The following is a 72,089-nucleotide window of genomic DNA, read 5'->3' as shown; positions in this document are numbered from 1 at the left end:
TGTTTCGTATCATTAAAAATCTTATTCACTCTCGAGGACTGCTGAGGTTTCTCTCATTTTGGTAAACTTCATCACACTTGCAGACTTTCTCCAAGATAGCCTTTTTTCCAAAGACAGAGATACACTTTCAAGATATTTTATTAACATTTGCACTTCACATTTTGATTAATCATTTCAATCACACATTCCCCAAGGTCTGGAAAAGATAATGATTGTGTCTACATAAATGGATGCATTTCATTCACACAGAGAGCAACTGTCGAACTGCAATGCATTTTTGCAAAATTTCTTCGAGTGAAACCAGCCCTAGCCCTTCCCCAAAGATGAGAAACCAATTTGAATGGTCCATTGACAATTTCTAAAGCAGCTCATGAATAAAGGTGGGGCTTCACTGCACAGGGAGTGTGAGTGACCTAAGGCCAAGTCAATTTGTAATACAATGGGTGGATAACATATTGGACATGTCTGCAGGTTTGTAAGACATGGCTCTAAATAGTTTACACAACAAAGAAGTCAGTCGATTGGCCTGGTCACAAAACCAGATTTACTGGCTCCAGTGGGAACTTGAATACCAATTAACTTAACCTCTCTCAGTTAAGAGGGGAGGGATTTGTTTTTAAAGATCCCATGCCATTCTATTTTATGATGCTTTAATGTAGGTATTAGTGGGCCACAAACACAGTATTCAAAGACGTCCCCGAAATTCAGCTGTGGTGCAGAGTTAGTCACTCCGAAACAGTCGCACATTGAGCTTCCCCCAAACGCGCTGTTTCGGTGGGCGTGTCAAGGCAGGTCAAGGAGGGGGGTGGGGGTGTGGCCCTGAGCAGCTTGTAGCCACTACCATGCGCTCTGTATACGGTGGGCGTGTCAAGGCAGGTCAAGGAGGGGGGGGGGGTGGCCCTGAGCAGCTTGTAGCCACTGACAGTACCATGCGCTCTGTTTACGGTGGATGTATCACAATGGCTCGTAGAAACCCATATTATACATAGATATCTATGTCATATAATATATAATATTATCACCTGGCCCTGAGCAGCTTGTAGCCACGGTACCATGCGCTCTGTTTACGGTGGATGTATCGCAATGGCTCTTAGAAACCCATATTATACATAGATATCTATATCATATAATTATAATATATATTATCACGGCCAAAAGCTGTGTGAGCCTCCAGACTAGGTTATTATGAATCTCAAACGACCGCGTCTACTTCAGATTGATGTGGAAGTGGAAGAACCAGAGACGTCGGAGAACCCGACGAAGTCCTTTGTGATTCATTATATCCTCTGGACGCGCACACAGCTTTTGGCCGTGATGTATTATTTGATATAGATATCTATGTATTTATGATATTATTTAGATATAGAGCAGAGCTCCAGGTCTGTAACGCAAGTGTTGTACACTTCCTTGTTATTTGGATAACCGTTCTGCTGTTGGTGTTATGGCATTTCTACAACGAGACTCGTATTGGGGGTTATCTCAGCCATGGTTGAGAATGAATTGGGGGAAAGGAACTTTAGCTTTGACTCCCTGAAGTACATGAACCACGACATGGAGGAGAAAGGGATTGTTGGCCGCGAATGTATCCCGCTTGAGCCCTGCTTCCCGCCGCCTCGGCAGCGGTCAGCGCTAATCACCGCATCCTGAAGCCGAGGCGGTGGTCCATAGGCTCCGGCGGGAGACGACCGCGGTCAACAATCCCTTTCTCCTCCATGTCGTGGTTCATGACTTCAGGGAGTCAAAGCCAAAGTTCCTTTCCCCCAATTCATTCTCAACCATGGCTGAGATAACCCCCACTACGGGTCTAGTTGTAGAAATACCATAGACGAGAGTCCGACGTGTTATGCCATCACACCAACAGCAGAACGGTTATCCAAATAACAAGGAAGTGTACAACACTTGCGTTACAGTCCTGGAGCTCTATATCTAAATAATATCATATAATACATAGGCCTAGATATCTATATCAAATAATACATATTATCACGGCCAAAAGCTGTGTGCACGTCCAGACGATATAATGAATCACAAAGGACTTCGTCGGGTTCTCCGACGTCTCTGGTTCTTCCACTTCCACATCAATCTGTAGTAGACAGAACCGCGCGCTGCCTGCTGCCGGCGCAAGGCACCACCGCCCGCTGCCCGCTGCCGGGCGGTGGTGCTTCGCGGCGGTGGTGCCTCGCGCCGCGGCAACCGGCGGCAGGCAGCATGTCGCAGTTCATGTAATTCGATGTCGTTATGCCATTGCATTCAAAATTCTGTAACTAGCCTGTTACTACGAACTAAGCAACTACCATACACGTATTAGCATTTAGCACTAGCTCAATCACGACTCCTTCAGAATTCTTGTGGGTGGTTGCGAACCAACCAAGTGGGCAGGGCCATGAATAATAGTTTGACAACGCTACGTCACAGTGTCACCTTATCCAGATTGGCTCATTTCTTCTGCCTTTTTCCTTTCATTGCCTATTGCATTCAGCAGACAAACTGCATAGATTTCAAACTTACCACAGCTCACAAACTTATTCAGACCTATGTTATTTAACAAACAACAGGAAAAATGTGATTTTAATGGCATGGGCTCTTTAAGATACAGGGAGAATGAATACAGTTCCTTCTAATGTAATAATTATATAAACAAGGTTAATATAATTTGTATGTGATTGTATATTATAGTTATGATTGATATTTCCACGACTGTGTGTGTGTGTGTGTGTGTGTGTGTGTGTGTGTGTGTGTGTGTGTGTGTGCGCCTGGCCCCGGTCCGGGAGGGCCAGGACCTCGTCAGGGGGGCTCCGGATGATGTCTGGGGTGGCATGGGACCTGTTGTGGCTCGGCTCCCGTCACCCAAAGCATTGTGCGGGGGAGCTGGGCCCTGGACCACAAGGGTCACTGTAAAACAGACAGAAAGAAAGAGAAAAGGCTGAAACAATCACCAGAAAACGAAATTAATGAAAGAAAGGCCTAAAACAATCACCAGAAAACGAAATAAATGAAGGAAAGCTCTAAAACAATCATCAGAAAATGAATTAAATGGAAGAAATTAGATAGAATAGGCTAAAAACTACAATGAAAAATAACTGAAAACAAGGAAAATAGCAGGCCGCTCACTGTAAAACTCGAAAAGCGAAATCCTTGGTATTCTATTTTCTTTTTAGACTACCAGGGATTGACTTCTTCCAGAGGAGGCTAACTTTGTGAGTTTGAGTCCGAGGCGGTGTGCCATGTCGGACTGAGTGTTGCCGCGAGTCGGTGTGCGCCTCGATGAATCAAAAACAGAGCGTTTTTTTTTCAGTCTTTTTTTCGCCAACTGTCTGGAAGTCTTCCCGGAGCTCCAGAGCAGCGGGACAACGTGGCGTCTGACTCCGAAACGGGTCCCCTAATCGGACTGAGTGGTGCGGTTGGTCGCCAACGGTCTGGAAGTGTCCCCAGGGCTCCAGAACAGCGGGACAACGTCGTGTCTGAGGCCGAAACGGGTGCCCTAATCGGACTGAGTGGTGCGGTTGGTCGCCAACGGTCTGGAAGTCTCCCCAGGGCTCCAGAGCAGCGGGACAACGTCGCGTCTGAGGCCGAAACGGGTGCCCTAATCGGACTGAGTGGTGCGGTTGGTCGCCAACGGTCTGGAAGTCTTCCCAGGGATCCAGAGTGTTTCATATGTGTTTTTTAGTGCTGAGTTTTTGTTTTTGTTGTGTAGCTGTTTTGCAACTTGTTCTAGCTTGTGTAACTTAAATTGAGGTTCTGTGCTGATATCCTGTTTCTTATCTTTAGAGATATATCAATTAGAAATCTTATTCATTCTAGAGGACTGCTGAGGTTTCTCTCATTTTGGTAAACTTCAACACACTTGCAGACTTTTTCCCTTTTTTTCCAAAGACAGAGATACACTTTCAAGATATTTTATTAACATTTGCACTTCACATTTTGATTCATCATTTCAATCACACATTCCCCAAGGTCTGGAAAAGATAATAATTGTGTCTGTACATAAATGGATGCATTTCATTCACACACAGAGCAACTGTAGGACTGCAATGCAGTTTTGCATAATTTCTTCGAGTGAAACCAGCCCTGCCCTTCTTCAATGCAGCATGTAGTGAATGGACTGAGGATACCATTGAAGTTATTGCTAGACATTTTGAAGTTGTATTGGCAGATTTCAAATTCAGTGGCGATACCAAAAACTGGGAGGAGGCTTGGACTATGGCAGTGAAGTGGGTGAGTCAAGAGTTGGTTGAACTGCATTGATGCGGCAGACAGAGCTAAAGTGATGATTCAGGAGAAATTTGAGAAATTGTATAGAGATAAAGCCTTGTTTACAAGACATGAGCATTTCAATGACAATTTTGGAAATTGGAAGCTAAGCATCCAGAGACCAGTATTGATCATTGGAGATTCAAATATGTCAAAGCTATCAAAATGTAATGAGAGAGTACAGATAGATTCTTATCCAGGTGCCAAATTTAGCCATGCCTTGCACATGTTGAAGAAAACAGAGAAAACAGATACTGGCCTGAAAGTAATTCTTTCATTTGGAATTAATCATGCAGACGGCTACAAATTCGAGCAGGTAAAGAAAGATTTGGAAAACATTTTTAAAGTTGCACAAGAAAGATTTCCAAAGGCTGTCGTAGTTATGCCGTTGATCTCTTTCTCAAAACATCTTCCCAGCCATAAGAAACGAGTGCTCTCTTGTATTAACTCATGGATTGAGCAGTATCCACATCTTTCTAACATACCTGAGGAAATGTTTAAAACTAGCGTGAATGATCATATACATTGGTCTCCACAAACAGCAAAACACATCCTCTCTGACTGGAGAACACAGTTTAACTTTTAATTATCAGTGCTAGAATATATACTGGTCCAGGCCAAGGATCAATTCTTGGCATGTATGGATAAACTGTCTGAATATGATGCTGACTAATTGTATTCTGCAAATAAAATTCTTGTGTTGTACTACCTTGAAGCTATTGTGATTCTAGGACACGTTCAAAGGCCGAGCGTGGTGCAGACATGACTGTGAGGACAGCAGATGTGATTGCCACACCAAACAGCCGCCGGGCAAGTTGATCAAGTACTCCAAAAATAACTCAAACGTAAAGCCCAAACATTGCAGTTTGGTATTGAATGGAGAAATAGGCATGTGACTCTTTTTCTTGCAACCAGGACTATATCTCCAGATGAAGAGTGTTGCTCCCTCTTAGTGTCAAATTAACTCTTTGAAGGACTCCTAAAGCTTACAGGGCATCTGCCTTCAGAGACACATATGACATGTCCCTGTTTGGTGAAATGTTTCATCTGTGTCTTTGTTTGTGCTGATGGCTCTTTAAAGTATAGGGATGAGGACTCCAAAAGCGTGAAATGACCCATTTTGGTGAAATGTTTCATATGTGTTTTTTAGTGCTGATTTTTGTTTTTGTTGTGTAGCTGTTTTGCAACTTTGTCTAGCTTGTGTAACTTAAATTGAGGTTCTGTGGTGATTTACATGGTTTTAAATTGTACAATTGTGATAAATGTGTTTTCTTCAAATAAAAGCAGATTTGATGGTGTATTTTCACCAAGTGTGTGTTTGAGTGGTAATCTGGGGACAAAACCATGTTAAAAGAGACAGCTGACCAATATTGGGTCGTCACATGAAGGGAAATCTGAGTGTAACTACTTTTAAGTAGAGAGATATATGAAATAATTATTTAATCTACTTGTATTTCAAATTCGAGAGAGAGAGATTACATTTTTAAAGTCGCACAAGCAAGATTTCTTTTGCAGAGTGTTTGCTATTCTTAAAATGACCAATTCCAACAGCATATGCTGGTTGAAATGTTTAAGGGAACACTTGATTAGGTTTAACTGGAGTCTTGGGGGGGAGGGGTAATTGTCATGTATTAAGATGTTGGTTGGTTAGAAAATAATTCAGAGAAATACAGAGATAAACAGATTCAGAGAAAAATGAAACTACGAAACCACAAAGATTTTTTTATTATTGAAACAAAACCACACAACTATATACAAAAACAAACATAAAAAAAAAATTCAATCATCCCCCTCATCATCTCCCAAATATCCCTCCTCGTCCCCCTCCTCAGCCGGGGGTAGTTGAGGGGGAGCAGGCTGAGGAGGGGGCTGCGGAGCCAGCTGGGGACCAGCTGGGGAGCCAGCTGGGGACCAGCTGGGGACGCAGCTGGGGAGCCAGCTGGGGAGCCAGCTGGGGAGCCAGCTGGGGAGCCAGCTGGGGACGCAGCTGCGGAGCCAGCTGGGGAGCCAGCTGGGGACGCAGCTGGGGAGCCAGCTGGGGAGCCAGCTGGGGAGCCAGCTGGGGAGCCAGCTGGGGAGCCAGCTGGGGAGCCAGCTGGGGAGCGGGGGCCTCCTCCTCCCCAGATAAAGAAAATAAATCCTCCTCCTTTAAAAAAAACATTGTATGCATTGTATTGTACATATGTATATAATGTATTTAGAAATAAGTTTACATTGAGACTTGTAACATAAAATGTGGCAATAGGGTGTAACTTACAGTTCTGGACAGGATGATGGTGGAGTCCTCCGACATCCCCCCCCCCCCCGTCGTGTAGCCACTTGTTTCGGCCATCTGAAAAAAATAGTGGTTAAGTTCTGTATAATTAGTCATGAATGGCCGAGTTAATAAAAAGGAAAAGGCCACACACACACACACCCTGGAGAGCTCCGGTCAGTCCGATTTTGATGCCCTTTTCCCGGATTACCCCGAGGCTCCTCACACACCCTCTGGAGGTATTAAAATCACTTTTGGGCACCGTGGAGACCCTGCAAAGCGCTGCTTTGGTAAAGTGCTATCACTTCGCTGCTATCACTGATATGCTGCTATCACTTCTGTGTATTATATTATTATTATTAATGTCTACTTTAAATTTTTCTATATGTTAAATGTGTATGTCTATGAGTATGTCAGAAAACCTGGCGGTGGTGACAAAAAACTACCCACATGATCTGCATGAGTTGTTCAAATTAGCTAACTTCTTTCCACTTTGTTGCTAGCTACTTCAGACCTCTAATTAGAAAGCAAACATTTATGGTATAATCTAATATTCTAATTTTGTATACAAAAGTGACAGTGTTGACATGTTATGGTAGTGACAGCGGCAGTGTCTAAAAATATGAAGTGGAGAAAAAAGCGAACTTACATGAGCTTGAGCAATTTGAAATAATGTAAATAGAGCAGAAGGTTTGAAAAGAGGGTCCTCAGGAATATAGTTGACTTTGTAGGTGTACAATTGTAATGCTTATGAGTAGTCTATATAAAGTGCTATTGGGATCCATTCCTATCTGAACTCACTTCCGGTTTGGGGAGGGAGTGGGGGTGAAGGGGGGACCCCTATTCACAGAGGTACTTCCTGTTTATGTTTTATGACGGGTCATAAACCATAAACCCCTTCGTGTAGGGATGATCCGTGTAATGCCAGTGGTGAACCTGTAGGGGTCGCTGGGGTGCGGGATCTGTATAGACAGAGGTGTGATTAGTGTGTGTGTGTGTGTGTGTGTGTGTGTGTGTGCGTAGTGTGTGTGTGTGTGTGTGTGTGTTGTGTGTGTGTGTGTGTGTGTGTGTGTGTGTGTGTGTGTGGTGTGTGTGTGTGTGTGTGTGTGTGTGTGTGGTGTGTGTGTGTGGTGTGCTAGGGATATGCGTAGCCGAATCGGCTGAGCTGTAGGGGTGTTAAAAGGAAGATCACCGGGCGTTGGAAGGACAGCCGGTCGTCTAGGTGGACTGCGGCGTGAGGCCCTTGATGGAGGAAGGGATGCAGAGTCGTTGGCACTGGAAGACACAGGCTGTTTGATGTATGTAGAGTGATTTGATGTGTGGGTGAGTGTGTGTGTGTGTGTGTGTGTGTGTGTGTGTGTGTGTGTGTGTGTGTGTGTGTGTGTGTGTGTGTGTGTGTGTGTGTGTGTGTGTGTGTGTGTGAGAGAGTGTGTCAACAGATGTTTCATGGGCTATGATTCTATTAACAATATGTGGACAGCAGTAGCATTATATGATACAATTCTTATAACAGATGTGTTTGTAAGTTTGTAAGGATAAAAAGGATAAAAGTGTAATTCAATGCCTTTGAACAATGAGGGGTTGTATATTTCGTGGCCTTAATGTCTGGAGGAAATGCAAAAGCTGCGATTGTTACACATGCTTGACGACAACACATCCCCCATGCTGATTACGGGGGAGAGTCGTTGGTACTGGAAAACAAGTGCTGTTTGATGTATGTAGAGTGATTTGATGTGTGTGTGTGTGTGTGTGTGTGTGTGTGTGTGTGTGTGTGTGTGTGTGTGTGTGTGTGTGGTGTGTGTGTGTGTGTGTGTGTGTGTGTGTGTGACGTAATAATGTGCTTTTTATTCTATCCCACTATATTACGAAACCGACACCCTGGTACTATACAGAGTGATATGATGTGTGTGTGTGTGTGTGTGTGTGTGTGTGTGTGTGTGTGTGTGTGTGTGTGTGTGTGTGTGTGTGTGTGTGTGTGTGTGTGTGTGTGAGTGAGACGTAATAATGTGCTTTTTATATTCTATCCCACTATATTACGAAACCGACTTTGGTTCACATTGACAATATATTAGGTGATATCATGATACTATTAAGATAGTTTAGTAATTTTTCATCCGTATTTGGATTAACTTTATTTATCAGTATAAGGTCGGACGAGTGGGCGTAGGTCCGCGGTACCGAAGTATGTGTGTGATCAGTGCCTATTGGTCGGGAGTCTATGACGTCGGGGGGGCCTAGGTGCGAATGATACAGATGGGCGTTTATCAGGCATAAATATGCGGGCCCCATTGACACGGGAGAGAACGGCCTATGACCCCAGACGTTAGACGTGCTATTCTAAGCTAGTAAAACGCGTCGTAGCAGCTGGAAGAAAAAAACAACGAACCGTCCTGCAGTACTATGCCGACTGACTGTAAGTATTCATATGAGTGTATCATGATTATATTATGTCTATGTCTATGTGAATCAGCTGTTTATATCTGACCGAAGCAGCGATTACTTCACAGCGATTTGCGGTCCCGCGGTGAGAGCGTGAGCCAGCCGCAGGGTCCACGTGGAAGTATGTTTGTTTGTTTTTATAGTAGTGTGTTATATATAGATCCATAACACTCTCTCTATCATTATTATTATTAGTTACTATGGTATATTCATGTAGAACAACTATTAAATTTGTGTTTTTCCCAATGTGTAACAGGGTTGCAGGATATTCGGCTCAACATTGAAAGACCGATTCTAGCCGATCAGACTAATGCACTGACAAGCGGTAGTTTTGGTAAGTTGTTAATACATCCGCCATTAGTATATCTATATATGTATCATCAAAATAAAATATCTATTAATTTAACATCTGAAACAAACAAAACTAACCCCTGAATACTTTTTGTATTTTGTTGTTGATCCACGTTTAGTACCTATCGTTGCAAAAGTCAATCAGCGAACCCCCGGACCAACTCCAAGTCGGCTATCCAAGAAGAATTTGAAAAGGGCGGCGGGAATAGGCGGGGCTATACCCTGCTCACCGCAGACCATAGAACAGCTACAAATTCCTTATAAAAAGGTCCGCAAGGACGCCACCCACGGCGGTCTAGCTCCGGAGAATTATAATCAGGTTATTCAGGCCGTTATAAACCCACAAATTGTGCAACATGGTGCTGTAAGGGCTGATACCAACCACCAAGTGATTGGGGAAGTGGATGTGCATGTGTCGGCGTCGCCTACAGAGACCGTCACAGTGCAACCGGATGGGACTATACAACACGGTAGGAAATTAAATGAAAAAAAAGTATGTGTATATTCTATAGAGTGTGATGGGAATGATACTGATTTCTTTTCTTTTTTCTATTACAAATTAGCCCATGGAGATCCCCAGTGTGCGCCACTAGCAGGGCTGAATGATTGGGCTGGTCTTGACGACGTCCTGGGCTTGTCCTGGGATTCATCGCTGCTGGAACATATCGACTTCACTCCATCTCTGTGGGTCGACGCACCAGCTACATCCGTAGAGGCTACCACCAGTGCAGAGCCTGTACAAAACACCACCAGTCTGCAGATCCTTGCATCTGGATCCCTACACACCATTCAAGACCCTATCCGCAACCCTCCGTGTATCGTGAGTCCCATCGCTCATGAGGTAGCGGGGTCGCAGCTACCAGCCGGTCCCCGCAATTGCTAGTGCTGAATACCTTGCAGCGGTGCGAGATTCTAAATTGCGTAAAGAATTGCTGATAAAATTAGCCGTGTTAACTGCAACGGTGGCTGTAAACTCCTTAGCCATTGGTCGTCAGAGTAAACGTGGTGACGATAGATATCAGGCTCTCGAAGAGCAGACGAAGCAGTCCTTCATCGCTATCAGGGAAGAAAATGCGCGTGATCGTATGACTGATGTAGCCCCAAACGCTGAGACCAGTAATGGACGTGCAATTGTGGTCCTTCAACGTAAGCATTCGGCGGTCGAGGCAGCTGTGCGTGGCAACACGCAGTACATAGCGAGAATTAGCTCAGAAGCGCTGTTAAGAGCTTCTAAAACCCGTCGAAAATTATGGTTATTGGGATCTGCTAGCGAAGCTAACGTCAATGCCAATCGGGCAATGTGTACCGAGATGGTTGTGATGAATGACACACTAGCAAAGCTTACGGTGAATGCTAATATTTGATTTGTGTTTTTGTTTTTGTTTTTTTCTTTTATCTTGTGGAGAGGGTATTTTTTTTTGTTTTAAACTGCATGTAATAAAACTTTTTTTCTTTTAATACCTGACTAATTAACGTTTTTTTATATAATTTTTATATATATATATTTTATTTTATTTTATTTATTTTATATCTATCGGCATTAAAAAACTATAGCCGTACACTATGCATAACGCCATTAGTCCTAGAAAAAGGAAATTCAAATCTATAGATGTAATCCCAAGAGACGGCGTAGATCTGATAGTGGGGGTAGCATTATGGATTTAGAACTTGAAGAGATGGCAATGAGGTATGATGCATCCGGCGATACGGCCGTAGGACATACTAGACAGGTGTTAATTGCAGCTGATGCAGTGGGGGCGTAGTACGGCTAATGCTCTATATCAGACAGCACAGATAAATGTTTCGAACGAACCATGTCTAGATGACGTGGTGGGGCTAGAGGCGCCAGGAGATTTAGACACAAGGGGTGTGTTGTATGCGGGGGGAAACACGCGAGATGTACTTAACGCTGTCGGGGGGTGGTTGGATAGTGCACAAGAGAGTCTATACATATCCACACAGATCGATGTATCGCATGGGTCGCAACGTGATGAAGGGATTGGCGAGGGTTGTCAGGACCCCCCGGCTGCGGCAGGGGTCCCTATAGAGTCGAGGGGTGTGTTTGTATGCGGGGGCAAACACGCGAGATGTACTTAACGCTGTCGGGGGGTGGTTGGATAGTGCACAAGAGAGTCTATACATATCCACACAGATCGATGTATCGCATGGGTCGCAACGTGATGAAGGGATTGGCGAGGGTTTTCAGGACCCCCGGCTGCGGCAGGGGTCCCTATAGAGTCCGAGGGGTGTGTTTGTATGCGGGGGCAAACACGCGAGATGTACTTAACGCTGTCGGGGGGTGGTTTGGATAGTGCACAAGAGAGTCTATACATATCCACACAGATCGATGTATCGCATGGGTCGCAACGTGATGAAGGGATTGGCGAGGGTTTTCAGGACCCCCCGGCTGTGGCAGGGGTCCCTATAGAGTCGAATATACAGGTCGGTGGTGGTGGTGGTGGTGGTGGTGGTGGTGATGGTGGCGTGGGGGGTGGTGGTGATGGTGGTGGCGATGATGGCGATGATGGCGATGTTGTTGTTGACGATGATGACAGCGGTGACGGTAGCGGTGGGGGGGATGGGGCTGCTTATGAAGGTACACAGATGCCTGCTGTAACGGGGGAAGATAATGACGAGTTGCATACCAGATTATTTCCCCGGTTTAACGGCTTTGAGGTTAGACAGTCCATTGATCTGAGAAGTATATCCCTTGCAAATTTACAGGAGGTCCCTGATTTGATCAGGAGAGGCTGTCGGATGTCGTAACAAGCTGCTCGCAAAGTGCAGCCGATGGTAGTGTCTTAAACGTGGTGCTGAGAGGCCCTTCATTGGCCTCTGATGTACAGGCGGTGCTCGTAACGGGTGACGATTACAATGCGGATTTGTTTATGGAGCATATTAGCCAAGTCATACAGAGCAACGACACAGGTCTGACGGATGATGTGCTAGAGTTGGTGGTCACTGGGGTCCACAACAAACGGGGTGGGGGGGCGTTTGAAGTTAAAAAACATTCCCTATGATGAAATCATACACAAGAAGAAGCTAAGTCTCTACACACCGAGTAATACTCACGACAATTTGTGCTTCTCACTATGCATGACACATTTTCTGCATGAGGGGTAACCGGGGGCGACACAGCGGCCAAGAGGACTAATTTGGAGGCGGCTCGCAAATTACACAGTGATCTGGGGTTTGCCCCAGATCACCCTGTGGGTTTCTCGGATGTTTCCAAATTTGAGAGACATCTAGATGTTAAAATCCTGATATTTCATCATAATGATGCATTCAGGAAGCTGGAGATGTTCCAGACACATACGGGGCAACATCCAAAAACAGTATGGCTATACCTCCATGATAGTCACTATCATTGCATAGAGAAAGAACGGCATTCTTTGGTACGGGGTATGTGTGTGAATATTGCTACAAGGCCCATGAGGGAATTCTATTACACAAATGCCCGATCCATTGCAATGTGTGTCTGACAGTGTGCGATAGACTATCAGGTCGCACGATAAAGTGCAAGGACTGTAGACGTATATGCCGCTCGCTGGTCTGCTACAACACACACAAGAGGCATTCGGCCAAACGCAACATGATACCTTGTGAAAAGCTCAAATACTGCGATCGTTGTTGTAGACAGTATATCATATCGGAGAAGAAGAAGAAGAAGGGGGGTGAGGGAGGGGGATGAGGCGGATGAGGAGGAGGATGAGGAGGAGGGTGACGATAATGGTCACGTATGCAGCGAGGCAAGTGTCGTAACTGTGGGGAGCCGAGGCCCGATGATGGAATACATGATTGCTATATCCAGCCATACAAAAAGAAAAAGAAAAAGAAACGCAGGGGTGTTCGCCGGGGTCCATCGGATGACTCTGATGACGACGCTCCGCCTAATAAATACATATACTATGATTTCGAAACGCGCATGCATGACGGTCGTCACGAAGCAAACTGTGTGGCAGCTACAACGTCTGAAGGCATAGAATGGTATGCTACAGGTCTAGGTTGTGTAAGCGAGTTTGTGAAACGCTACAGAAGAGGGGCGTATTCGTTGCATACATTTGTTGCACACAACGCGTCGGGCTTTGATAACTATATCGTCCTGGATTACATGACCAAGCAGGTATTAAACCCTCTTTAGTCATGAAGGGTAGCAGAGTCATTTGATGCGTGATGACGCATACCATCAGAGATGGGTCGACTCATTTAGCTTCTTGCCCATGCGTTTGGCTAATGCCCCGGCGGCGTTGGATTTTGACGATATGGCAAAAGGTAATTTTCCGCATAAATTCAACACACGGGCCAACGAGTCTTATGTCGGCGCCTACCCTGAGATCTCATATTATGGATATGATTCCATGACTAGCGATCAAAAGACAGATTTCGCTATTTGGTACCGATCTGTACGACACAAAAAAATTTACTTTCAGAAACAGCTGCGTCTCTACTGTGTCAACGACGTGAGGATCCTATACACTGCGTGTAGGATCTACAGGGAAATTTCATAGAGTGTGCCTCTATAGACCCCTTGTCCTATGCCACTCTGGCTTCGGCGTGCATGGCCACCTTCAAAAAGTCGTTCTTGAAGAAAAACGTCCTGGCACTGACCTATGAGGGTGTCTATCAGAAAAAGCAAAAGTCGTTCTCATGCGCATCCATCCAGTGGCTTGAATATCTATCCCACTCCAATAACATGGAGATTCGGCATGCTCTCAACCATGGAGAGGCTAAATATGGACCATTCTTCCTAGACGGACATGCACCGTCTATAACACAGCCTATGAATTTGCAGGATGCTTTTATCATGGGTGTGAACAGTGCTACAACGCTGGCCACCAGAACCCTGTCCTCAGGAAGACCTATGGCGAATTGTGGGTGCAGTTTCACCTCAAAGTCAAGGGCTCTCAAAAGAGATCATGGTTTAAGAGTCGTGGTCATGTGGGAGTGTGAGTGGCACCGTCTGAAAAAGACCAATGCTGCAGTGCAGGCATTCATGGCTACTCTGAAGATACAACCTAGGATTGATCCTCGCGACTCTCTCTATGGGGGTCGCACCAACGCCATCAAAATGTATCACAAGGCCGAGCCCGGTGAGAAAATACGCTACTATGACTTTACCTCTCTCTACCCCACAGTACAGGCTCGCTGTCCTTATCCTGTAGAGCACCCCCAGATCATTTTCAGGAATTTTGGTCCTTTGGATGGGTATTTCGGCATTATCAAATGCACCGTGTTGCCCCCCAGAGGTCTTTACCATCCTGTGCTCCCCTACAGGTGTCATGGAAAGCTGATGTTCCCCCTCTGTGGTACATGTGCCACTGAGCTCAATCAGACAGACGCGTGTCATCACAGCAACGATGAACGGGCTCTGACAGGCACCTGGGTGACTTTTGAACTACAAAAAGCGGTCGAAATGGGTTACGAGTTAATCCAAATGCATGAGGTGTGGCACTACCCCAAACGGTCAGAGACTCTGTTTAAAGGGTATGTCAAAACGTTTCTCAAGCGTAAACAGGAGGCTTCAGGATACCCCAGCACAGTGGACACTGTGGAGAAACAGCGAGAGTATGTGCAAAACTATCTGGTAAAGGAGGGTATACAGTTGGATCACAACAACATGTGTGTGAACAAGGCCATGCGTAATTGCAACAAGTTGATTCTAAACAGTCTGTGGGGTCGCTTTTCACTACGCCCAGACCTACCCACATGTGAGCTAATTCTGACCCTGAAAGGTTCACTCAGCTCATGTTTAGCGATAGCTATCAACATTAGTCACTTCTGCTTTATCTCTGATGAAGTAGCCCTTGTACAATGGAAACATGTAGATTGCACGTCTCGCGAGGGCGCGGGATGTCAACGTGATTGTGGGGGCTGTGACTACCGCCCATGCCAGGCTCATGCTCTACGATCTTCTAGACAAACTACAGGAACGTGTCCTCTACTGCGACACAGACAGCATCATTTTTGTTTCTAAGGAGGGTGATTGGGTACCCCCTTTAGGCCCTTATCTGGGCGACTTGACCGACGAGATAAATGATGGTGATCTGTATGGTACCGAACAGGAGGATTACATTAGCGAATATGTCTCAACAGGTCCTAAAAGCTATGCATACCACACCCGTCACCACAAGTCTGTCGTCAAATGCAAAGGGGTGACTTTAAATGCAGCAAATGCTAAAGTGGTCACCCAGCAGACCCTGAAATGTCTATTGGATGATTTTGTCAGCCATCGGCCTCAAACCCACGACATCACCACCACTGTAGATACCATCCAGCGTGATAAGACTAGGTTTCTGCTTAAAACGCTACTGTAGTTAAACGGCTTAGGGTGGTTTACAACAAGCGCAGGGTCTTCCCCGACTACACCACGCTTCCTTACGGTTATTAACCATTTTGTTTATTGTTTTTCTCTTTTTCACATGATCCATGTTTTTTCTTCTTCTTCTTTTACATATCGTTTTCAAATGATCCATGTTTTTATTCATTTTATATTTTTGAGGGGGGTATGCATATTGTGTTAAGAATTGTTTCATGTTCATGTTATTAACTATTTTGTTTTTTATTGTTTTCAAATGATCCATGTTCTCTTCTTTCATCTTTTTTATTTTAATCATTTTTTTTTTTTTTTATGCATCATGTATTAATGATGAATGACTGTGCTAATAATCATGTCGGTGTTAATAAAGAATGTTAACTGTCAAATGTTTCATGTTCTATGGTCACAATACTTCCGTCCATCAGAGGGGATGCACACAGACCGCAGAGATGGCGGCTGTACACACAACGTTCGACCCTAGACTTCAACACCCGTTCAGCATGGTAGTATCGGGACCTTCAAACAGCGGCAAACCTACTTTGTCAAAACAGTCATTGAAAATATGGATCGGTTATTCTCAGAAAAGATTGAGAATATAGTATATGTTTATTCATGCTGGCAGCCCATATATGATGATTTACTTAAAATAAGGAACATTCACTTTATAGAAGGGATCCCCAAATCTCTATGTGATGATGCAATCTTACCAGTCCATACTAGAAATCTGCTCATTATTGACGACTTGATGAACGATGCATGCAATATATAGAGGTTCAGTACGTTTTTACCAAATATGTACACCATCGTAATCTCAGTTGTATGTATCTGGTCCAGAATTTATTTATGCAGGGTAAAACCAGCCGTACAATTAGTCTAAATACCAATTACATGGTTTTGTTTAAGAACCCCCGTGACAAATATCAGATTATGTTGATAGCCAAACAGATGTTTCCATGCAAGACAAAATATTTTCTAGAAGCCTTTAACGATGCTACCGACATGCCTTACGGCTATCTACTTGTAGACTTTAAAGCCATGACCCCAGACAACATGAGACTTAGAACAGATATATTGTCAGACCGGCAGGTTGTATACACTCAGAGAGCCAAAGTGATTAGCCCAAAAGACCATGTCCTCACGTATAAGTAGAAATCGCGAGCGTCTTAAGCAACTATATAGCGCGCCTCCGGCCCAACGTAAAGTTATCCTCAGGACAGCCAACACCGACTTTATCAACTCTCTGTGTGAAATAGCCTTGAACATTTTACAAGGCAAAATACCTCTGACTCCACGCCAGCATACGAAATTGCGTAGACGAAAGAAGGACCTCAGAATACTCGCCAATAAAAATGTACTAATATCTAGAAAGAAAAGACTAATCAATCAGACTGGTGGATTTCTACTACCCCTGCTGTCTGTGGCCATACCGCTGTTTACAAGCCTGTTCTCAAGAGGAGGGTGATTATAATGGATCATACGCACAAGATGTATCTAGTTCCTCAACATCAACTCGATGCCTTAAAACATACCCCGCCCAGGGATTCTGTTAGACAGACTGCTGAAAATGAGCTGGATAAAGCCATTACGATGGTGTTGAACACTCCCGATACAGACCTATATGAAAAAGCGGCCAGGTACGGCGCTGTCCTGCAGCGTTATCTATCCATGGTAAAGCAAGGGCAGCGCGAGCATGGAGAATTAACCTCTGTCGCTTGCTGAGGGGGACCCTGTTCATACGCCTATGGTGGCACAAAATAGTGCTGATGACGATGACGGCACCGGCGATCATATCTATAAGGATATAATGAAACATATACCCGTCAGAAGCAAGAGCAATACCCGACATATCCTGGACTCTTTAAAGAAATCTAAAAATGTTTCATGGTCGGACAAGGGGGAGATCATATTACATGGCGAAACTGTTAAGGGGTCCCATATGTTTGATTTGTTAAAGAATGTTACCGCCCCTTACCATGTTGTCGAATCTGTCAGACCACAGGGTTGGAATGTATTTCTGAAATCTTTAGCCAGTAATAATATCCCCCTATCGGCTATCCCTAATAAACAACTCAGACAAACTGTAGACATGTATAAGCATAGCCCCGGCACTATGGATTCCAATGCGATGGCCTCCACCCCTGGCTCATCCGATAAAAGGAGGAAACGCAAGCAGACCTTGTCATCTATTACTTCCCCTGGAATGCATGTGACCGAGTGGTTGCCATTTTAAATTATGTATCTAAATGTATGTTTTATCCGTAAAAATAAAGAAGACAGTACTACTAAAATGTAATCAAATTATTGTACTTTTATTATCAATACAGAAAACAATCATAACAACAACAGCACATGCTACATGTTACATCCGCATACACATGACTGCACACACATCATATCATGCTCATTACAGACATTAGGTTGTACACGCTTAACAAAGTCATAAACCTTTTCATCATTACGGGGTAAATTATCCCCATACATTTTCAAAAACTTTTGATAGGATACCCCTTTTTGCATATTAAACAAGAAAAAAACACAATGATTCCCACATGCTGTACTTGACGGATCCTGGACCTGTTGTGTAGAATGTTCAACATCTATACAGTGCTGATCAAGAAAACGCTGTATGGTCTCAGGAAACTCAGAGTATGAGGGCGGATTGCCGTAGGAGTCGAAAAAGTAACCCTTTCTCTCATCAGTAATATAGATGGCTAGCCAATGCGCACCGGCCATATGTGAAGGTTCGGTGTTGACCACCATCATAGCAGGCCTCTGATGAATTTCCCGGGGTAGGTGATTACACGGTAGCGCGCCGAGAAAATATGCCTTGTGTGCCATTTTCTGACACACGGCTGTTAGCTCTATAGTATTCATATCGCACCGCCTTTTTCAGTAATAGTCCAACAGCACCTGTCGTCTATTTGATATTTCTATAACAGAATCATAAACTGCATAGCATATCAAATTGACCGTTGTAGCCAATGCTGCTCTGAACCGTGCTTCTAGCCTCACATTCCCTGTTCTGACTAGCGATACATGTTGTCCACAGCCCTCATCGGCCTCAAGGTTGAAACAAAATAATGCATACCCTCCCCCGAATTCCTTATGATTAATGGCTATTTCTCTATCTTTGAGCTGTCGACCTGTAGCCTGAATGAGCTGGAAATATTCGCGTGTATAGAGACCGTTTCTAAAGTCAGGCTGAAAGGGTTTAGAGGGATATGCCTGACCGTCGCAATATAGGGATAAGAACTCAATGCCGAAATGCTGGAATCGGAAAGGATTCCTGGCATAGCTCCCTGTGAATGCTTCGTTATTCACAAAACCTATAATAACCATCTTGGGTATTTGGCCTAGAAATAGATTATCCTGTGTGCATATACGGCTGCCCGCAGCGATGGATACATTCTTTAGACATACCCTATCAACAGGGTATTTAACGTTAGCTTGGTTTAGCGCACGGGCATGTGCCAGCTTGACACCTGGTGCTACCGATACCTTTTTAATGAAAACATTTGCAGACGCTATAGAGACCCGATATTCCACAGCCCCATCGGACATGAGACAGAAATCATTTTTTGCTCTAATGAATCTCATGCGGAGATCAACTCCGTTAATCAACAGTTTCTCCTGAAAAAACATATCGACGTGTATAGGGGATATCAGCTCCACTATACGACTTCGCCCTGTATATTCACTCCTAGTCGTTAAGCCTAGATTGAGACCTCCAGGAAGAATCTCGTCCATATGTCCATGTGTGTCTTTCTGGAATAGACCACAGCCAAATTGGGTGTCTAATGTTCCGTTTCCATAGTTTAGCAGGCATTCTATTATGCCTCTGTATGGATAGGTGTTTGACGACTGGGTGATAAGCCTATCACCCAGAGTAATATCTACTTGGGAGAATAACGTGCATCCTGGATAGTTAATCAGCCCCACGGGTGCCGCCGGAGCCAGGTCTGTTCCATCAGGATTAGTAATCTTGATCCTCAGATGTAGATACGTGTTGTTGAGATCTATATAGTCTTCGCTACTGGCCGATACAAAGAACTCTATGGGTCCACCATCTGTTAGCGCCGATAGCGGGGGTATTTCAATATATGTACTTTTTTCTATCGATGTCTGCGTCATCGGCAGGGAGAAGAGATCCAGCTCGCTCTTAATGCATTCGTCTGACAAGTTATGTAGCAACGCCATTGTTATTCAACCCTCCTGCTATACTAGATGAATATATCGCTAGCTGCCCCTCTAAAACGACGGGATGCCGCCTTCCTGCTCCTTTTAGGTTTGGATCTCTTTTTGATAGACGCCAATCTTTTATTCTGTTTACGACGTCGTGCCGGTGCACGGGTACGCCCACATCCTATAGGAGGATACTTTGTTGCTCTTCGGGCATATACCCTCATGCCTGCCCCCTGCTGTTTGGGCGTAGATGCAGCATGGGCTATGTTGGTCATAACGTCGCCTATAATATGTTTAGCGGCAGTCTTCAGATGAGGCTTTGCTATGCTAACCCCTCGTCTAAATAACGGAATAGCCATTCTAAAGAGGCTACGGAACATCCCTCCGATGCCAGCTCCATATTGTGTGCTGCTACCCTCATAGCCTGGTAGCCCACTCCCTGCTTGGTTTAAATAATACTGAACATATTTGTTCTCGTCGTAAGGTGGTCTATACCCCCTCATCCCTATAGACGGTACTACGGATTCTACTGTTTTACAGGTCTAAAATGCAGCTTGAGTATCACTTTGCCGTATGTGAATTTTATATTTGTATTCTGGTCAGACTTTAGATCGATTTCAATATCTCCAAGAGGGTCTCGGGCTACGTGTACGTAATGCGGCTTGTCGAACATGTGAATGCAGTGTCTCCTGCTGGTGTCGGTTATATTAATACTCCTTAGCAGGGGGACATAACTATCTCCGACCAGCTGATGGTCAACGATGTCGCTATATATGAACATGTTGTAACACCCGCCGTGAATATCGGTGGGATGGGGCGCGTATGCTGGATACGATTTATGGGCTGATAGTTTGACCCCTGCGTCGAAGCCCAGCATAGCGGCCAGTTTTCCTCTAAAGACGATAGATAGGTGAGCGTCTCCTTCTACATAAACGCGGTTTCTAATACCTTCATGATGTAGTATAACTCTACCGCTAGGATCATATTTGGCCCAGGTCTTGTTGATTTGTAGTAATAACGATCCGATACTCTCATAAAGCCCACCAACTAATAGACATGATGTCCTATGACCCGTTTTACCATCGTGAATGGTCATCGTAGCGTCCTCGGCAGGAAAACTATGCCAGCTGCATGGGTACTGCGCTTCAATTAGGCCTACTTCATAGGGCTGCTTGGTGTGTATAGATTTTGCTAATTTAGTTCTAAAATTCCATATCTTATTTTGTGGGTAGATCCCTGCCGATGCATTACTCGCTAGAGTCACATAGAACCCTCCAGACACCTCCTTATCCATCGTACACTCTGGTTATAATGGAATGTATGTCTCTTGTATGTCTCTTTATGCATCGACTAGTGTCTTTTCAGCTATCCATGAATTGAATGCCTCCGGCCAGCCCAGCCATTTGACATATACCAGATTCTTAGACCCCTCCCTTTTTCTATCTATAATCTTTTCTATTTTATACACCTTGTTTTTAGACACTATAACTTTTTGTAGCTCTTTCTCATAAAATGTTCCATGGACAGGGGCACCTGCATAGTCTTGCAGCTTATAGACTGGAGGACACCTTGCTATGCGCTGCGATATTACAAAATATTCATCCGTAAATGTCTGCTCATAGCCCTTTCGAAATGTAGCTCTGACTTTTGAAATTCTAACCGTGTCACCAACATCGTATCTAAACACCACTATCGGCTCTTGAGTGGTTTTGTATAGCGTATTAAACACTGTTTTCTCATTATCTTTATCAACGTTGACCGGGGTCATTTTTATCGATCTATGATATGAATGGTTATAAGCATGGACCATGTCCTGTAGCTTATCCACATATCGTTTGGAGTTGGCAGCTGTTAAATATCTCCACATGCGGGTTTTCAGAGTCCTGTTGAAGCGTTCCACTATACTGGCCTTGGTCTCGTTAGATGTAGAGAAATGTTTGACGTTGTACCGCTCCATCAAACGCTGAAAGATCTTGTTATAAAATTCTTTGCCGGCGTCGGTCTGCAGTTTATCGGGGGTACGCCCTTCACCGAGAATATCATCAAAAGCTTTAGCGACGTCGATAGCCCTCTTGGATGGTAACGGACGAACCCATGCATGTTTTGAGAATACATCGATACACGTCAACAGAAAATGCACACCATCATTTTCGGATGCATACTCTGCCATATCCACTAAATCAGCCTGGAACTGTCTATCTATTCCACTAACCAATACTCTATTTCTGCGGAAATGTATCGGTGCAGGTACATGCAGGGTGTAGGGATCCTGCTTCAGCAGCCATTTCTTGATATATTTTAGTGGAGGTACTGCACCCTCACTATGCTCAAGGGCCGTTCTTAGTTTATTGATGCCACCGTAACCCCCTGGTCCGGAGGGATCATAATAAGTCTTATGCAGCCGTTTATCCATGTCGTATGTCTGCGACAAAAACGAATACTGAAACACTGCTCAGAGTTATCCATCCTTTTATTTAAAATGTCTGTCCGCTCAAAACAAATCTCAGATAAACTTTACATGAAGTTTTATTTTTCTGCACCATTTTACAAGCCATCATTCTAGCAGTTCTAATACCCTCGGCGTTTGAGGCATTATTGAGCTTCAAGACATCCGATACAAAAGCACATATACACATGACATGGCCGACGGTAAAACAGTCACCATCGGGGAAATGGGTGAATACTTCAGCTAACATTTGATCAGTAGGTTTATCATACAAGAATTTCATGACCAGATCATTCCAACCCTTATACGTACATTTGATATAAGCATTATGTTGGGCATACGTATCATTTTCTATGTCAGCATACATCAAAACGGATAGTCTATCTGATACAATCTTGCTATCCGCATCATAGGCATAAGAAAACAACACCCCCATTATAAACGCCACCCACCACCACCAGGCTTTGGTTTGCCAAATGACAATGTAGGATGCCACATTTGTATGGCTTCATGTATCAGAAGCAGATGTTCATCGGACACTCCTACGGCGGCCAGTGAATCCAGTTTTTCGGTATCATAGGTATTGCCTATTAAATCACATAGAAAAGATTCGACCACACCATAGATTTTTCCGGGGGACACAGTCAACCCTGTAGTCTTCTTTAAAACAGTTTCTAAAAGTAACAGGAAGTGGGTGTGTACATTACAGTGGGGTGTCTGTCCAGGATAACACAAATGTCCTGGTAGTGGGATTCGTAGTGATGATGTGACGCTCCCTGCAGGCATGAATGGCGTCGTTGACTTGGACAATCACACTGGCATCCCCAGCAGACCGCTTGCTTCTGATGGCTGATGATGGCTACCACACAGAGCCCCGTGGTAAATCGCAGAACAGCCAGCGATGGAGGGTTTAAACGGATCTGTGTTGATACAGGCCATCCGTCATCTCTCATAGCTGTGTCCACCTCCAGCTCACTGTCCTCGCCGGTGTGTAGGAAGGTCAGATTCAATCCGGTCAGATAGACGGCATACTCGTGAAGCCAGTGGGGTCCGGGTTGTACAGCCTTTAAATCAGCAGTCTCCATAGCCACACCCCCACCTTCCACATGTTCATCATTGACCTGTGCTGCATAGCGTATCAAAAATATACCATTAGAATATGAAAATAAAAAACACACACAACACCCACATATTAAAATAATGTATAGCCTATCAAAAACACATTTAAAAAAAAAAAAAAAAAAGGAAAATAAAACACCCTTAATACTACTAGTATGTACACTCCACCTTCGTATACATTGCTGACATTTTCTAATGCTATCATAACCCTAAACATACTCAAACACACCATGTGCCCCCTCATCAAACCCAGACGACTCAAACAGGCACATTCGGCATTCATCAGCAGTTGTGCTCCATGGTTCTTCATCCGTCTTAGCCATAGAATCAATCTCTGCAAAAATTCCACGTAGTGCAGACAGATCAGCCCACTGCATGAAAAAGACATTATCAAAATAAACAGCAGCTTCTAAAACACTGGTGCGTAGAGGAGAGCAACCGATGCAATGCATATCACCGCACTGTGGTAGCTCATGTGTATCAACGCCGCATCTGAAAAAAATGAAATCCTGTGGGCTCTTCGTATGATAGTTTGCACCCATGCAATGAATCCTCGATTCATGCTGAAAGGCGCATTCCAAACGATGTTGAATCCTCGGTTCATACTGAAAGGTCCAATGGTATACATGGGGTCCCCCATGCCATGTACCCTCACCACCGTCTAGCATGGGGCATAAATTCTCAAAGAAAAAATTCCACTCGTGAACGTTCATCCGCCACTCTGTAGCACAATCTTTAGCTTTCAAAATAACACAGCCATCGACCCATGATATTACATACTCCAAGCCGTATTCGCCAACGTGGGTGAATGAATCCCCGGCACTCCGGTCCCTCAAGCCTAAAACAGGCCTCGTTCTTTTGAGTGGAGCATTAAGCAGTACCGCATCTCCACAACTATCGACATAGTTAGACACTGGCGTACTAGCGTTGGACATACCATCAGGCATCTGGTTTTCAATGTCCTCATTGCTCGACACAGAGTCGTCCATGGCGGGGGAAGACGATGGCGACGGGGTACTAGGGCCCCTATACACCCAATAAGGACTATCTGATCTATGGGTTTCTTCTGATGAGCAGTCCATGTCGAATGAAAAGAACACTGCAGACAACTTGATGAATGCGGGGAACCCTACAGCAGCCGTCGCCTCCTTTTTAAACTATGTTTATGACCCATCATAAAACGTAAACAGGAAGCGGTATCTGTGAATAGGGATCCCCCTTCACCCCACCCCCTCCCAAACCGGACACACACACCCACACACACGCACACACACACACACACACACACACACCTCTGTCTATACAGATCCCGCACCCCAGCGACCCCTACAGGTTCACCACTGGCATTACACGGATCATCCCTACACGAAGGGGTTTATGGTTTATGACCCGTCATAAAACATAAACAGGAAGTACCTCTGTGAATAGGGGTCCCCCCTTCACCCCCACTCCCTCCCCAAACCGGAAGTGAGTTCAGATAGGAATGGATCCCAATAGCACTTTATATAGACTACTCTTATGGTAAATATCTGTCCTTGCCCAGATAGCAAAACTTGATTGAATCAACGTTGAGATATGGTCAGGCTGAAGGTTGTGATCAACATTGATGTCAGACATTGAAATATACATTGAAAGTGCTCGCTATGATCAACATTGAAATAACGTTGAATTTCCAATCAATTCTGACAATGAATCAACCTTGATTCAATTATGATATGATCAACATTGAAACAATGTAGAATTGAACAACATTGATTCAACTATATATATGCATTGCATTATACATTGAAACAATGTTATTATTAAAGGGCCATTTCAACACTTTTCAACCTTGCTTTGTATGTTTACAATATGCCTCATTATAAACCCCATTAGATTGGCTATTTCCATTCTTTTTAAGAAACCAAGGTTGAGAACAGCTGCTTTATTGAATGCTCTATGAACAAAAAAACTACAACAACAAAACAGACCATTATTCAAAAAGTTATTTAATAAATATTCAAAAGCAATTATAAACAAACATCTTAAGGAATTATGAACATTAACCCTATAATTAACCCTGTAATTAGAACATTACAGTAACATTTGTCCTTAATAGTCCTTAATCTTTGCCTTTTCTTGGTACCCCGCCACTCCTCTCCGGTGCGTAACGCAGCCACTTCTGCAGGGCACCCCTGTACTGCAATTCTGTCAACTTGCGGTCAAATTGAAACAAAAAGAAAAAAAGAATATTCATATAGTAAAACAATGGCACAGTTTATGTCTACTCTGTGTCTCAGAGAAGGGCACTGAAATGCTTGAAATGATGTCACTGGTAGGCCGGAAACGCAGAGCGAGTAGACAGAAGTGGTATATTTAGGTATTGAGTGATTTATTTATTTTTAATTATGGCAGAGTTGGCCCTCCATATTTATCAGGCTCCCTCCATGGTGAGGAAAATGCATCCATTCTTATTTACTTCAGAAGAAGTTTAAAATACTTATGAATTAAATAAATATTAAATATTAAATAAATTTAACATCCATCATCAAAAATGCCAAATCCGTAGTATTTTGATTTGCAGACTCACCAAACATGCAGTCCTGCATTAACGTGTCCTTGAAGGCCCTCTTCGGTCCCTTTCCCGCCCAGTTGAAGATGCATGCTACACGGTTTGCCATGGTAGCGGATAGCATTCGCCGGATCATATTTTCGGCATTGGTCCCTCCGACTAATGCCAAGCGGGTAATCTTAACAGATTAGAGAGAAAATGGTTAGTTTGCTAAAGTGTACAATGTGCCATGTCAAATGGACAGCGAGAGAAGCGTCGTAGCGGTCTCCTTTTGCCTCCTTCAGCTGATGAAAAGGTACGCCCAGTAATATGAAGGGAGGGAAAATAGTGCCGGATGAGGTCAGACTTTTTCACGGCCAACAATTCGTGATGCAAATGTATTACTCTTTTGAATGCATATTATTTTTTGAAGCAAAACTACTTTCTGCAGCGCAAAAACCGGGCCAGAACTCCGCTCACGGGACGCAGTGGGGGAAAAGGCACTGCTGATGCCCGACACCGCTGATGAGGATGTAATACGACCTCTTGTCCAAAAATCCAAACTATCCCTTTAATGCCTCCAAACCTACAATTCCTGACAAAATGTAAGAAAATACTTGTATGAAAAAATGGTTCACCATATTTCGAAGGTCTAATTCCTCCTTCAGTGCAGCTTCAGCCTCATCAAACTGCTCCTCATTGGCGAGTGGCAGAACAATGGGGAAGGGCTCCTCTCTCTGTGATCCCGCTCCAGGAATACTCATGGAGGATTTGGCAATTTCAGTCTTTATGAACTGAATGTCCCGTGACATTTGCTTCACCTCCATGAGTAGCTCCGTTAGCATCTTGGTGTTTTGGTTGGCAGCAATGTCTTAGAAGAAAAGCAATTGGTTTTACATTACATTTCAAGGATAGATTGACCATTTTCAATTGTTTAGAATGACACTCAGCAACTCACTGATGTTTGCACCCCTAACTGATAGTAACCATTAATTCCTTGCTTGCTCTGATGGCACAGTGTGGTAGGGGCTCGAGTTATACATTTGCATTCACATACAGACAGCAATAAGAAAATAAGGTAAATAAGCACTATCAAAGTTGTTATGAATGAGCACCATATAGCAACTAAGGATGCCGATTGATTGGCCATCGAATGGCAGCATTTGACATTGGTTGGCATGTCTGGTGTTAAAAAATATATATATAAAAAAAATGTTAGTTAACTCACCTGTATAGCCCTGGGGGTGTTGATGGTGATTGCCAGGAAAGTCTAAAAGAGGACAAACAAATTATATCCTTGCAAGATAGGGAGACACTGAATAAACAGACTCTAGACACAATAAGAGTGGCTGAGGGCATCACATAGCCATGGAGCCTATTTGTCTACTTACCATCATTACAGAGATCTGTTGACTCTAGCTCTGCCAAGAAGTTTCCACAAAAGTCTAAAATGAGAGAACACAAAACATAAACTATGATTGCTATAACTCAGACAAAGCACATTTAAAATCTGTCCGACCTGATAGTTTTTTAGTTATGTGAAGTGGTTCACTTACCATTATTAGGCTGGTAAAATGACTGAACATCCTCAGAATAGTTTCCTCCAGAGGCTAAAAGAAGGGAACACAAGAAAGGAATAGAGCTGTAACTTTTCAACACATATCACATGACTGATATGTTTGCATGCATTGCCAGAGGAACTAAATTAAAGCTCATATGCCATTGTAATAAGCAATGACATACCACTGCTTGCATCTGGGGTTGGTAGAGAGGGGTACTGGTTGGATACTGGCAGCACTGTATTAACAAATAAGTTGAATTATGCATGGCAAAAGTAGTTGTAGTATCATAACTGACAGTGTCACCACTGTACCTGGAAAGTGAATAGCAGGTGGCTTGGCAAATTTTCTCTTAACACTGCTGGTTTCTGGCTCCTCATCTGACTCCGCATACACAGTATTTGTTCTTGAAAAATATAAATCAAACATACCCAGCAATTGAAAGAATTTTAAATATAATTACATTAAATGAGCAAGCCTTGAGAAAGACTGTTCTCGGGTCAGGAGCCCATCGCCCGTTTCTGTGAAATTAGGCGGATTGACATACAAGTACACATAGACATAACACAGGACAGATATCCAATCAAACACTCAAAGCTGAGTGCCAAGCAGTTTCAAGTCTTTGTTATGACTCGTCCGGAGATCGAACCCTGACCTTATAATCTCTGGGTTGACACTCACCACAAGGCAGCGGCGTCTAGGTGTAGGCTAATTTACCCAGCACATTTGGTTGAGGAATTCAACTGTACCTTGTTCTTCTTTTCCGACGTACATCTGCTTCCACCTCTGATTCCAAATCTGTGGTCGGACATCCAGTAGTAACATACTTTTCTTCATGTTGCTTGGCCTTTTCAAACGAGGCTGTAAAAGAACAGGCAGAAAATACAGTGCCATTTTTAAGAAGTATGATAAACAACGTAATATAAACAGGGTTTTGCAAATGGCAATTCGATTTTAATTCAAATACATATCTGTTTAGTTTCCATCTGCCAAATGAGGTAACTAACTACCAATATATGTTATACTATACCAAAACACCCACGAGTAATGGTTCTCCTTAGATACCAGAAAGGAGAACAAAATAACATCAAGGTGGCCACTTCAATTAACCTGATTGACTAGTCCCATTTGTGACCGATATAAAAGTAATGCCATTCATTCTGTCACAAATGGGATTGACAGGCTTAGATATGGAATAATTCACATCAGACAATAGTGATGTAGTGACTGACTACTTACCACAAGTATTTAAGAGCCGAACATTCTCATACGCGGTCCATCCTTTACGGGGCATCATGTTTTCTTTTAGGGCCTTTGAATAATTTATGTTTTTTGGGGGCCAGGACAATGTACCTTCCTTTGCATTGAACCAGCTGGAAAGAACTGTTGCAGTTCCGCCATTTGGAAATAGAACAACGGCCCAAAGCACTGTGGGGAAAAACGTCTGTCTAGCTACTGGACCAGATAAAATGAGACGGAGAGGTAATAAAGTCTGTCGGCACGAGGACCTTGGATTTATTAAGTAAAGTGGCAACGGTTATACAGAGTCATAAAGCGTGAGAAATCGAATATGTCTAAGTCCCTAATCAGCGCTGATGGTTCGTCCGGAGCTTCGCCTCCGTGGAAGGTCTGCTTCAGAAGAAGGGGAGCAGAGTCCCTGTGTGGTACAGTTTTTATGCTGTATCCTCCTCTCGATGAGGTGTGTGCGTTTGAGGTGTGTGTGGTTCTGTGTGTTTTGCGTAGTCTTGGCTCCCAGGCCCTGAGAGAGCTTCGTAACGGGGGAGAGTTCCTCGTGTCTCCGGTGTGATAAATTAAAACGGGGAGTGCCCCCCTGAAATGTCTCGTGTGTGATAATTTAATGTGGCTCTCAGGCCCCTGGTGTGGGCAGAGGTATCTCTTGGTTCCTCCTAACGGGGAAGAGCTCTCAAAATGTCTCCTGTGTGATAAATTAATGTGGCTCTCCCGTTCTGGAGATGATACTGGTGCATTGTCTGAGTGTCCACCATCTGCCTGCCTGGGAGATGGGGCCTTCAGCTCCGGCCTTGACCTGACTATATATTATCATGTTTGTGTTGTTGGGTTAGAGCAAGAGTTGACTATATTATAATGTGTCCATGTGATGTGCTCATCAGGCTAGGGTAGGAGTTAGCTATATTTATAATGTACATGTGATGTACTCAGCAGGTTATTTTTCCCAACAGCACCACCTCTCTTTCCATTCTGTGTACAATAAATTCAATTAGAATATAAATGATTAAAAAAAAAATGACGTAAGAAGTCATAAACTTGCTATGCTACTGCATATGAGCTATTGGAATAGCTATGAGGCTATTTCCCTCCGACTCTGGATACAGAACACATTTACGGTTAATACAGCCAAGTTTACCAACGCCGATATCATCACACAACTCTCTAACCTTATATGTACCTATGCATGAGGACTCACAGGGATAAGTGTAATATGATTCTTGGTGTCTGAACTTTCTGTATATCACATAGACCTCATCTTCTTCTTGGACTATATTCTGCACTACTGCAATTGTATCTCCCACCTCAATACAATTATCCCCCTGCTTTGTAGACAAGGTAAAGCGACTACTGGAGACCTTTCTGTACCGTAGAGCAACATTGAAATGTCGAGGAAGTGGTCCATCAGTATGGATGTTCTGTAAGACTGGTTCATCTGTTGCTAATGGACGCTCAACATGTGGCATTTCTGACAACCTTTTGACAACCTGCTGTAGAGGTTTGTGTGGCTTGCGTAAAAGATGCTTAATTTGGCCTAGATAATTCTCAAAAGGGAATCCCGAAACATTATCTAAAGGTCCAAATTGTTTGTATTCATCAACTAAATGTATAAGCTGATGAACAGTGAACACAATCTCATCCCTACCATACAGCTGTCCAAAGTGTTTCACAAAGGAAATCATCAATCTATGTGCAAATTCAACCATTTGGTCAGAAAGTCCCGGTGGCAAATACAAATACATGGCCACAGAAAATAACATAAAATTGTCATAAAACTCACTGGGAAGGCAACCCTTCAGAACTACAGGACCCCAGTATAACATAAAGGATCGGAGCTCAGTAGCTTTCCAACGATCAAGCTCATTCAAACCTCTTGGCTTACGATTGAATTCAACAGGGGTGTGGGAATGTAACACCAGCAGTTTGCTTGATATACTGTTAACAGTTTGTGAAGGAAGCCTAGTGGCTAGCTTGCCCTTTGACCACATATTCAACAGTTTTCTTATCAACCCAAGACAACAGAGATGCATATAATCTATTGGGAATGAAGAAACCATCTTTACAATCCCTGTTAAAGGACTGAGTGTCTGTTTCAAGTGATGTTCCTCATCAATCATATCATAATAACTCGAGTCAGTCCTCAGCCTGACATCTGTTTCAGGATACGTCATTTTGTTCTTCCACACACCCTCTTGATCACACTTGTCACATCCTGAATACCTATTATGTGACTTAACATTCTTAACATAGGCTCTGGCGGGAGCATCACACACAAATGAGGAAACCTCTACATTCAATAGCTTACCCTTATGAATAATGCCATTAGCCAGTACATTTTTAAGGTCCCTAACAAATTGCTTCAGATACTCAACAACACACTTTGGCTTGCTTAAACCACAAAATATGCCGACAATAAATGGGGACTTAGTGTAATCACATTTCAGGATTGCAAGTATAGGCCAGAATTGAAGACTTGAACTCTTAAAGAGGGGGAGACCATCTATGTTGAACTGTAAAGTAAGAGTTGTGAGGTTCACTGGTAAACTCAGACATTTCAATCGTGAAAGTATTCCTTGCACCAATCCAAAATGAAAGTACTCGCCACCTTGCATTTGAGTGGTTGCAACATGAGATTGTGTTCCAAGCAGAGTTCTTCCATTTTTAGGAAGCCTGGGGTGAAATAGCTTTAAGATGGACAGCAGAGCAGACAATGCAACCAGACTGATGGAGTAGGATGTTGCCCAATATCTCAGGCTCCTTATAAGCAGATCCTGACTAGGTTGATGCTCATCACTGTCAGAGTGAGAATCAGATTCATCTCCATCACTTCCAGCTACACTACCATCTGTATGATCATTTTCCATTTGTACATAATCTGATTCAACTTCATCATTGCCATCTACACTACCATCTATATGCTCATTTTCCATAGGTACATGGGAAGCTAGTGTTGTATCGAGTTGGCAAACTTGAGAGATTGTGAAGGGTGGTTCCCTATTCACACAGGGTGCACTTTCATTATGCAGAGTTTCCTCGTATTCCTTAAGGATATCTTTCTCTATGTCCCTTACAGTACTGATGACCCTACGTCTTTTGGCCCAATAAGAAGCCATCTTAGCTAGAGAGAGAGGTGGTGGTGCTATATTAAATTACTTGTATATTGCTTGCAGTGAATCCTCCAAGTCCAAGTGGGGACCTCTTGTAAGTTACTGCAACCCAGAAAAAGATGGAAACAAAGAAAAATAAATAACAATGCATAAACTAACAATACAAATATATATAAGACAAATAATTGTGTTATTCAGGCTATTAAAAAATATTTCAAAATATCTGAGAGCCGGAAGCATAAGGAGATAGTCATGATGTTGTCGCCATATATATAAATATTAAATAGATGCCTCGTCCACGCTGCTGGCCAATGGAGTCGAACGTCACCACTGGCGGCCATCTTCCCAGTGTAAGCTGCTCACCCATAACATTGTGTTGGTAGTGGTAGGCCTACATGTACTTTTTAAATAACCACAACTTGCTCAATTTTCCACCGATTTTCAACCGGTTTGGTTCATTATAAACATCAGAGATGTAGTTATGACTCTGCATACTTTTGATAGAATCATGAAAAACAGAATAATGTTCTAAAATATGTACAATATCATAACCACGTTAATAACGTTTGTAATAAACCAAACCGTTTGTAAATCAGTTGAAAATTTAGCAAGTTATTGTTATTTAAAAAGTAAATGTACCACTACCAACACAATGTTATGAGTGAGCAGCTGACTGTGGTAAGATGACCGGCTATGGTAACGTTCTAGACGCCACAGTATTAGGCATCTAGTTAATATATATATCTATGGTTGTCGCCGTCGGAAAACGAGAAACGGCGATTTATTAAAAAAAGGTGGCGAAGAAGATAGAGGAAGCCGGTGTCGTGTCAATATAAGAAGTGTATCATCATCAAGATGCATTCAGTACACACTACGCTCTCGTATGTGTGTGCGTGAGAATGGCAGCGTGTGTTGACTTCAGCGAGTGAGCGGACAAGCAAGGAGAGCGAGTGATTGCGCATGTCAGTTTAGTGAACGAACGAGTCCGGTTGTGTGTACTGTTAAGTCACTGGAACTACGAATAAAGTACCCAGCCCGTCAATAATCGTGTCCGATTCATTCCGACCTATAAGCAGACCCACTGCCTGTCAAAGTTAAGGGTGTTACCCCGAGAGAACATCGGCCCTGGAGGGAACGTCTCTCCTGTGCCCCTGACTATTCAGCTATTAAAAACACCAGTAATACTCTTATATACACAGATAAATAAAATACGTTTTGATTGCGAAGCTTGCTAGCATGCCACACAGACTCATATGATGGTATCTGAACGGATAATATATTACATTAGGACTTACCAGTTAACTATTATTAGCGAGCATGCTAGTGATTGATAATGCTATCAAGCTACAACCTCCGGACTTCGGTTTACATGGCACGGCAATAATACACCAAGTTAACATTTAGTCATTCGATGACAGGTGAATATATATCAGTGGAGGCTTCTCCATTGAGGAGAGGGAGGAAGATCCTCCCTAACATTGTTGAGAATAAAAAATGTAGATTGCCCAGACTATTGTAATGAATTAATGCCCTTAAATATGACTACTTTATTGCCTTTGAATATATAATGTTCGTTTCCCTGGGTAAAGGGACATTAGCACCCCCTATCGCCTATTGACAATTACTTCAGGGAGGAACGTCCTCCCTCCGCCGCCGTTGACTCCCATTCATTTCCCCGAAAGTACTGGCGGCCGGTGGATAACATGGGTTTCAATGGGAGAGAGGAGGAAAATCCTCCTCTGAGTGGGTGGGACCTTAAGGGGTCTGATTCGCGCAAAAATCTATCCGTCTGCGCTATGAACCAATAAGCAGGATCCCTGGATGTTGAGCAGTGTTGCCAGATTGGTCCGATTTCCCACCCAATTGGGCTACTTTTAACCATGTTAGGCTGGAAAGATTATCATTGGGCGGGAAATCTGCCCAATCTGGCAACGCTGTCGATAGCAAACCCGGTCTGCATTGCCGCGTTGCTCAATCTGAGAGACGCAGAGCAAGTGAAATCTGCGATAGCGAGATCCTAAATGCACAATGGAAACATTGGAAACGGAGGACATTGTTAACGTCTTATTACAAAAAGCATTCCATTCATTCAGTTACAGTGCTAAGTTAGCGACCAAAGACCACTTCCCAAAATCAAGGTCACCAGAAGTAATGGCAACGTCAGTGTTGTGAGTGCTACATGGTTTGCTAGGTATGCATGACTTACTGGTAGCATTATAAGCAATTGTAACTGAAATTAAACATAGCTAAATAACTTCAGTCAGTGAGGGCAAAAATTGGCCCAATGATAGGCCCAGATTTTTTGATTTACTTTTACAAATCAATAGTAGGCCTGATTTGACTAATATGCTTTGCATCCTTTCCTTCTCAAATTACAGTGATGCCACTGGTGGCTTTGTATACATTTTGTTCACATAACTCCCTCCCTGCTATTTTGTAGTTCACCAAAACACCCTGAAACAACTTGAGTCTCACATTCTTATGCCACCATACACCAACAGTGCAAGCAGGCCAATGGCAACCAAGCGCGCAGTCCTTCCTCCCTCACTTTAAAAACCACCAGCCGCCACTGATATATATATATATAAGGCAGACTGTGGGAGTCACCGGTGTCTGTGTGACTTCAGGACCATGGAGAGCACCACTGCAGCCTGCACTTGAACAGGCTGAATTGTGCTGAGTGCTGCGGGCAGCAGGGGCCCACTAGGAGGCAGAGCCAAAATGCTTGCAGCACCTGATATTCCCAGGCGGTCTCACATCCAAGTACTAACCAGGCCCGACACTGCTTAGCTTCCGAGATCGGACAAGATTGGGCGTGCTTTTTTTTTTCTTTTGGTGACACCCGCCACTACTTACAGCAACCTGGGCTTCTGAGGAGGTCTCCCATTCAAGTACTAACCAGGCCCGACCCTGCTTAGCTTCCGAGATCAAACGAGATCGGGCGTGTTTTTTTTTCTTTTGGTGACACCCGCCACTACTTACAGCAACCTGGGCTTCTGAGGAGGTCTCCCATTCAAGTACTAACCAGGCCCGACCCTGCTTAGCTTCCGAGATCAAACGAGATCGGGCGTGTTCAGGGTGGTATGGCCGTAAGCAATTGCTACCTGTGAAAGTCAGCCTCATGAAGCTCAGGTGTGGGCAGTGCTGGGGGTTAGGGCAGTGCTGGGAGTTAGGGTTAGGGTGAGGGTTAGTGCTGGGCAGTGCTGGGAGCTCTGTGTGTGTGTCTGTGGGTTAGGGTTAGGGTGAGGGTTAGTGCTGGGCAGTGCTGGGAGCTCTGTGTGTGTCTGTGGGCTAGGGTTAGGGTTAGTGTTAGTGCTGGGCAGTGCTGGGAGCTCTGTGTATGTCTATGGGACCCTCAGTGACCTTTAATAGCAGGCAGGCTTTTGGGGCCTAAAGGGAGAGAAGTGTGAGCCATTGGGGCTTGCTGTGACTTAATACAATACACAGGGCAGTGCTGGGAGCTCTGTGTATGTCTGTGGGACCCTCAGTGACCTCCAATAGCAGGCAGGCTTCTGGGGCCTAAAGGGGGACGAGTGTGAGCCATTGGGCCTTGCTGTGACTTAATACAATACACAGGGCAGTGCTGGGAGCTCTGTGTGTGTCTGTGTGACCCTCAGTGACCTTTAACAGAGAGCAGGCTTATGAGGCCTACCTGGGAGGTGTCTGTGCCTCTGGGCCTGTCAGTGACTTAATACAATACACAGGGCAGTGTTTGGTGCTCTGTGTGTGTCTGTGTGACCCTCAGTGACCTTTAATAGACAGCAGGCTTATGAGGCCTACCTGGGGAGGTGTCTGTGCCTCGGTCTTGTACTGGAGGCCGTGGAGAGTGGGGGCCCTCTGGGCGCCAGGCCAGCCCGGGCATGTGTGCCCTGGGCTGGAAATAAATAAATTTTATTTATTTCTTCACTACCACAGAGACCACTGTTCAACCAAGCAAGGAGGTGGACGCCGCTGATGACTTTACATTCAGTACATTGTCAGACTTGGACATGGCCGATTTGGGTGTTGCTCCATTGTCTGCCTCAGCACTTCCAACCTCACCTGCACCTCAAACATATTCCATCATATTCGACAACCTGGACTTTTACGTTCAGACGCATCATCAGTCCACCAGCCAGACCAACAAGTCAATTCACTGGATCCACCACATGTGTGTCATCAACAGAATCAACTCACTACACCTTGACAAGTTGAAACCGACAAATTCTTTGATTGACTATGATCTCGGGAATTCACTTCCTGGACCAGACACACAAGCCAGTATGCGTCGGGAATTCGTTGTTTTGGGGAGCCGAATCCTGACAGCTTATTTGGAATCATTCAAGACCCTCTCCAGTGTGGTTGTTCAACATATCCCCCACCAGTTCTCTGAAGAAATGGCCCAGCCATCCACTCATGTAAGTTTCATGTCCTTTTAAATATCAAATGAAACAAATACATTTGTAAATTCACAGTGCAAGTTGCAGATGTAATGCACTTATTCATGCTTTAAGTGTTTCACACACTGACACATAATTGTAATATTACACTTTGGTAGTATCCACTTGGACTTCTATTCAAGGACGAAACACAAACTGCCGACCTGGTGGATGTGCTCCAGCACCTTCAAAAGGAGTAAATATCATGCAAGATCAATCATTACTTTGTGTACCCTGGGACAGTTTCCCATACATGAATTAGACCATTGGCTGAAAGCGCTAGGGGAAATCAAGTCTGGGAATAGTCTAAACCCATGTAAGAGAAATGGACCGATTGTGTTTAAATTGATATTCTAACTGTAAGTCCTCTCTAGGTATGTGCCAAGATGTCCTGATGGGCTTGAAAAGATTTTGATCGGGGGTGACAGACTGACAGAGGCCAATTCCCGGAATATCCAGTTGGCGTTTGCTGATGGGGAGACGGAGGAGGACCGCCTGGAAGGCCTCTGTGTCAAATATGAAGACTGGCACGCAATTCGAAATCTCTTTGAGGTCGGTATTGTAATCATTAACTACATGCACCCTGATACACAATTTATATTTACAAAAAGCACATAATGTTGATTTTTTTATGATTACAATACACTGCCTTCCAAGGCATAGAGAAGTAATGATGTTTTCTAAGTGGTTCAAACATGATGTTTTTGATATGCATTACAGATATATCATCAGATCTTCTTTAGTGAAGAATCTGCCAAAGACCATGGCACACTCAACGCCAACATGAATCTCTTGAGGTAATCAATCACTAAACATCAGAAACCATGGCTGCATCCGAATACTCATACTTGGATACTATATAGTATGCATTTTGTAGTATGCGAAAAATATAGCGCGTCCGAATACTTAGTATGCATTCTGTAGTACGGAAGACGTTTCCGAATGCGTACTACCGCCAAAGTGAACCACGGACCACACTACGCTATCCCACAATGCAACAGGAGTCTAGTAATGAACGAAGAAGAGATGGCTGACTCGTCACCACCAGAAAGACGTCGTAGAAAGCGGCGAAAAAAAGAGACATTAAAAAGAGTAAAATAGTAAAGTAAGTAATTAAGTAAAAAGAGACATTTTAAATTTAAAAGCAACGATGACAAGACGGAAAACAGGTAACGTATCAAGGTAATTTTGCCGGCATCTGAGGGGAGATACGTCATCTCCAAACTTCCGGTGGAGTTTCGGCGATGTTCGGAAGAGTTCGGAGGCGTTCTACAAATAGCTGTAGACCGTACTACACAGTCAAGTGTAGTATTGTCAAGTAGTAGACACTGGACAGAAATAGTATGTACTAAGTATTCGGATGCAGCCCATGTGTTTTCAGATTAATGTCAGATTGACATTCATTACTGTGTATGTATCTTATTGTATAATTATTTTCTCTCTACATTTCTTCCCCTAAAGAGTATCTTCGCCAACCATGAAGTTGGCGTGGACTTATGAACTGTGTGCATGTTACCAAGAAAGCACAGCCACCATGAATTCGGCTGCTTTCCATTGGGGATTTAAGGGAAAAGTGGGTCATTGGTACCAGTGTTGGGAGTAACGCGTTACAAAAGTAACGCGTTACTCCCAACAAAAAAAGGTAATATTTTACTTGGCTAACCCTAACCCGACTAACCCAGAAATACGTTTTAAACCCGAAATTAACTTGTGTGTTTTTATACAAATTCGCCAACACTGCGAGATTCACAGAGGAGAAAAAAATCCAGTCCAGGGAGGCTGGTTGTAGTCTTTTAGCTTGGTTCTCCATATCAACAGTAGGGCTAGAACAGAGCGAAAAGACTACAACCTGGTTGTAGTAGAAAAGGGGGGTCAATGTGTTTTTTTTTTTTCCATCTTCCCTAGTAGGCTCTAGCTCTATTGATTTATATGAATACCTAAAGTTACAATATTTCTATTATGAAATGTATTGTACCATGAGCCATAACTGCGACCATTATATTGTACTTTTGTTAGCCTTAAGCCTAGCTCAGTCATTATGCCATACCACATCACCTCCTGCTGTGCAATGAGCTGCATTGAACACAGGAAGATCTATTGAGAACAACAAATCCATATTTCCTGTTATTTTGGTAAAAGTAGTGTAATGCCGTACAATTCAAAGACAGTAATATTGCAATGTAACTAATTACTTTGAAATGACAGTAACAAGTAATAAATAATGCATTACTCTTTTGAAGTAACTTGCCCAACACTGATTGGTACTACTAACAAACACACACCATCATGAATTTATGAACTATGAATATAATCTCACAAGCAGATGTTTTATGCAGCCATTTAAATAACTGCTATGTGATTTACAGGTGCAGCAATGCGAAGAAAGATTCAAGATTCAAGATTCAAAAAGCTTTATTGTCTAGTATGTTGCCATACTAGAAAATTGTCTTTTGACTGAAGGCTTGGAGGTGTGTGTGTGTGTGTGTGTGTGTGTGTGTGTGTGTGTGTGTGTGTGTGTGTGTGTGTGTGTGTGTGTGTGTGTGTGTGTGTGTGTGTGTGTGTGTGTGTGTGTGTGTGTGTGTGTGTGTTATTTGTGTGAGTTCTTTGAGGAATGAGTGTTCTGTGTGTGTATAGCTATGGGGATGAATGATTTTTTGTAGATAGCTTTCCTGGCCAAAGGCATTCTGAATCTTCTGCCAGAAGGAAGTAGATCAAAACAAGGATGGAGTGGGTGGGAGGGATCTAAGAGGATGGAGTTGGTCTTCCTTCCCACTGCCTGGATATACAGATCCTCCAGCGCTTTCTGGTGTATTCCTATTAGCTTGCTTGCTTGCTTAGTTAATCTATTAAGTCTGCTTTTGCTTGCGTTTGTGAGGAAGCCGTACCAGGATGTAATGTTGCAAGTGATGATGGATTCCACCAGAGATTGGTAGGCAGTTGACAAAATGTCTTTGCTGACATTGAAGGTGTCTAGTTTCCTCAGGAGATACATACGTTGTTGTCCCTTCTTGTAAACCCCATCTGCATGCTGGCTAAAGGACAGACGTTGGTCGATCTCTGTGCCAAGGTATTTGAACTTCACCACCTGTTCAACCACTTGTCCTTCCAGGGTCAAAGGTGAGGAAAGTGGATGTGGGGTGTTGGATGCCCTCCTCCTATGGCAACACAGTTCTTTGGTTTTGCTGATGTTCAACTGCAGTGAGCTTTCTTTGAACCACAGGGCCATTTCAGTGATATATTGGGTGTACTTGGACAGGGTGCTTTGATCTGTCAGTTTGGCCACCAAGGCCAGATCATCTGCATATTTAAATAGCTTGAATCCACTGATGTTGCATGTGATCTCATTGGTGTATATTGAGAACAAGATGGGAGACAAGACACAACCCTGTGGGACTCCAGTGTTAAGGATGATGTTGGACGATGTTACACCCTGGACCTTTACATGCTGGGGTCTGTCCTTTAAAAACTCCTTGATCCAAAGTGTCAGTGCTGGGTTGACCTGAAGCTGCTGAAGGCGATGCAGGAGTGTGTTGATGTTAACTGTATTAAATGCTGACGAGAAGTCCATGAATAAGACCCTGACCAAGGAGTTCTGGGAGTCCAGGTGCTTTGTGATGGTATCCAGTAGATGTAATGTAGCGTCCTCCACACCTCGTTTTGGCTTGTAAATAATAATAATAATAGATTCAATTTATATAGCGCTTTTCACGTACTCAAAGCGCTTTACATAGGGGCACAAAAATAGATAAACAAGAAAAACAAAAAAGTTGATGGGGCTAGGGGCTAGGGATAGTGAGTGGGGTAGGCAGAGGAGAAGAGATGAGTCTTGAGGCGGGACTGGAAGATGGTGAGGGACTCAGAGTCACGAATATGTTGGGGGAGGGAGTTCCAGAGCCTGGGAGATGTCCTGGAGAAGGCTCTGTCACCTAGGCTGTGGAGTTTTGATGTGTGGGTGGAGAGGAGACCGGCTGAGGAGGATCTGAGGGCCCGGGGGGGTTGGTAGAGGGAGAGAAGATCAGAGAGATATGGGGGGGCCATATGGTGGAGAGCTTTGTAGGTGAGGACCAGGAGTTTGTAGTGGATCCGATGTGAGATGGGGAGCCAGTGGAGATTCTTGAGGACTGGGGTGATGTGGTGCCACGCTTTAGTATGAGTGAGGAGACGGGCTGCTGCATTCTGGACCAGTTGGAGTCTGTTGATGGAGGTGGTGGAGATGCCGGCGAGGAGTGAATTGCAATAATCAAGGCGGGAGGAGATGAAGGCATGGATGAGTCTTTCTGCAGCGTGAGGTGTGAGGGAGGATCTGATCTTTGCAATATTACGGAGGTGATAGAAGGAGGTTTTGACAGTGTGGCGGATGTGGGATTCAAGGGAGAGGGTGGAATCAAAGATTACGCCAAGGTTGCGGGCCTGGGGGGAGGGGGAGACCGTGGTGCCGTCGATAGTGAGTGTGGGGGGATTTGCGAGTTTACTGAGGGTGGATTTGGAGCCAATGAGGAGGAGTTCAGTTTTGTTGCTGTTAAGTTTCAGGAAGTTATTTTGCATCCAGAGAGTGAGTGAAGACAGGCAGGTTTCAATGTGGGAGAGGGGGGGGTTGTGGGGGGATTTGGTGCTGAGGTAAATCTGGGTGTCGTCGGCGTAGCAGTGGAAGTCCATGGAGAAATGGCGGAGTAATTGACCAAGGGGGAGGAGGTAGATGATGAAGAGGAGGGGGCCAAGTACAGAACCTTGGGGAACACCTTGTGTGACGGTGGCTGTGGCAGATGTGTGGTTGTGGAGGGAGATGAAGTGAGATCTGTCGGAGAGGTAGGAGTGAAGCCAGCTAAGTGCAGTTCCTTCAATTCCGAGGTTGCTGAGTCTGGTGAGCAGGATGGTGTGGTTTACAGTATCGAAGGCTGCACTCAGGTCAAGGAGGATGAGGAAGTTGAGGGAACCAGAGTCGGCAGAGATGAGGAGGTCATTGAGGACTTTGAGGAGAGCAGTTTCTGTGCTGTGGAGGGGGCGGAACCCAGATTGGAGGGATTCAAAAAGGTTATTGGCGTGGAGATGGGATTGGAGTTGTGTGGTGACGATGCGTTCAAGGGTTTTGGAGAGGAAGGAGAGGTTGGAGATTGGGCGGTAGTTACTGAGGGAGGAGGGGTCAAGACCAGGTTTCTTGAGGGTGGGGGTGACAGCAGCAGATTTGAAGGCAGAGGGGACAGTTCCATGGGACAGTGAGGAGTTGAAGAGCTTAGTAAGGTAAGGGCAGAGAACGGGGAGGCAGGACTTGAGCAGGGGAGTGGGGAGGGGATCGAGGGAGCAGGTAGTAGGTTTGGAGGAGCCTATAAGTTTGGAGAGTGCAGGAGGGGTAATCAGGTCAAAGTGGGTGAGACGGCAATGGGGAGGAGGTGTTGGGAGGTCCAGAGAGATGGGTAGGGGAGAGGCCATTGAGTGTGCAGGGGGGTTATGTACAGGGAATAGTGAATGGTTGATTGCAGTGATTTTGTCGGCGAAGAACTGGAGGAATGAGTTGCAGAGATCTGGGGTGGAGGTGGAGAGGGTGCTGGTCCGCGGTTTGAGGAGGTTGCTCACTGTGGAGAAGAGGGTTCTGGGGTTTTGAGAGGGGTCAGAAAAGATGGCGGAGAGGTATGCAGACTTGGCGGCGGTGAGGGCGTCTTTGTAGGCAGTGAGGTGGAGTTTGTAGGCTTGATGGTGGACTGTGAGTGAGGTTTTTTTGGAGAGTCGTTCGAGTTGGCGGCCGGTTTGTTTCAATTTGCGGAGTGCAGGTGTAAACCAGGGTGAGGAGGTATTAAAGGAGACAATTTTGGTTTTGAGGGGGGCCAGAGTGTTGAGGGAGGAAGACAGGGAAGCATTAAGGTGGTTTGTGAGCTCATCAGGTGAGATGAGGGTTGAGTCGAGGGGAAGGGTGGAGGAGAGCAGGTCAGAGAGATGGTGGGGGTCAATGGATTTTAGGTTACGGAAGGTGATTTCTCTAAGGGGGCGGGGGCGGGAGATGGGGGAGAGGATGGAGAACCGTAAAAGGTTGTGATCAGAGAGGGGAAAGGGGCATGGCCGGAGGTCGAGTACAGGGAGATTAATGGAGCAGACAAGGTCAAGGATGTGTCCTTTGTCATGGGTGGGGAAGGTGACATGTTGGGCGAAAGAGAAATTTTCCAATAAAGTGGTGAATTCAAATGAGAGCTTGCAAGTGGGGGAGTCCATGTGGATATTAAAATCACCAAGTAACAGCAGACGTGGAGAGAGGGTTGATGCTAGTGTGAGGAGTTCAGTGAAGTCAGAGAGGAATGAGGGATTAGGTTTGGGTGGCCGGTAGATGAGGATAACTGTTGTGGCGGAGGGGGCTTTAAAAGCAATGAATTCAAAGGATGATATTACTAAAGGGAGGGTGAGTTCTTTAATCAAATAGGTCTCTTTATGTATGACGGCGAGACCACCTCCACGGCGAGAGGGGCGGGGTTTGGCGATGTAGCTGAAACCAGGGGGAGATGCTTGGTTGAGGGAGAAAAATTCATTGGGTTGTTGCCAGGTTTCAGTAAGTAGAAGGAGGTCGAGGTTATTATCAAGGATGAGTTCATGTATGATGGGGGCTTTATTGGTGAGTGAACGAGTGTTGAGGAGGGCAAAGTTGACACAGCCAGAGGGGGGTGGGATCGGGGCAGGTTGGAGAGGTCTGAGGTTAGTCAGGATAGCTGTGCGGGAGGACAGAGGGGAGCTCACCTGCCTGGTGAGCTGCTGCCTAACGGCAGCGTTGAAAGGTCCGGAAGCAGCTGAGTCCTGATGACGCGGTAGAAGCGTGACGGAGCGTGCAGTTGACCGGGTGAATGGGACGCAGAGACCGTGCTGGGACAAAACAAATCTACGGCGGGAGCTCCTGTGGATGTAACGGCGACGACGTAGGAGTCCAAGTTGTTTGATGACTGAGATGGATGATGGGAGGGAGTAGTTGAACATACCAAACAGCTGTGCAGGCGAATAGCTGAGCATGATGCTGCCGGGCGAAGGGAGCAACAGCTCAGCGATAGCGGCTAGCCGCGGGCCCGGTGCACAGAGATGGATGACAGCAGTGTAGACCAGGATTACCCACGGCAAGACAGGAGGAGATGGACCAGGGAAAAGACTGACTGTGGGGAGACCATACAAAGTGAGGAGGATCGATGTGATCAGGTCTGACCGACGGAGCAGCCTAGCGTTAGCCGCCACTCAATAGATGAGAGAGGGGGGACCCACTAGCAAGGATCGGGAGGCGAGTGGCTGAAAGTTGTCCGGCAAGGCGATATAGGTTGTTGTTGGAACCAGATGGCTCTTTTCCCGGTGAGGCAATATTGACAGTTGGAAGACGTCAAAAAATGCTAGATGCCTAACTACCCAACTAACAACGTCGGTGAGGCTAAAAATCAATGTCCCGAAAAACTGGAAAGGCTCGTGACAATAGTTTGTTAAAAATGAAAAAATAAAAGTGAAAAAAAAGCACAGGAAAACTATTTTATCAGTCACAAAAATCGAAAAAAGTCGTGATCAGAGAAGCGGCGAACAAACAACGCCAGCGTCCTCTCTGGTAGCCATGACAACATGAACATTTGTAGGCAAACTGCAGTGGATCCAGATTCTCACCGATGGTGGTGGTGAGCTCTCCTGCAACAACTCTCTCCATGCATTTGCACAGGATAGAGGTGAGTGCCACTGGTCTGAAGTCGTTCAGAGCTTTAGCCCGGGGCTTTTTGGGAACAGGGATGATGGTGGTCTCCTTCCACGCCCTGGGAACAAAACTGGCATCTAGGAAGAGCTGAAACATTTCCGTCATTACACCGCCCAGCTGACTTGCACACTCCTTCAGTATTCTGCCCTTCAGCCCATCTGGTCCAGGAGCTTTGGAGGAATGGAGATGGGAAAAGATGGATATAACCCGCTTCTCTTCTATGCAGATAGATTCTGGGGGGTATAGGAGAGTGACCATTTCCTCCATAGAGTCAGTGTTGTTGAATCTGGCATAGAAGGTGTTGAGTTCTTCAGCAAAGGCAGCAGGGTCTGGGCATGGTACTGCAGCAGTGTTCTTATTCCTGCCCATCATGGTGTTTAGGCTCCTCCATGCATGCCTTATATCTCCACTGATGAACTTCTCCTCCATTTTGTTTTTGTAGTTGAGCTTGGCCAGCTTGGTCTTCTGCTTTAGCTCCTTTTTCAGCTCCTTAACTCTCTGCTGGTCACCCTGGATGAATGCAAACTTTTTTAAATTGAGACAGTTCTTAAGGTCTTTGGTTATCCATGGCTTATTGTTTGCAAAGATCTTAATTTGTTTGGTAGGAATAACACTATCAGCACAGAATGTGACGTAAGAGCATATGGTATCGTACAACAGGTTAAGGTCACCATTGCATTCCCTGAAGAATTCTTCCCAATCTGTCAGCTCAAAACATCCTTTCAGTCTTTGAATGGAGTCTACCTCCCATGCCATGATGGTTTGGGCCTGTACTTTTTGGGTCTTCAATTTTTGTCTGTACTTAGGCAGTAGTAGTATTACATTATGATCTGAGGACCCAAGGGCAGGGCAGGGTTTGGATACATATGCACCCGGGATGTTTCCAAAACATAAATCTAGCGTTCTATTCAGCCGTGTTGGCGTTGTTACATACTGTTCTAACTGTGGGAGAAGTGCGGTGACGTCACATGTGTTGAAATCTCCCATCAGAAACACGGGCTGGTCAGATGCCCTGGAGACGGCATTGTCATAACATTCTAAAATGCGCTCTGCTGCCAGCGCGTTGTCAGGGCCAGGGACATAAACAAGAATTACTGTTATTAATTGAAATTCACGGGGAAGATAGTGGGGACGAAATGACACAGACAAGATTTCGTAGTGTCGTGAGCAGTGCATCTCACGAACTGTGAAGTTCGTTGCCCATCTGTCATTTACAACCATGCAAAGACCACCTCCGACTGATTTCCCCGTTACTTCTTTGTCCCGGTCAAAGCGTATGAATGTAAAGCCATCCAAGCACACTGTAATGTCCTCAGTTAACCACGTTTCAGTGAAACAGAATAAACTTGTACTCCGATAATCTGAATCAAGTTTAACAAGTGCCGCAAGTTCATCCATCTTATTACGTAGCGATCGCACATTTGCCAGAGTGAAAGCAGGTAGTGGTAGTTTACTTCCCCGTCTCCTGATCCTGTTCCTGATCCCTCCTCTCGATCCTCTTTTCCTCCTTCTCTTCTTTATAAGCCGGTGTGTTGGTATGAGATCCAGCTGTTCTGGTGACAAATCAACTGTTTTGCAAGCATATCGCAGCTCCAGAAGGTCCGCTCTGGTGTAGGTGCGTCTCGATGCCATTTGATGCGCGGTGACCCCAGCTGAGAAACTATCTTCATATTCCGTCGTGGATTGATGTTTTAAATCAAACGATGCAGAACTCTCACTATCCATACTTCACACACGTATTGCACCAGTCTAACTGGACAAAACTTGAAAAAAAAATCGCTATATAATGTTTAAAAAAGCCTTCAATCACGAGTCGCTCAACAGAGGAGCGCCCCGCGTCGTTGCCACAACAACGAACAAAGGCCCACATGCTGCGTACAACGCTTACAAACAGTTTGTGCAGATTGACACGACAGCACTTTTCCTTGTGGCAGCAATGGAACATTTTCATTTGGATGATGTCACAGGTCTGTATCTGCTACATTGTGTTGAAAGGATTAAAATCAAGGAATCAAACATTACCTTTTCTTGGCATAAGGTACAATGTATGAATACCATTTTTATATATATATTTCTTTTTTGTTTTCTCACAGCTACTCCAGACGGCTTAGTACCAGACCACATCCAGCAAGGCTCTGCAGAACAGAAGAGGACCTGGCTCCATGACTCTGTGGCAGAGGTCGTTGACAAGTTTTTAATGTCTACAGACATTGCTGACCTGACAGCTGGCGTTACTGAAGCGGCAACAGCCCAACGCACTGAGAAGGAGAAGCTCCCTTGTCGTGAGCCAGGTTGCAAGAAAGTTTTCATTTATCGAAAAGCCAGAGAGACCCACGAAGAGAAAGTCCACAGTTTTGTGGTGGCATCTATGCCAGTTGTTGAGCCGGCTTCCTCTGGTCTGATTGACCACAAAAAACAGCATACTGAGGCCAGGCTTAGCTTTGGATTTCTGCTATTCGATATGTTGGATGCAGTGAAAGAGGGAGATGGGGAGCGCTTGATAAGGCTGTACAAGGTGGCACTACTGATTTACAAGGCTTACGGGCACACTAATTATGCCTACAGCACTTTCCTCTTGACTGTACAAATCAATGCAACAATGTCCCCTAGGGTTAAACATGATGTAACCTGGAACCGATTCTGGAATAGTAGCGGCGGGAAAGGGAAAAATGTTCCTCTTGATCTGCACCTCGAGCACCTCAACAACTTCCTGAAATCTTTTTTGAGGAATAAAGGCACCAACCTGGCAGAGAAAACAGCTGACAGGGTCAGCAGGTCTGTTGGTTTATTAAAAACCCTGATGGATACAACAGACGGAGAGCTGCAGCTATCCCGGCCCAGTGGCATCCACCATGCAGATCTAAAAAACAACATTTTAATGGTGCTTCAGGTATTAAGGAACACTGAGGTTTTCAACCAGCAACCGGGAAGACACTTCTCTGCATTCCCTAAATTTAACAGAAACATTCTGTCCAAGCTAAACTATAATGACGTGTGGCGATGGATGCGTTGCAGGCTGAAAGACTGGAGGACTGTTGTTCTTTAATCAATTACCTACCTGGTCTGTAATGGTCCTTGCCTTGTCCTTCCAGACTATTTCATTTGAAGCTGTTATAGAAGGCCTATTTGTATGAATGTGTAAATAGTTCATATTGTTATGCAAGTACTTTTTGGTTGAATTAGTAAAAAAAACACTTTTTCATAGTACGTCTCGTTTCTTTTATAACTTAATTAGGGTCTTATAAGTATGTGTTTTGTACACTTTTATTTAGTTTTGTAGAATTGCACAAATACCAACCAAACACATACAAAACAATATACAACTGACACCAATCATGTTCCTGCACAAGTACACAAAGGGGTTTGAAGTGTTCTGTACATCACAAGCATCACAGAATTCACTGTTCAGACTCAGAGCTACTGACATGGCTCGTGAGTGTATCTTCAACATCATCATCAACATTGTCGAAGTAGTTACTGAAATAGAGATCTGGGTCAGTTAAATACCTCTCTGAATCATATTGCAGATCCCCATCAATATCCCCAAAAACATCACTGATGATAATTAAAATCTCCTTTGCATGGTCCAATCTAAACACAGGAAGGTTAGCACTAATGTATGCCAGGTCAAATATGTATTGACAGTGGGTCAATACTGCATCCACCAGTTGCTGACTGAATCCAGTGCAGGCTGCATGTGAGGTGTACAGTGGATTGGATAAATTGATCAAACTATCTCTGTAGTCATTCAGTAAATCTGCAATTAAAGATTTGTCATTTGCATCCACATGCCTAGATCTCTGATGAGTTGGTTCAGCTTCAATCTGTTCATAATTGGGCATGGGTTCTGTACATGTGCCAGATGAACAAGCGCAAACAGTCTGACAGTATGTACAACAGAGATGGCCTGGCTCTACATGGCTGGGTTCTGCTTCAAAATGTGCATGGAGAGATTTCCTGAAACATGTGGTTTTTCCAACAGCAAGCAGTTTCTTTACCTCTTCATCCACCTTGAAGTACTGCCCGGTGTTGTAGAGGATGGCATGTGATGGCTGACCATGCCTTCCAGCCCTGCCCGCCTGTTGTAAAATGGCCTCTAGGTCACCTGGAGCCCCGTACATTACCACGTGTGAAACATTAGCAAAATTCAACCCCATCCCCAAAGCTGTTGTTGAAACAACTATCCGGCAATTCCCTTCCCCCCTCAGAGAAGCCAACACTCTCTGCTTGTTTTGGGGGAGGGTTTTGCTGTGGAACATGCCAATCAGTAGGTTCTCACTTCTACAGTCCGGATCACAGCCCACCCAGGCATGTCCTTGCAGTTCCGCCTTTAAATATGCAAAAACTCTCCCCACTGATTTAAGGCTTTGGCAGTAAATTAATATCGGTAGCATTGCTGAGCCCTCATCTTTGGCATGTTGCACTATCCAGTCTAGGCAGTTCATGTGATGAGTGGGCACCTTGCACAAGCCAAGACGGATGTTTGTCTTGTTGGGACTAGCGATGATTTGAACAGCATTGTCCATATGGAGTAGTCTGATGACTCTGCTTCTTGACTTGATGTCAGCGGAGGCAGTCAGTGCCAAAACAGGTGTACCTGGGAGAGTAGAAATATGACAAGATAAACACATGCCCCATTTTATAACATACCCAACAAGTTGTCAAGTGTTTGTTTAATATACTATGGCAGGGAGGACTTAATGAACAGCACTATGAACATGAATGCACTTAATCACACAATTCTGTTTCATTACAGTAACAAATCCTTGCAACAGATATTATCCATACACAGAATATTGACGATACTATAGCATTCAAATGAGATATTTCACAACATGTAAGGTAGGAGCAACAAAGGGCAGTGCATTCAACTCACCCTCCTTGGCTATAGATCTTAGCTCTCCGAACTTGGCAAAACTCTCTCTGAATGCCGACTCGCCTTTGGAAGCCTCGCCCCTGAGTGAAACAAAATGGAGTACAACATTAGCCTAAGCTATCGAGTATGGAAGAACAGAACTACTCACGTTGTTTAACCTAAGTATGCAACACAGCCCTATTTATGTTGTTTAACCATATTTAGTGCTTACTTACCATTTGTACGTAACGTGGACCTCATCTACGACGATACCAATGAGGTTGTCCTGGTGTATGGTTGAGGCTAGGATTCGTCGCCATTTGTTGTTCAGCAGCCAGGACTCGGGGCTGCCGAACACCAGACTCAAGCTTCCATCCAAAATGTCACGGTCATCATGCACGCCGAGCTGCCCAGCACGAACTCCCAACTGTTCTGCCTCCTTCACTTGGTCCTCCATTAGTGCAACGAGAGGGGAGACTACAATAACTATCGGCTTAGCATCGCCAGCATTCGCCTTACCCAACTCCTTCACCACTAACGGAGCCAGCTGGAAAATCAAACTTTTCCCGAACCCCGTGGGGAGAAGCCCCACCACATCATGGCCACCAACAAAGCTCAACAAAGCTTGTTCTTGCTCCGGCTTTAACTTCTCAATATTCGGCAACGTTGCCACAACAGACCGAATAGCTTCGCTCACATCGTTCTCCATTGTCTTCTGACTACCGACCCACAACAACAACTCAAACTGGCGCACGACTTTATCGTCATTGTTCTCAGACACGCCCTCTGTTCGCTGATTGGGCGCCGCTGTGGCGGCCCCAGAAAACCAAATGACATACAGCAGGTCCAGACCTGGGCTGTTTCCCAATGTCAAGGAAGCATGCTCAACGGCCGCCCTTTTAAGGACGCTACGTCATCGAACGCCGACAAGCACTGTTCCAATGTTGAGGACACTCGAAATACGCCCCCTTTTCGGGTCCTTCGTTTTTGAGAATTCCGAGATTTTTCAAGGATGCATCGCTGCATCCTAGATGAGCCAAAACTACCCACAATCCTCTGCGTTCACTGGGCGGGTTCTTGAAAATGGCAGAGAAGTACACGTTCAAATGAAGTGAAGTTATATTAGTTTTCAGAAATATTTTGTGCCGTATTGCTTTTTATAGATTCATCATGTTAATGCAAATAATCAAGCCTAAAGACCTGTGCCACTTTTCAAACGTTTTTGCAACTTAATGATACGTTGCTATATTTTGCATGGACGTAGCTGGTGTTAAACACCACTGTCACCAATGTCAATTTACTCGCTCACAAGATTACATTATTTATGTATACCTATTTATGTTTTACGTTTTTTTTAGGGTCAGCCCAGCAAACGGAGGCTTTTGTGCGCCTTAGGGTGGCGCACAAACATTTGTTTGCCGGTGGAAGGGATAGTGCCACTATCCAATGTTGTAAAATTAATGCACAACCGATCATTTGCAATGTTTGTAATTTTTAATGAACGTATATAATTGTATTTTATATGATATACTTATGTGTTCAAAGCACTGGTAGATTGTAGGCATATATGAATGAATGAATCAGATCATATATCCAAATAAATACACGTTTATCATCTCTTTCTTTGTCTTTTTCCCCCTGCATAATAGTAATCAACCGTACTGTAAATGTGATGCATGAATTAAGTTCTCAGACAATTTCACTTAGTTTTATAAAAATTGAATGGATTTTCCTTTTAATAAAGACAATTCGATCAACCACAACAAAGCTTTTGTGACTTCCCCAAAGAGGCTCCATGCGAAGGAGACATGACCGCATTTATAACAGACAAAAGTCAAATAAATATCGATCAGCTTGATTGCTGCCATGTTTTATTCATAAGCTCACATGTGTTTACATTACAAGCGGACACGCAGTATTAAAAAGCGGAAGCGGAAGCGCTTCCACACTACCAAGTCGTTCCCAAAGTCAGACGTTACAAACGCTAGGAAGCACTCGAGCTAGCACTCTTGTCTCATCTCCATAGGACGCGACTAGCAAGGACGCGTCCTAGCAAGGCTGCAGCCTTCACTTTGGGAAACAGCCCTAGTACTGAAGGGAAATTCAAATTGAGCGGAAGTACTTCGGCGGGCTGAGCCAGGCTAGTCCAGACCTAGTACTGAAGGGAAATTCAAATTGAACGGAAGTACTTAGGCGGGCGGAGCCAGGCTAGTTTAGACCAGTGGTTCTCAACCTTTTTTGAGCAAACGCCCCCCTGACCTAAATTTTTATTTTTTATTTTTTATTAAAATAAGCCGTCCACGGCCGGGCATATCAAACTGTTTATTGCCCGGCCTCTCTGTGATTATTCCTTACTTAATTCTTTAATGTATTTAGCATTTCATATTTTGTATTCCTCACTTAATCTTTCTTTTGCTCTGGTGTGTGTGTGTGTGTGTGTGTGTGTGTGTGTGTGTGTGTGTGTGTGTGTGTGTGTGTGTGTGTGTGTGTGTGTGTGTGTGTGTGTGTGTGTGTGTGTGTGTGTGTGTGTGTGTGTGTGTGTGTGTGTGTGTGTGCGTGCGTGCGTGCGTGCGTGCGTGTGTGTGTCAGCACAGCACTGAGAAGGCACTGGACATATCCATAAACACCCTTCTCATTGCTGCTGACTCAGGCCATGTCAGCGTTCTCCTGCTGCTGGACCTCACAGCTGCCTTGGACACGATCTGTCACATCACACTGCTCACCCGGCTGGAAACACTTTTGGGTATCACTGGCACTCCGCTCACCTGGTTTACGTCATATCTCACAGCTTTATGCTAGGATTACCTATGTCTCCATAGGTAATTTCAGGGTTTGGTGGTGTGGTCCAGGGTTCTGTGCTAGATCTCCTGCACTTCGTCATGTACATCCTCCCCATTGGTCACATCTGATGTCAGCATGGTTTAGACCAGTGGTTCTCAACCTTTTTTGAGCAAACGCCCCCCTGACCTTACCCTGATCCTCTGGATCAAGGTAAAAAATAAAAATAAAAATAAACTAACAACCCCACTCACACTCGTGTTATATTGCTTAAAGTTATCAATGCATCGTTTTTCATTGATTTTGCGTTGGTCACTAATAGCAGTGAATGCCCTCTGAGTCGGTTTTGGTGCAAAAAATATAAAAATATTAATGAATCTTCATGACATGCAATTAAACTGAGAGAGAGAGAGAGAGAGAGAGAGAGAGAGAGAGAGAGAGAGCGAGAGAGAGAGAGAGAGAGAGAAAGAGAAGAAGAGAGAGAGAGAGAGACCAAGAATGAAGTGTTGAGGAAGAAATGGTTGGATTGAACATTCATTCACCGTGACCGCGGTGCGGCCACTCCCGCGACTCCCGACCGCCACGTCTCCCGTCGTGCCCCGGCCGCGGCACCCTGCGGCCTGTCAGCGTTACTATAGAGATCATGACGATAGCTGATGTAATTGGAGTCCGGGCGTGTGCAGGACCGAACCGCGCTGTATTATCACTGTTCCACTGCGCATAGACAGTAAAAAGTAGCTGAGACGGTAGAGGGGTTAGAAAACAATAAATGAAAATAGGCTAACAAATTTTTTTTTATATCTCCCCCCAAAAATGGAATCACGTTCCCAGCGCCCCCCTAGGTTGTGCCCCCGTTGAGAAACCATGCCCTAGGCGATCGCCTAGCTCGCCTATGCCGAGCGCCAGCCCTGCATCCTTGATTTGTTTACATATTTTATAGTTCATCTCATCAACTCAATACCATGACATCAAGCTCTGCAGAAATCGGCTAATAACCATTTGATTTGAATCAGGTGAGAAGGGGAAAACATGCCTATAATAGTGCGTTCCAGGTACACTTTTTTGCCCGTAAATAACCAGCTATAACTGGGAGTACAAGAGGGTAGAAGGGGGCGAAAACACAGGTTCCCAGGAACGCACCATATGTATTTAGGATGAGTTGAACAGGTCAATCTCCTCATCAGTAAAACTCTAGAACTACTGCAGTCCAGTGGCCGGTAAAATACAGTTGTATTCGTTTGTTGTATGGTGAGCAGACATTGTAAAACATTGCATTCCCTTGGTATCCAAGCAGTAGAGATCAGTGCCTGTACCCCCTTTGTTGAATTGTGCCCATTCTCGTGTGATGCCCCATGCTTGCTGAGATGCACACTCGACTTACAGTGCGTGTATTTATAGGAATGAATGGGCGGCCATGTATTAGTCCACTGTCCTTTCTCTATAATAGGTCCATGGTATTTACACACATAACTGATGCTATCTACCTTAACATTAGCGACAATAACTTGGCTGTTAGCTGTAGCGCTAATGCTAAAGCAACATTATAATGCTAACAAGGTAACCATATACAGTAAAGCAACACAATGATATGGCGTTAGTTAACTTACTTTTTCGAGGTTTGTAGCTGAGCCGAGGAGAGTTGGTACTGATCCAGACTTGATTTTCAGACGTTGAGCAAGTCCAGCTCTGTATTGGCCCAAGTTGAGGAAGCAGTGAAATGTTTGGCGCTGCCGTGTTCTAGCAACGGGACGGCCATATGTTCCTGACCTCATCTGACTCCCGCGCTGCGTTTGTATCCAGTGGGCGTGGCCTATGACCTAATGGCTCCGGCTTCCTCATCTGTCTAAAGATGCTGCCAGAGCCATAGAGAGAGAAGAGTTGCGACACTCTCTGATCTCGCCGGCAGGGTGGTCACGTGGTTCATGTAAGCCTGTATAGTTCCAAGCCACGCTGCTGTGTTCTTCAATGGGACTGACCGCAGCGATTGCAATATTGAATGGTAAATATAAATTAAAAAACACAAGTACTTTTCTGACCATTGTTGCATATTTGTAAACGTCAGTTTTAAAGTGGAGTGGTAGGGTGACAACTGCAAGCTACTTAGATACGTTAAGTTTGAGGGAAAGCTTCACGTTCGTGTTAGCATGGGTAGCACTAGGCTACTGACTTTAGTGGCTTAACCTTGCTACATCTGTTCTGAAATCAAAGACGATTCAAGATGTTCATTTTAGCGCAACTGAACTATTGAATTTTCTTGATTTTGCTTGTAATTCCGATTCACGTACCCGTGGTCAGAGAGCGATTGAGAAAGCAGACTAGCAACAGTCAATTTAGCATTTAGTTTCCAGGCAACTTCTTCTGATGAGGCAGATGCTGAGTCACGGTTAGCGGGTGGCAGGCAGGCAGGTAGGACCCAAACGCAGACAGTTCAGGTAAAAGGATAATTTATTAACTCAAAAAGGCAAGGAACACGGGTGACGCGGGTAACACAGGGAACACAGGAACACACAGGACAGAACTCACCACAAACTACAATGATCCGACAAGGAACAAAGGAAAGACAAGGGCTTAACACTAGAACAGCCGTCGAAGGGGTCAAATGACCCGTGAGTTAAAAAAATATATATCTTTGCACTCGATCACGTTCCAAATCCCTACTTTCTTGACTTTTCCTAAATATGTCTGTTGTACCACCCTGTGTTCATAAAAAAAAAAATTCAGACCGGGAAAGGTATTATAAAGCATTTTTTTTATGTGTTCCTATGTTATTGTTCTTTTTCCAAGGATGCAATGCTCTTTCTTTGACAGCAGAGGTCGCAAGGGGACATTCTGATGCGAATAAGATTGATATCTATAGGTAGATATACACAGACAGGCAGACAGACAGACAGACAGACGGACGGACGGACGGACGGACGGACGGACGGACGGACAGAGGTGGCCAATATGTCGACCACGATCGACTGGTCGACCGCGAGAGTAGTGTGGGTCGATTGCGTCGTTGCTGTTGGCTGAGTGGTTTAGAATCTGCCCTGCAATACGGGAGACCTGAGTTCACGTCCTGGGTACGTAATTTAATTCTTGCCGTTGGCTTATTTTTGTAATTTCCTTTATATCAGAGAAATTAGGCCTAACAATTTACTTTTTATGTAATAAATATGTCTTACAATATCCCTATAATCCAAATATACTTTGCAAAAACTCATGGTAAAGTTAATGTTAATATTAATGTTACTGATAAGCCTTTGTCACAATGACAAAGTCACTGCATGGGAAATTGCAGCCACATAAATTACATTCAGGTGAGTTTCGCGGCAGGCAGCCAAGAAACTCACCACTGACCACTGACCACTTCTGTTGAGAAAAAATACTATGGTCAGTCAATTTAGAATATTCAAAGAAATGGAAAATAAATGACTTGAAAAGTTTTTTTTTATTTCTCCAGTATTCCTTCCTAAAGCCCAGATTCGGTGGGGATTGAACCCCGGACGAACGGGTTTTAGAATAATTTGCGTCTCTCTCGTAGATCGCAACATCTTTCAACGTCTTTGTTTAATACAACTGCATCACCTTCTCTCTCACATTTCACTTTATCAAGTTAGAAGTCAACTGCTCATGATCATATCGCTGCGTTATCTCTGTGGAGATCCACCCCTGGAACAGCGGAGCCGTCGCATTTACAACAGAATGAACCCAATAAACCACCAGTGTGTGCAGGGTCCGGGAGGGTAAATTGGGGTTCTAGCTCACACGCGGAAATATAAAAATGTGCTGCTCCAAATAAACAACAAAGTCAGTAACGTGTCAACTGTGTTGTCTGTGTTGTTCTACTAAGCGGACGCTTGATGGTGACGTATTACGACGTGATGACAAAAAAATACTATTTCATTCATCCAAGCATAATGATTTGTTATTCTTTAATATATTTGATAATTTGTGTATGGCTTAGTCTTAAAAGTATCATGTTTGTGTGGTATGTACAAGAGCCTACCGTGGCCAGGCCACAGTTGCGATTGCCTAGTGTGAATACAGGCCAGAGAACAATAGGGGCCAGTTGAGCACGGTTAGGTGTGAAAAAGGCCAACAGCCACGGCCAGATGGCCTGAAATCGGCTTTGTGGCCTTACTTATCTATTCAAATGCAAATGTACTGGCTGGGGGAGGGGAGGTGTGGCAGAGAGAGAGCGATTGAGAAAGCAGTGAAAACAGACCATTTAGTATTCAGTTCCCAGGCAACTTCTTCTCATGAGGCAGGAGGTGACCACACAAACATGATACTTTTAAGACTAAGCCATACACAAAGTATCAAATATATTAAAGAATAGCAAATCATTACGCTTGGATGAATGAAATAGTTTTACTCATTACTTTTGTAATGCGTTACTGCCCAACACTGCAAATAACCAAATGACTTGGGTTTTAAATGAGTGTATTAGAGTTTATTAGAGTATAGAGTACATTGACATTCAGTAAGTCAGTAAACAAAGAAAACAAAAAAATACGGCTGACTTTGAATGAACTAGGAACTGGATGAAAAATAAATGTCTTTAGGGACAGCAGTTTTTTTTTTTATCTTTCGGTTTCAGCAAAGTCTAATCAACATTCACAGCAGATTATTTTAGCAGGCTCACTGCATTTCCCACAGACAAGTCGCCTACATGACTCACAGACGTCACTAGTTTTGTTCCCACTACATCTGGCGACTTGACACTTTTTCCTTTTGGTAGGTGGGGAAGGAGTTTCAATCAGAAGTGGCCTACGTGCCACTGGTGCTGCCACTGATGACACAGTCCTGGCCATTCTCTGAGGCGCACACAGCTGTTTCACAAGCTCCAGAATAAATCTCTTTCTGGTCATGTTGACGTCCATGCACTGTTTGTACAGAATGTGTGCATTGATTGCAGCCAGGTCTAGGATGTTGTAGAAGAACAGCTACAGGCCAACGCCTGGTCCCTCCCTTTACTGAATACAAGCGTGCCATCTGGTCCATAACATCAACGCCATATTAGTGCTGTTGTAGTGGGAAACAGTTTCGGGCATTTTCTTGGGGCCATTGTCAGTTGAAACTGTCTGGTTTCAACATCAGCGGCTACCCAGAATTTTATGCCACATTTATCCAATTTATTTGCCATGTACTGTGTGAAACGACAGCGCGCCTTGGTGGGGAACAATTGTTCACCAACTGTTATGTTCTCCCCAGGCGTGTAAGAAGCAGTGCTGTTTTTCACAAATCGATCAAATGTCTCTGATATCATGGAAAATGTGTCCTCCAGAAGGCGGGCAGCCCTTGTGCTCTTGTCATCAAAGCGCAGATAGCGCATGATATCTCTGAAATTCTGGCGAGACATTGTTTCCTTGAAAACAGGATTTCCCATTTCAGCAGACCAGAAGTCCTCCAGTTTCTGGCTTTTCCCGCCGGCAATACCTCTACAATAAACAAGACCAACAAATGCTTTTAGTTGGTCCATTGTCGCATTGAACATATCAGCATTGTTTCGGTCAGCTTCGACCTGAGTATACTTTAGAATCTGTTCCCACATTTCCGTGTCAAGCAAACACAGTAAACTGCTCAGTGGATCTGTGATATTTTCCTTGGCGCGAGGTGTGGGCCCTGGAGGTTCTCTCATGACATTGGCCTCTGTTGCTCTGCCTCTCGAACGGCCAGGGGGTTCAATCCGTATGGTACCATCTCGTGCTTTCTCTTGCATGGATGGTGATGTCTCTTCCATGGATGTGGTCGCCTCAGGTTCTGATTCTGAACCTGAATCAGATTCTATAACAGCGCCACTTCCATCATCAGCTCTCTCATCATCACCCTCTAGCTCGCATGTCAGTTCCTCTGCTTCTCCATCAGATTCCCCCTCTAAAATACTCTGTAACTCGACCAATAATTGCTCTGGCGTCCAGTGCCTCTGTCTGCCTCTGCCTCCAGGATGCATTGTAAAAAATGGATGCATTGCAGAGACACAGACTGCTCTACTAATTTATAGCTCTTTGTGTCAGGGAATGCAATTATCATAACAGCCACACCCACATTGTCTATTGTCTATGCTAGGGTACTTACTTATCTATTCATTCAAAAAGAACGTAACAATTTGCATTTGATAGTATAACGCCCACCAAGTTGCGCCGCAATCTTTTTATAACAGTAGAACAGGTAGGATTCAAGTGGGTTCCCCGTACAGTAGGGTGACCAGACGTCCTCTTTTGCCGGACATGTCCTCTTTTTGAGACCGAAAAATGTGTCCGGGCAGAATTTCAAAATTGTCCGGGATTTTATTAAAGCCTGAAACATGTTCACATCGAATTTGCGTTCACAAACTAGTTAGGCTACGCCCTCGATCCCCTACTCACTTCTATTCGCTTTGCATTGGAAGTGAGAAGGGGGAGTGGTGAAGAAGAGCCTTCGGATTGCAGGGTTTGATTGTAGAGTTATCCTCATGTTTTGTATTTATTTTTTTACTATTATTGTTTTATAGGGACAAACAGCATTGCACTGAATGCCACATAAATATATAATTATGTTTTTGCACGTTTGTATCATTCTAAATCCAGGGAAAAGTATAGGCTCTTCCAGCTAATTCCTAGTGATCGGTCTGAGACTGAGGCAGAGAACGTTCGTCCGGGGTTCAATCCCCACCGAATCAGTGTTTTAGGAAGGAATACTGGCGAAATAAAAAAAAACTTTTCATGTCATTTATTTTCCATTTCTTTGAATATGTTAAATTGACTGACCATAGTATTTTTTCTCAACAGAAGTGGTCAGTGGTCAGTGGTCAGTGGTGAGTTTCTTGGCTGCCTGCCGCGAAACTCACCTGAATGGAATTCATGTGGCTGCAATTTCCCATGCAGTGTCTTTGTCATTGTAACGAAGGCTTATCAGTAACATTAATATTAACGTTAACTTTACGACTTTTACGAACTTTACGAGTTTTTGCAAGGTATATTTGGGTTATATTGTAAGGCATATTTATTATATAAAAAGTAAGTTGTTAGGCCTAATTTCTCTGATATAAAAGAAATTACAAAAATAAGCCAACGGCAAATATTACATGATGTACCCAGGACGCGAACTCGGGTCGCCCGTATTGCAGGGCAGATGCTAAACCACTCTGCCAACGGCTGATTCATATACTACATGGAATACATGTCTAATTCTCTCTCAGCCACACCCACAGTGTCTATTGTCTATGCTAGGGTACTTACTTATCTATTCATTCAAAAATAATGTAACAATTTGCATTTGATAGTAGCAAATTATACGTTGCAATAGTTTGAACAGTGTGTCCACTCATTATTCTATCCTTCTTATAATTATATTTTATTTATTTATTTTTAAATTATATTAATAAAATAAAAATATATCAACTTTTATTTATTATTTTTTTAATGTCGCGCATTAAAAATCGACCTGCACTACTCTTGCGGTCGTACAGTCGATTGCAGTCGACGTATTGGCCACCTCTGTCTGTCTGTCTGTCTGTCTGTCTGTCTGTCTGTCTGTCTGTCTGTCTGTCTGTCTGTCTGTCTGTCTGTCTGTCTGTCTGTCTGTCTGTCTGTCTTCAGAATGTCCCCTGGCGACCTCTGCTGACAAAGAAAGAGCCTTGCATCCTTGGAAAAAAAACAATTACATCGGAACACATAAAAAAATGCTCTATAATAGCTCTCCCGGTCTGAATAAAATAAATTATCAACACAGGGTGGTACAACAGACATATTTAGGGAAAGTCAAGAAAGTAGGGATTTGGAATGTGATCGAGTGCAAAGATATATTTTATTTTAACTCACAGGGGTGATTTGACCCCTTCGATGGTTGTTCTAGTGTTAAAGACAAAGAGAAATTATAATTTAGACTTTTGATTGGCTGCCTGTGAAATAATGTAATCTCTGGAAATGTCACGTTTACTTCTTTCAACAAATCACGCCACTGATTAAACTGATTAATCACGCCACAATCACGCCACAGTCTTCAACAAAGTCAAAAAATGTAAATTCGAAATATTTAAACTTCTCTTTGGTTATCTGTTACAACTCTTGGATTACATCTCTGTTGATCTCTGGCATCAAATCAAACAACATTGTATTTCAGGATGCTGTTCTGTGTTTTAGTCAAGCTATTGTAAATTAGACGGCACTTGCTCATGTCGACAGATTACAAAGCACATTACTTTACAGCGGAAATCCAAGTCCTCAACTATGTTTAACAAAGCTAAAGCTTGCTCCAGGTGAGGGTCGAACTCACAACTTCGGCATGACTTGGTGCAGGTTACTGTCTTATAAGTACCACGCGCTGACCGATTGCGCCACTGGAGCACAGCAGTTCACAAGTTGAAGATCATTTCAGGTTATTCTAAGCATTAAACCAAACCTACTAGGTCAACAGCTTTTGTTTTACACAAAGAGAAGAGAGAAAGTGAGTCAGATCTATTAATATTGGTTTCCAAGTCAATGAATAGATCTCTTTGACTCTGGCCTCAAATCAAACAGTGAGCGTTGGCTTAAGACAAGCTTTGGCAAATCAGTGATAATTTGCTTATGTCAACAGATTCTGAGTTTATAGAAGCCTAACTTATTTTTACGATGCGCTAGGTGAGGCTCGAACTCGCATGACTTGCTGCTTGACTTATAAGTACCTCCCACCAGGCCGCCTCTCTTTCTCGTCGTATCCAACAATACTCTGAGCAGGTTGGGTTTGTTTCAGCCAAGTTATTTTAAATCAGATGGCACTCGATCATGTCAACATATTACATAGACATAGAGCATTACTTTACATTAGAAATTAATGAGTTGATTAATCCTAAAATATCTTGTACAAAGCTAACATGGTTACTGTCTTATCGCGCGCTGACCGATTGCGCCACTGGAGAACTGCTTTTGATATAGACTTGATGATTATTCGAAGGTGATTTGATGTTAATCTAAACATTAAACCAAAAATCAACAGCTGTGAATATGTCCATACATATAAGGTAACGTACATTGAATGCGTGTGTGTTCATGTGATCATTCATGTGATCATATTTCATTCTGAAAGAGCTGAGCTCTAATGGGCTTGCTGCCCTCTGGTGGTTCATGGTCATCCCTTCAGCTGCTCTCAAGACATGAATGCAATGCAAAGTTCTTCGAACTGAGGCCACGTTTATACGTAGCAGCGTATTCATAGAAACGAATGTTTCCCCCCCTCCGTTTTCAAAAATAACATTGTGCACACAATATCGTTTTCAAAAAAGTTGTCGTTTACATCAAAACGCATAAATACGCCGTCGAGTGCAATTAAAGCCATGCAAGCCAATCAGAATCCGCAGAATCAACAACAACGAATAACACGAGCGTCTTCCTGTAACAAACAAACAAACTGTAAACATAGGGGAGTAGGGTCTATCTGCAGCCGGAGCCACTTGCCAAACACGCCCATTGCTCTGCCAAACAGGCCCATTGCTCTGCCAAACAGGCCCATTGCTCTGCCAGACAGGCCCATTGCTCTGCCAGACAGGCCCATTGCTCTGCCAAACAGGCCCATTGCTCTGCCAAACAGGCCCATTGCTCTGCCAAACAGGCCCATTGCTCTGCCAAACAGGCCCATTGCTCTGCCAGACACGCCCATTGCTCTGCCAAACAGGCCCATTGCTCTGCCAAACAGGCCCATTGCTCTGCCAAACACGCCCATTGCTCTGCCAAACAGGCCCATTGCTCTGCCAAACACGCCCATTGCTCTGCCAAACAGGCCCATTGCTCTGCCAAACAGGCCCATTGCTCTGCCAAACACGCCCATTGCTCTGCCAAACAGGCCCATTGCTCTGCCAAACAGGCCCATTGCTCTGCCAAACACGCCCATTGCTCTGCCAAACACGCCCATTGCTCTGCCAAACACGCCCATTGCTCTGCCAGACACGCCCATTGCTCTGCCAGACACGCCCATTGCCAGACAGGCCCATTGCTCTGCCAGACACGCCCATTGCTCTGCCAGACACGCCCATTGCTCTGCCAGACACGCCCATTGCTCTGCCAGACACACCCATTGCTCTGCCAGACACGCCCATTGCTCTGCCAAACAGGCCCATTGCTCTGCCAGACACGGCCATTGCTCTGCCAAACACGCCCATTGCTCTGCCAGACACGCCCATTGCTCTGCCAGACACGCCCATTGCTCTGCCAGACACGGCCATTGCTCTGCCAAACACGCCCATTGCTCTGCCAGACACGCCCATTGCTCTGCCAGACACGCCCATTGCTCTGCCAGACACGGCCATTGCTCTGCCAAACACACCCATTGCTCTGCCAAACACGCCCATTGCTCTGCCAAACACGGCCATTGCTCGTTCAATGGTGGCCATTAAGGATGAGTCGGTCGTGAATCTCGCGACCGATTCGTTCACAACGAACGAATCCCGAAGGTGAACGACAAGAACTGGTTGCCCAAAACAAGAGAACTGGTTCTTTGATTCATTTTTTTTTTAACATAAAACTAAAATATGGTCACGTAAATAAAATATACAAACGAACAGAGCTTCGTCTCCCCGCGACCTTATATTGATTGAGTCTACAACGTTCTCAAAGATTCAGCCAATGAAAGGTAGCAATGGTGTTGCTATGGCACCTGGGTAAACAAATAACAAGGTGGTACCGTCCGCCACACACGTTAACTAATGATTGCTGTAGGCTTCAATATCATGCAAGCACTTCATACGTTTTCTTTTTATTTTGTTCTACAACACAATTGCATGCTTTAATAAAGTATTGTTTTACCTACCATTACGAGTCTTGTTTGGTCTAATATTAATAAGCAGTGCTTAGAGCTACTTGGAATACGTCATTTAATTCTTACTGCACCGCTTTATGTATTTAGGATATTTATGAAAAAAAAGGCACGTATGTGCTTTATATATGCTTAATATTTAAACTTAAACTGGGTAATTTCGCCAGAACATTAGAAAGTCAAAGTAATAGGCTACATGCATGCATGTTGAACATTTATTCAATCATTTCATTGACCAACAATATCCCGTCACACTTGGTATGGGCCGAGTTGTTCGGCGCCAAACTTAAAGGAGAAAGAGGGGGGGGGGTCTTGAAGTCTATAACCCAAGCAACCATGTAAATCCTTCCACTGTCAAACATATTTTGCTCGAATTTGCGCGCTTTCTCTGTCTGACGTATCTTGGGTCATGCCATTCGACGTGGGGCCACTCATATATCCCCCTACATTTACGAAAATAGACTTGACCTGTTTGGCAGAGCAACGGGCGTTTCTGGCAGAGCAATGGGCGTGTTTGGCAAAGTAATGGGCGTGTCTGGCAGAGCAATGGGCGTGTTTGGCAAAGCAAGTGGCTCCGGCTGCAGATAGACCTACTTGACATAGGGCGCTCATATGACGTTAAGCATTTCCTGGCGCATAATGTGACGCATCAGAACCTAAAACCCCGTTTCGCCCACTGACACGACAACACATAACCAGCGTTTTCAGAAATCTTTGGCCGGAGTTTTTAGAAATGATCGTTTTCTGTGACAAAAACTGCGTTTTCGTGTAAATGAGAGGCCAAATCGCGTGGAAATATCTGCGTTTTCCCTTCGTGTAAACAGGGCTTCAGAATCTCAATTTTGTTCAATGAGGGCTTTCATCAGGGGGCGGGGCGGGCCGATTGATCATGTCAATCAAAATGGGACGCGGACGCAGGTTAAGGGCACGCCCACCAACAAGAAAAAATGCAACTCAGGTCAAACTGCCTTCAGCACAAGACGGAGGAAAGCACGACTCGTACGGCTAAGAACAGGAATGCAGCTACAATAAAGACTGGGAAACTATCTTTCCCTGGGTGAAACGAGTGCAAGGCGAGTCTGGTAAAGTTTTGTGTGAAGTTTGCTTGTCATTTTTCCATTTCACGGTGAATACGACGTGAAACGACACAGGCAATGTGGTGACAATTGCTGTGCCTACTCTTTGTCTCTGTCTCTCTGTCTCTGTCTCTGTTGCTCTCTCCTCTCTCTCTCTCTCTCTCTCTGTGTGTGTGTGTGTTATTGTCAAAGTTCCAATAAATCTCAAATCGGAAAACATTTATTGGTTTGCTTTTTTTTATTAACAATACTTGTACTTTTAATTTCCATGCTCAAGTACATATAATATCTGAAAATTACCTTTGATACTTAAGTGCAATTAATATCAGATAGTGGAAGACTTTTACTCAAGTCGTATTCTATTGGGGGCTTTTTACTTTTACCAGGGCCCTTTTCTGGGAAGACTCATGGCTTTCAGGTTCTTCTTCCACCACCTGCTATTGTTGTGTGTGTGCACACTCACACACGTGTGTGTCATAGAGTGTGTGTCTGCCACCAAGTATAAGACATACGTATACATCTATAAAAAGACACAAGAGGATGAAGATTTTGGCAAACATATATCTATTTTTTTTGTCACTTAGATCTTTATTGACAGTTTTTCACAGTAACATGACAACATTATATCAACATCAACAAATGGAATGGCAATAGAAATAAAAAATAAATAAAAATAAAACAAGAAAAAAAAAAAAAACCTGCCTGGGAAGTACCTTCATATTCTCATATCCTGAGTTTGTAATTGTCTACTACTGTTCCAATCCAATGTCTTCATTTTGAGTCCTGTAAAGTGTCAATTTTTCCCATTTACAGTCGAATTGTGTTTCTTGAAGTCTCAGTTTGTGTGTCAGTTTCTCCATTACAGCTATCAACAATAGTAAACCAATGAGTCTTCGTTGGTGGTGTTTCTTTACACCAATGTCTGGTGATAGCTTTCTTGCTCGCTACCAGCAGTATTTTTATCAAATATATATCACTCGCAATAATATTCTCTTCCTGAAATTTACATAGATAGAGCACCAAACTACTTTTGGGGACCTCATATGGAGACACCGTTCACCTCCTTGGGAGAATCTGACCCGATTTCCCTTTTGAAATAGTCCCTCATTTGAAGGTATCTATAGAATTCATGAGCTCCCAATTCATATTTTCTTCTTATATTTTCAAAACTCTCCAGCCTCTCGTCTTTTACCAAAACACACCAAGTTGTTATTCCCTTTGTTACCCAGTGCTTGAATCCTGGATCATACAATGTAGGTTTGAAATTTATATCATGTGCTACCCATTTTAATATATTAATGTCATTCTGAATCTTATATACTTTCAAAATTTTAAACCATAGACCTAGCGTGTGTACTGTTGTTCGGTCCATTTTATTTTTTAGTTCTTTGTATAGTTTGTTATCTCCAATGAAATGTTGAATTGGAATTTGGTTTACTTCTCTTTCTATGTCTTTCCATTTTGCTCTAAATTCTGACCTACACCAACAGTACACAGGTCTCAATTGAGCAGCATAATAGTATTCCTTTAATTTTGGAAGACCCATACCTCCTCTCTCTTTCCTTAGCTGAAGAGTTTTGCATCTGACTCTAGGTCTTTTGCCCCCCCAGACAAATCTGGAAATCATTCTGTCCCAATTAGCAAATTGACCCCTGGGGACCTCTATTGGTAAAGATTGGAATAGATAGAGAAATCTGGTCAATATATTAAGCTTAACTATCTCAATTCTTGAGTTTAGATCAAGGGGAGGGTAGACCATCTTGCTATATCTTTTTTTATTTCTTGATCTAAATTGTTATAATTTGCTTTATATAGGTCGGTGGAGTTTTTAGTGATCGTAACGCCCAAATATTGAATTGACTTTAGGTTCCACTTAAGGTCATATATTTCCATGATCTCTTTTGGTGGGGTATAATTAAACGATAAAATCTGTGTTTTGGAAACATTAATTTTATATCCTGACAGATGGCCATACGTGTGTAGTAGCTTCATCAAATTAGGGAGCGACGTGTTGGGTTGATCGAGGAAAGCTATTAAATCATCAGCAAAAAGTCCCAATTCATGGTCTATACCCTTAATCGTGACCCCTTTAAGTTCTTTATTTTGATGGATTGCTTGAGCTAAGGGCTCAATAAAAATCGCAAACAGGATCGGCGACATACAGTATCCTTGTCTTTCTTGGACAAACTTCCATTAATTTTAATTCTAGCAGAGGGTTTTTGATGAAGTGTTTTAATCAATTGAACTGATTTAGTATTAAATCCGAATCGTTCCAACACCTGATGAAGGAATTTCTAATTCACACAGTCGAATGCCTTCTCCGCGTCAATGCTAACCAGTACAGTGCTTTGTTTCTCTCTTCTTGCATTGTCAATTATTTGTAGAGTTCGGCGTATACTATCTTGGGTTTGGCGGCCCGATATGAATCCCGTATGATCTTCGTCAATTAATTCTGTAATGAAGGTATTTATTCTTTTAGAGATAATTGACGTATATAGTTTATAATCTAAATGTAGTATTGAGATCGGTCTATAATTTTCACATCTATCCTTATCTTCGCCTGGTTTTGGAATGACTGATATAATTGCTTCTGCCCATGTTGGTGGTGTTTTGTTTTCTTTTAGAGTTCAATTAAAGGAAGTCTGGAGAGCTGGTAGCAGTTCCTCCTTAAAAATCTTGTACCACTCTGCAGGATAACCATCGCTCCCTGGAGATTTATCGTTTTTCAATGGTTTTATAGCATAAATAATCTCTTCCCTTGTAATGTCTGCTGTTAATCTTTCATTTTGGTAAGTGCCAATCGATGGTAAATCCAATTAGTTTAAAAAGGTTCTAATTTCTTCCTCGTTCGCAGCAGCCGGTTGTGTATATAATTTTTCATAGAACCCCCTAAATACTCTTTCTATATTTTCCGGCTCGTCTATCGTCTCATTGGTGCATGGATCCTTAATTGTATGAATGGTATTAACTGCTTGTTGTTTTCGTATACGTTTTGCTAGGAGTTTAGTTGCTCTTGGGCCAATTTCATAATAATTTTGTTTCATAAATATGTTCTTTTTTCCATATTCGTCCATTAATATATAATTTATCTTAGTTTTGGTATCCCTAATTTTTTTTACATATATTCGGGTTGTTTGTCTTTTGATATTGCTGTTCCAGTTCTCTTAATCTTAAAGAGTGGTTCTGGTACGCCTCTGCTTTAAGTTTCTTTATTTTAGAGGTTTTAGCTATTACTTTCCCTCGAACAACCGCCGGCAAACATATTTTTATTCGATTTTATATGCAAGAATTGGCATTTGGGCCCAGGCGAATTGAAACAAAGTGTGTACGTCCAACATCGGATGGGACCCGACCAAGTCCACATCGATGTGACTTCACACTGGAGAGAAACCGCAGCTTGGTCCAAGCGCAGGTGAATTTAAACAAAGCATTACACACCTCAGTGTGAGGCAACACCGATGAGGACTTGGTTGAGTCCCATCAGATGTTTGACTACTTTGTTTAAATTCACCCGGGCTCCGACAAAGGGACCTCAAACATCGGATGGGTCCCGCCCAAGTCCACATTGATGATCGGTTGGGTGCCATCAGATGTTTGACGTACATACTTTGTCTGTACAATGGTGCAGTAATACATTTTATGGGGCTTTTATTTTTTTGTTTTTTTTGTATGCTATTATAATTATTATATACATATATATATATTATTTTTTTACAGGACATGCATCCAAGACCTGGGGCCCTTCCCCTCAGCCTGCTGTGTGGCCGTCTTAATGTCTCCCAAGGGGTTCAGGCCTGAAGGGCGGCACAAAGGCTTCTCCTTCTGATCCGTCTGGACTTGGTCCGGGGCGGTCTGGCCCTGGTCCGGGGCGGTCTGGCCCTGGTCCGGGGCGGTCTGGTCTTGGTCCTGGGCGGTCTGGCCTCGGTCCGGGGTTGTCTGGCCTCGGTCCGGGGCGGTCTGGCCAGTGAAGGGGTTCAGGCCTGAAGGGCGGCCCAAAGGCTTCTCCTCCTCCTTATCCAGCAGGGCGATGGTAAGGGTCTCAGCCCAGAGCTCCCTGAGTCCCCTCAACCGGGTCCTCGTGTTCCCCGTGACCTGGGACAGGTCCTTTCTGTGGGCCCTGTCTGCTGTCGGAGACAGTGAGTCGCTCAGTCAATGTTTCGTGATTATGCTGACACATCAAACTCAAAAGATAAATGCATACAATACAGCACGCACACACACGTGCGCACACACATACACAGACACACACTAGAGCCCGACCGATGAAGGATTTTTAAGGCCGATACCGATACAAATATTTGGTGATTTAAAAATCCGATATTCCGATATATCGGCCGATATATATAAAAAAAAGAAATTCCAGAAAACATAAAGAGATTTACCTAACATTGGTTATTTGAAGTCATTTATGAGTCCTCACTAAAATAATAAGGTAATGCGGTTTAAAAATAAACTTTATTTTATTCTTTTATTGTCACAACAGAAAAGTCTAAATCAAAATTCATTACATTTCTGATGAATAAAATGTATAAAAACACAAACTTGAGATATGAAAATCAATCTCCTTTGAACAAAAACACAATAACTAAAAAACAATATATATATTTTATTTTATTACAATTAATTAATCGGCCGATACCGATAGTGTGGAAAATGCCTAATATCGACCGATAATATCGGACCGCCGATGTATTAGTCGGGCTCTAACTGTCCGTCCACACCAGAAGCGAATTGAGCGACCAAATCGCCGGAAGTCATTCACTTTCTATGGGCAAGAGCGACCAGAGCGACCAAAGCGACCAACGCTACCAGCGGCCAAAGTTGAGCGACCAGAGCGTCAAAAAGAAGTTGAAAACTTTTTAACTTTATGCAAATGACTATTATTCGCTTCAGCGACCAAACACTGACAGCCAATCGGAATGTAGACGCTCTTCGCTTGCGTGGATCCCAGGGAACATCGGCAGGCACTTTGGTTCCTACCTACCTTTATTCACTCACTGAACAAAATGTCGGCTGAAGTATTAATCGCGGCTGTAACTGGGCACCCGGTGTTGTACGAACCCACCCTTTTTCAGTTCAGAGATCGAAACGCCATAGTGGTTTGGATATCAAGTGATGATAAGCGGGAGTATTTATAGGCTACATCTAGAACGTTCGTATTTAAGCGGGAATCATTATAATTTGCTCTACATGCCACCAATCTAACCAACCAATCGCGTGTAGCATGCTTTAAACAAAACCAAAAAAGTATTTGAAATCGTCACATAAACAAACTAATCGACAAGACGAGGGATAAATGACAAGGGATATATCTCTTGTCTTTTATCCCTCTATTCCCCACTATTCACGGAGCCTGAGGTGAATAATTTTTAATTAAATAGTCTAGATAGATAGTCAAGTCTTTATTAATACCAAACGACACAAATCGTCGGGAATCCATTTAGGTGGTTCGTCCCACACAGGACAGTAGCCTACAATACCACACAGAACAAGTCTGACTGGATAATACACACAATACATCACATTAAAACTAGACACGCGTTGATAGATAGATAGACAGAAAGGCCTAGATAGATAGATAGATAGATATGTTCCATTATTTGCCTTGCGGAGCCAACCAGTCCTGTGCACGTATGCAAATTAGCCATGTGTCCCAACGTCTATTTGTTTTGAATGCGACGAATGAGTGCAGATCATGATTTGCAGATCCAGATCAGTGAAACATATTTTAACTACTACAGCACGCAGGGTTTTTTGTTCTCGGTTGTAATTAGCCTACATTTTAGGATTTTTTTTATATTGGGGGGAATCACTGTCCTACTTGTTGTCGAAGCACTTTATCGAACAAGCAAAACCGTCTCGGCAATATGGCCAAGGTGTATGGGAGAGTTCACTATTTGATATGGCTGTCTGTAGGGCCTACTAAACGCATACGGTTCCTTTAAATGCGTCTGCATAATTGAATTGTACGTCATGAGCGACTTGAGCGACCAAAGCGAACAGAAAAATTTGCAGCGAAACTTTGTGAGCGACCAGAGCGTCTTTGACGCTTGGTCGCTCCTGGTGTGGACGTACAGTAACACACACACACACACACACACACACACACACACACACACACACACACACACACACACACACACACACACACACACACACACACACACACACACACACACACACACACACACACACACGCACGCACACACACAGATTAAAAAAAACTGCAGCGAACTCACCAGGTTCATCGGGGGTCTGGCCTTGGTCCGGGGCGGTCTGGCCTCGGTCCGGGTCGGTCTGGCCTCGGTCCGGGGCGGCCTGGCCTCGGTCCGGGGCGGCCTGGCCTCGGTCCGGGGCGGCCTGGCCTCGGTCCGGGGCGGCCTGGCCTCGGTCCGGGGCGGCCTGGCCTCGGTCCGGGGCGGTCTCGACTCGGTCCGGGGCGGTCTGAGCTCGGTCCGGGGGGGGCTGGACTCGGTCCGGGGCGGTTTGGCCGTGGTCCGGGGCGGTCTGGCCTCGGTCCGGGGCGGTCTCGACTCGGTCCGGGGCGGTCTGATCTCGGTCCGGGGCGGTCTGGCCTCGGTCCGGGGGGGGCTGGACTCGGTCCGGGGCGGTCTGGCCGTGGTCCGGGGCGGTCTGGCCTCGGTCCGGGGCGGTCTGGCCTCGGTCCGGGGCGGTCTGGCCTCGGTCCGGGGCAGTTTGGCCGTGGTCCGGGGCGGTCTGGCCTCGGTCCGGGGCGGTCTGGCCGTGGTCCGGGGCGGTCTGGCCTCGGTCCGGGGCAGTCTGGCCTCGGTCCGGGGCGGTCTGGCCAGGGAAGGGGTTCAGGCCTGATTGGCGGCCCAAAGGCTTCGCCTCCTGCTGATCCAGCAGGGCGATGGTAAGGGTCTCAGCCCAGAGCTCCCTGAGTCCCCTCAACCGGGTCCTCGTTTTCCCCGTGACCTGGGACAGGTCCTTTCTGAGGGCCCTGTCTGCTGTCGGAGACAGTGAGTCGCTCAGTCAATGTTTCGTTATTATGCAGACACATAAAACTCAAAAGATAAATGCAAACCATACCGTACGCAAACGCGCGTGCGCACACACACACACACACACAGACACACACTTTAGCCCGACCGATAAAGGATTTTTAAGGCCGATTCGGATACAAATATTTGGTGATTTAAAAATCTGATATTCCGATATATCGGCCGTTATATATTAAAAAAAGAAATCCCAGGAACGCGTAACAAAACATAAACAGATTTCCCTAACATTGGTTATTTGTAGTCATTTATGAGTCCTCACTAAAATAATGAGGTAATGCAGTTTGAAAAATAAACTTTATTTTATTGTTTTATTGTCACAACAGAAAAATCTAAATTCATTAAATTTCTGGCAAATAAAATGTATCTAAATACAAATTTAAGATATGAAAATCAATCTCCTTTGAACAAAAACACAATAACTAAAAACAATATATATATTTTATTTTTTTAATATTGATTAATCGGCCGATACGATAGTTTGGAAAATGCCTAATATCGACCGGTAATATCGGACCGCCAATATATTAGTCTGGCTCTAACACACACACACACACACACACACACACACACACACACACACACACACACACACACACACACACACACACACACACACACACACACACACACACACAAACACACACACACACACACACACACACACACACACACACACACACACACACACACACACACACACGCGCAGGTACACAAACAGATTAAAAAAACTGCAGCGAACTCACCAGGTTCATCGGGGGTCTGGCCGTGGTCCGGGGCAGAATGGCCTCGGTCCGGGGCGGTCTGGCCTCGGTCCGGGGCGGTCTGGCCAGGGACGGGGTTCAGGCCTGAAGGGCGGCCGAAAGGCGTCTCCTCCTCCTGATCCAGCAGGGCGATGGTAAGGGTCTCAGCCCAGAGCTCCCTGAGTCCCCTCAACCGGGTCCTCGTGTTCCCCGTGACCTGGGACAGGACCTTTCTGTGGGCCCTGTCTGCTGTCGGAGACAGTGAGTCGCTCAGTCAATGTTTCGTGATTATGCTGACACATCAAACTCAAAAGATAAATGCATACAATACAGCACGCACGTACGCGCGCACACACACACACACACTAAAGCCCGACCAATAAAGGTATAAATATATATCGGCCGATATATCGGCCGATATTTATTAATAAAAGGAATTCCAGAAACGCGTAACAAAACATAAACGGATTTCCCTAACATTGGTTATTTGTAGTTATTTATGAGTCCTTACTAAAATAATGAGGTAATGCAGTTTAAAAATAAACTTTATTTTATTCTTTTATCGTCACAATAGAAAAGTCAAAATCAAAATGTATTAAATTTCTCATAATTAAAATGTATTACAAACTTAAGATATGAAAATCAATGTCCTTTGAACAAAAACACAATAACTACAAAAATATATACATATTTTTTTTTTTTTAATATTGATTAATCTTATTTTATTTTCAAAACAGAAAAGTCAAGTTCCAAATTCATTAAATTTCTCATAAATAAAATGTATAAAAATACAAACTTAAGATACGAAAATCAATGTCCTTTGAACAAACCACAATAACTTAAAACAATGTATATATTTTTAATTTTTTTAATATTTATTAATCAGCCGATACCGATAGTTTGGAAAATGCCTAATATCAGCCGATAATATCGGACCGCCGATATAT

The 72,089-nt window shown here is 44.0% G+C and overlaps 3 protein-coding genes and 2 non-coding genes across 6 annotated transcripts; 2 read left to right on the top strand and 3 right to left on the bottom strand.

The window, feature by feature from the left end:
- Nucleotides 1-34,777: 34,777 nt before the first annotated feature.
- LOC130379030 (5S ribosomal RNA) lies at nt 34,778-34,897 on the bottom strand. Its single transcript, XR_008895075.1, has one exon. It is a non-coding gene; the product is annotated as a 5S ribosomal RNA (ribosomal RNA).
- An 83-nt stretch (nt 34,898-34,980) lies between these two features.
- On the top strand, nt 34,981-37,855 carry LOC130379028 (uncharacterized). 2 transcript variants are annotated; one of them, XR_008895074.1, is made up of 4 exons: nt 34,981-36,199; nt 36,340-36,416; nt 36,595-37,017; nt 37,682-37,855. XR_008895074.1 is itself a non-coding variant. In XM_056585602.1 (3 exons), the coding sequence occupies exons 1-3, from the start codon at nt 35,792-35,794 to the stop codon at nt 36,836-36,838; spliced, it is 729 nt and encodes a 242-aa protein (XP_056441577.1). In that variant the 5' UTR covers nt 34,981-35,791; the 3' UTR covers nt 36,839-37,234. The 2 variants fall into 2 exon arrangements, 1 of the variants encoding a protein (XP_056441577.1); XM_056585602.1 differs by lacking the exon at nt 37,682-37,855 and having other exon boundaries at nt 36,595-37,234.
- A 7,930-nt stretch (nt 37,856-45,785) lies between these two features.
- LOC130379027 (uncharacterized) lies at nt 45,786-46,962 on the top strand. Its single transcript, XM_056585601.1, has 2 exons — nt 45,786-45,883; nt 46,010-46,962. The coding sequence occupies exons 1-2, from the start codon at nt 45,853-45,855 to the stop codon at nt 46,960-46,962; spliced, it is 984 nt and encodes a 327-aa protein (XP_056441576.1). The 5' UTR covers nt 45,786-45,852.
- A 140-nt stretch (nt 46,963-47,102) lies between these two features.
- Nucleotides 47,103-49,502, bottom strand: LOC130379029 (putative ATP-dependent DNA helicase Q1). The gene is made up of 3 exons (XM_056585603.1): nt 49,008-49,502; nt 48,793-48,872; nt 47,103-48,513 (listed from the first exon to the last, which is right to left on the bottom strand). The coding sequence occupies exons 1-3, from the start codon at nt 49,478-49,480 to the stop codon at nt 47,315-47,317; spliced, it is 1,752 nt and encodes a 583-aa protein (XP_056441578.1). The 5' UTR covers nt 49,481-49,502; the 3' UTR covers nt 47,103-47,314.
- A 10,263-nt stretch (nt 49,503-59,765) lies between these two features.
- Nucleotides 59,766-59,861, bottom strand: trnai-uau (transfer RNA isoleucine (anticodon UAU)). The gene is made up of 2 exons: nt 59,824-59,861; nt 59,766-59,801 (listed from the first exon to the last, which is right to left on the bottom strand). It is a non-coding gene; the product is annotated as a tRNA-Ile (tRNA).
- Nucleotides 59,862-72,089: the final 12,228 nt, after the last annotated feature.

The sequence above is a fragment of the Gadus chalcogrammus genome, unplaced genomic scaffold (genome assembly GCF_026213295.1).
Source record: "Gadus chalcogrammus isolate NIFS_2021 unplaced genomic scaffold, NIFS_Gcha_1.0 GACHA164, whole genome shotgun sequence".
Classification (NCBI taxonomy): domain Eukaryota; kingdom Metazoa; phylum Chordata; class Actinopteri; order Gadiformes; family Gadidae; genus Gadus; species Gadus chalcogrammus.
This window is presented reverse-complemented; position numbering and strand designations above follow the sequence as displayed.

What these genes read in the sequence shown, in the direction of transcription:
- LOC130379028 (XM_056585602.1), top strand. Translation starts at nt 35,792, where the DNA reads ATGGCCGATTTGGGTGTTGCTCCATTGTCTGCCTCAGCACTTCCAACC. An exon ending in TGGCCCAGCCATCCACTCAT is followed by an intron (nt 36,200 to 36,339) that starts GTAAGTTTCATG and finishes ACACTTTGGTAG; the next exon opens with TATCCACTTGGACTTCTATT. An exon ending in CTCCAGCACCTTCAAAAGGA is followed by an intron (nt 36,417 to 36,594) that starts GTAAATATCATG and finishes AGTCCTCTCTAG; the next exon opens with GTATGTGCCAAGATGTCCTG.
- LOC130379029 (XM_056585603.1), bottom strand. Translation starts at nt 49,480, where the DNA reads ATGGAGAACGATGTGAGCGAAGCTATTCGGTCTGTTGTGGCAACGTTG. An exon ending in GTCCACGTTACGTACAAATG is followed by an intron (nt 48,873 to 49,007) that starts GTAAGTAAGCAC and finishes TGTTTCACTCAG; the next exon opens with GGGCGAGGCTTCCAAAGGCG. An exon ending in AAGATCTATAGCCAAGGAGG is followed by an intron (nt 48,514 to 48,792) that starts GTGAGTTGAATG and finishes CTACTCTCCCAG; the next exon opens with GTACACCTGTTTTGGCACTG.
- LOC130379027 (XM_056585601.1), top strand. Translation starts at nt 45,853, where the DNA reads ATGGAACATTTTCATTTGGATGATGTCACAG. An exon ending in TCATTTGGATGATGTCACAG is followed by an intron (nt 45,884 to 46,009) that starts GTCTGTATCTGC and finishes GTTTTCTCACAG; the next exon opens with CTACTCCAGACGGCTTAGTA.